This window comes from Phocoena phocoena, chromosome 3 (assembly GCF_963924675.1).
Source record: "Phocoena phocoena chromosome 3, mPhoPho1.1, whole genome shotgun sequence".
Taxonomy (NCBI): domain Eukaryota; kingdom Metazoa; phylum Chordata; class Mammalia; order Artiodactyla; family Phocoenidae; genus Phocoena; species Phocoena phocoena.
Genome location: NC_089221.1, coordinates 161,664,003 through 161,723,736, shown reverse-complemented (window position 1 = coordinate 161,723,736; position 59,734 = coordinate 161,664,003). Strand labels below are relative to the sequence as shown.

The 59,734-nt window shown below is 56.3% G+C and overlaps 5 protein-coding genes across 5 annotated transcripts; 4 read left to right on the top strand and 1 right to left on the bottom strand.

Annotated features, from left to right (window-relative positions):
- The first annotated feature begins 3,206 nt into the window (after positions 1-3,206).
- Positions 3,207-12,978, top strand: IQCN (IQ motif containing N). The gene is made up of 4 exons (XM_065873790.1): positions 3,207-3,303; positions 3,394-5,375; positions 5,508-6,569; positions 12,085-12,978. Exons 1-4 carry the CDS (start codon positions 3,207-3,209, stop codon positions 12,976-12,978), a joined length of 4,035 nt encoding a protein of 1,344 aa, XP_065729862.1.
- A 782-nt stretch (positions 12,979-13,760) lies between these two features.
- On the top strand, positions 13,761-17,865 carry CIST1 (colon, intestine and stomach enriched 1). The gene is given in 6 exon segments (XM_065873789.1): positions 13,761-14,023; positions 16,158-16,221; positions 16,223-16,324; positions 16,327-16,504; positions 17,555-17,700; positions 17,818-17,865. Coding segments are annotated over 6 exon segments (801 nt in total).
- Positions 17,866-34,211: 16,346 nt separating this feature from the next.
- PDE4C (phosphodiesterase 4C) lies at positions 34,212-45,188 on the top strand. Its single transcript, XM_065873561.1, has 15 exons — positions 34,212-34,357; positions 37,346-37,537; positions 38,224-38,260; positions 38,346-38,419; positions 38,652-38,704; positions 39,000-39,112; positions 39,193-39,286; positions 39,824-39,987; positions 40,187-40,285; positions 40,717-40,881; positions 40,968-41,067; positions 41,701-41,855; positions 43,711-43,833; positions 44,090-44,272; positions 44,799-45,188. The coding sequence occupies exons 1-15, from the start codon at positions 34,212-34,214 to the stop codon at positions 45,186-45,188; spliced, it is 2,088 nt and encodes a 695-aa protein (XP_065729633.1).
- Positions 45,189-50,446: 5,258 nt separating this feature from the next.
- On the top strand, positions 50,447-56,065 carry RAB3A (RAB3A, member RAS oncogene family). Its single transcript, XM_065873373.1, has 5 exons — positions 50,447-50,602; positions 51,749-51,976; positions 53,124-53,242; positions 53,873-53,997; positions 55,222-56,065. Exons 2-5 carry the CDS (start codon positions 51,749-51,751, stop codon positions 55,410-55,412), a joined length of 663 nt encoding a protein of 220 aa, XP_065729445.1. The 5' UTR covers positions 50,447-50,602; the 3' UTR covers positions 55,413-56,065.
- Positions 56,066-56,549: 484 nt separating this feature from the next.
- Positions 56,550-58,983, bottom strand: MPV17L2 (MPV17 mitochondrial inner membrane protein like 2). Its single transcript, XM_065873788.1, has 5 exons — positions 58,797-58,983; positions 57,994-58,164; positions 57,261-57,337; positions 56,972-57,100; positions 56,550-56,648 (listed from the first exon to the last, which is right to left on the bottom strand). The coding sequence occupies exons 1-5, from the start codon at positions 58,981-58,983 to the stop codon at positions 56,550-56,552; spliced, it is 663 nt and encodes a 220-aa protein (XP_065729860.1).
- Positions 58,984-59,734: the final 751 nt, after the last annotated feature.

The window sequence follows — 59,734 nt, the reverse complement described above, 5'->3', positions numbered from 1 at the left end:
ACCTCATTCTCATTGATGTGTTGAACGGGTATAAATAAGTCAGTATTTCTATTCCTATTCGTTCATATTAACATATTGATGATACACTTGGTATTCATTATTCTGTTGATGGGCATTTGGGTGCTTTCTGGTTTGGGGTGAGTATAAACACTTGGACCTCTTGAGTATATTTGTCAGGGTGGAATTGTTGAGTTCCCTTCAAGATATGGATCGTTTCTGCAAGTGGTTGTGACATAGTCACCTTTTAAATTTTAGCCATTCTTGTGGGTCTGGACACCATTTCTAATGGCTGGATAGTATACCACTGTATGAATAGTCAATTGATTAATTTAAACCACCATCTGGGTTGTTTCCAGTTTTGACTCTTCTAAAAAGTATAGAGATGAACATCCTTGAGTACTTTTCTTTATGCACTTGTAACTGCCCCCTAGCAATCACCTTTTTGGTTATTTCCAGTTTTGTTTTTAGGTACAAAATAACACTGGATATATGTAAAATAGATAACCAACAAGGGCCTACAGTACAGCACAGGGAACTATACTGAATACCTTGTAATAACCTATAACAGAAGAGAATGTAAAAAAGGAACATATATGTATATATATTTATGTATGTATAACTGAATCACTTCTCTATACACCTGAAACTAAGACAGCATTGTAAATCAACTATATTTCAATAAAAATTAAAAAAAAAAAACCCCACTGGAATAGACTTCCTTGCACATTCATCTTTTTTTTTTTTTTTAAATCCTAAAACATGTGTATGGAGGAGATTCACTGACAATTGTAGCAGAAGTGCCAGTTCTTAAAAAAATTAATTAAGTTATTTATTTTTGGGTGCATTGGGTCTTAGTTACTGCACACGGGCTTTCTCTAGTTGTGGCAAGCGGGGTCTACTCTTTGTTGCGGTGTGCAGGCTTCTCACTGCGATGGCTTCTCTTGTTGTGGAGCATGGGTTCTAGGCACACGGGCTTCAGTAGCTGTGGCATGCGGGCTCAGTAGTTGTGGCTCGCGGGCTCTAGAGCGCAGACTCAGTAGTTGTGGCGTACGGGCTTAGCTGCTCCGCGGCATATGGGATCTTCCCGGACCAGGGCTCGAACCCATGTCTCCTGCATTGGCAGGCAGATTCTTAACCACTGTGCCACCAGGGAAGCCCAGAAGTGCCTTGTTTTTGTTTTTTTAAAAAAAGATGTTGTGGGTAGGAGTTTATTAATTAATTTATTTATTTTTGCTGTGTTGCGTCTTCGTTTCTGTGCGAGGGCTCTCTCTAGTTGTGGCAAGCGGGGGCCACTCTTCATCGCAGTGTGCGGGCCTCTCACTATGGCGGCCTCTCTTGTTGCAGAGCACAGGCTCCAGACGCGCAGGCTCAGTAGTTGTGGCTCACGGGCCCAGTTGCTCCGCACCATGTGGGATCCTCCCATACCAGGGCTCGAACGCGTGTCCCCTGCATCAGCAGGCAGATTCTCAACCACTGTGCCACCAGGGAAGCCCCAGAAGTGCCAATTTTTGATGGTGGCTTTATCCTACCCTTTGGCCTAACTGGTATTTCTCTAGTTTTACCTCTGAATGAGTGAGATTTGCAAAGAGAAAAAAAAAAAAAAAGTTGTATTTTTTTTTTTTTTAAAAGAATTTAGTTTTTTTGCTTTTAACATCTCTTTTCGTTTTGGTCTTGGGGACAGAGCCAACCCAGGGCAGTGTAGCTGCACAATGCATGGGATGAAGGGATGAAGGCTGCTTCCTCTTGCAAGCTGGCTTCTGAGATTGCACCTTCTCTTCCTGCTTTTCCTCCAGGTCTGTGACCCTCCAAGGTATGAAGTCTGACTGGTCCAGCCAGAAGGGGGTACTTCTGCAAAGTAAGTGTCTTATGCTCCAGGTTATACATCAGGGCTGCTTGACAGTGTCTGAACTCTCTCTGCATCAAAGTACTTCTTTTTCTTTTCCTTTTTTAACAGCAGATGGACTAAGATTTATTTATTTACTTAACATTAACATTTAAAAAGATTTCATTTACCTCAGCAACTTGAAAGACAATTGAGTGTACTATTAAAACACTTGAAATCCAGAGACCAGAAAGATCCCAGCGCCATTCTGGAGGTGGCGTGAAGATCTGTGCCAGGCCTCCAACCTAGGCTAGGCTCTGCCATGAAACTGAGACAACCTAAAGATAAGACAGCCTTGGCCTCGTTCCCACTGGGAGACAGCCCTAACTGCTCATGAGTAAGAGAGAGCTAGATTGTACTGAGGACTGGTTCCTCATGAGTCATCAGGAAGGTCAGTTGGTTCTGTCTTCAGCAGGTAGTCAAAGTACTTCTGAAAGCCAGTCATCCCCTCATTCTTCCCTCTACCACCCTTCCGTCTGTCATTGATCTATCCATCATCTACGTTATCCCCCATTCATTCACTGATCCATCCAGCCATTCATCAGTCCACCTCCTATTCATCGATCTCTTTACCAATTCCTTCAGCTTTCTTCATTCACACACATTTATCTACTCAGGTTTCATCCATCCGTCTGCCCACTCATCTATCCTCCCTCCCTCCATCTATCCATATATCCCGCCACCCACCCACCCATCCACGCATCTATCCATCCACCCACCTACTCATCTATCCATCCATCCATTCCTCCATCCACCCACACATCCATCCATTTATCTGTTTACTCACTCATCCATCCGTTCATCCATCCATCCAGGTGTCCATTTCCTTATTTACTTATCTGTTCATCAATTCACTCGTCAACTTCATTTACTCATCCATTTACAACCTTACCCTTCATCCATTCCTCCAGCCCATCCAGCATTCATTCGTCCACTGATTTATCCCTTCAGTGTCTAGCCATGAGACCATCTATCCATCCAACTTTCAGTCCACTCATCCACTCACTTAATGGTCAAGCTAGCCACCCAGCCAATACCTGTTCAAAACTTGGAGCCAAGCCCTGTGACTGAGATAGGGCCACAGAAGTGACTCAGACTTGGTTCCCACCCTCTAGGAATTCACAGTTGATGGAGAAAAGCAAATAATAACACCAGGCGCACGCACACACGAACAGGATATTTCCAAAATACTGTGATCAGTGCTGTACTCACAGTATGTTCCAGGTACAGAGGAAGGTCGAAAAGCAGATAGGTGGTCAGACATTCAGGTGAGAACATGCCCTGTGTGCTGGTGTTGAAGTAACCACAGGGTGATGAGGGAGACATGGGTACCAAAGGCCACCTGGGCGTGTGGCTGGGAGAGAGAGGGCCCGCAGAGGAGAGGAGGAAGATTGCAAGGTGCCAGGAGCAAGAAGATGTAGGTTCTGGGGTGAGTGCCTGCCCCAGCCAGGAGGCCTCGTGTGTACATGACACTGCTCCCTGACCACTTACTTCCCTATAACCCCCCACAGGCAGAGCTGAGCCGCCTAGGAACCAAGACAATGCAGCAAGCAACACAGCTACAGGTGTCACCCAGTGGGCAGAGCTCCTATCAGCCGTCCCCAACCTTCAAGACAAAGTGGGGACACTGCGTCTGCAGCTACAGGTGCCACCCAGTGGGAAGAGCTCCTATCAGCCCGTCCCCAATCTCCAAGGCAAAGCAGGGACACTGCATCCACAGCCCCGGCATGAGCCACGTGCATCCAAGGAGACCCTTCTGCAACAGCCAGACAAGGACAAGACGGTGGCTCATCATATCCCATGCCTCCGGGCTGTGGTGGAGAGCCAGGCCTTCAGGAATGTCCTGGTGGACGAAATGGACATGATGCTGTCCCATGCAGCCACCCTCATCCAAGCCAACTGGAGGGGCTACCGGCTCCGGCAGAAGCTCATCTCTCAGGTGATGGTGACCAAGGCCATCCAGGAGGCCTGGCGACGCTTCAACACCAGGTGCCTCCTCCAGTCTGGCAAGACGGTGGAGAAAAAAGCGAAGGTGGAGGAGGGGGACATCCCTTACCACTCGCCCCAGCAGGTGCGGTTCCAGCATCTGGAAGAGGGCAAGTCCCTTCTGGCCCAGCCCACCTTGGTGAGCAAGGAGACCCAGTTTCCTTCCTCCAATGGCCTGGCCGCTTGTACCCACCAGCTGGCCTTGCTGCAGTCCCAGGGCGTGTCACAGCCGGGTACGTGCTCTGTCGGAGGCCCCAGCGTCGCCTTCCTTCCACACCAGACCGCTGCCATCAGACTTCCGTGTCCTGTGAGTCCAGAGGCGAAGTGCCGCCCATGCCTGCTGACAAGAACCGTCAGAAATGCCTGCCTTGTCCACGGAGAGGGGGACACGAAGAAGACCGAGCAAGTAACCGCCAAAGCTAACAAGGCAGGAGCCCCGGGGCCACCACCATCCGGAAGATGTGCCCAGGCAGTTCAAGGACAGCTCAAGAGCCAGACCCAGGCCCACATGGAAGCAGAGGTCCTCAAAGGGCCACCACAGACAGGCCCAGCACCTGTGATAACCAAGACCCCAGCCCAGACGTGCCCACAAGCCACAGTGAGCAAGACCCCACCCCAGTCATGCCTAGCGGCCACGATGAACAAGATCCAATCCCAGCCGTGCCCAGTGCCCGCGATAATAACCAAAACCCCACCCCAGCCCTGCCCAGCGACCCCGGTGACCAAGACCTCAGTTCAAATGAGACCATCAGCCTCGATGACCAACACTTCACCCCGGACACGACCAGCAGCCATGATGGCCAAGACTCCACCCCAGTTATGCCTGTTGCCCTCAATGTTCAAGTCTCCAATGCAGACACGCCCTGCAGCCACGATGACCAAGGCCCCGCCCCAGACGTGTGCAGCGCTCGCGATGGCCAAGACCGCACCCCAGGTGCGCCTGGCAGCCACGATGACCAAGACCCCATCTCATCAGACACTCCAACGCGTCTCGGTGACCAAAGGTCCTCCTGCCCAGACACGCCTGGCGGCCATGGTAACCAAGACCCCAGCTCAGTTACGCTCGGTAGCCGCCATCCTCAGGACCCTGTGCCTGCCCCCTCCAGCAGCTGGAAATCTCAAACCTCCATCTTCAGCATTGGCGGCAGCTGGAATTCCCGACACCTCATCCCACACATGTCTAAGTGGACCAAAGGCCAAGGCTGTGGTGAACGCGAGGCAGGCAGCAGGGGTGACCACGGTCTCACCCCACTCGTACTTGACTAAGGGAAAAATGAAATGCTTCCCCCCATCACACCTGGGGGCTGGGGATCCCAAGGCTACAGCCAGGCCTCCTTCGGGAGGTGAGAAAATCAAGGACTTCTCCCAGAAACGGGTGAAAACAGAAACAGCATCTAACATCAGTGAGGCCGTGGAAGTGCCCGTGGTTTCGTCCTGGTCAAAAGTGGCGGAGGATGGGAGCAAGCAGGCACACCTGAGGATGGATGTCGTGAAGGCCCTATCCCAGGTATGTGAGCCTATAGAAACAGCTGTGGCACATCTGGGTACATGTCTGCCTCAGGCACAACCGGCCCCGTGTTCAACCACAGGCTCGCCCCAGGCACGTCTGCTGGCCGAGCCGACCAAGCCCCCGTCCTAGGCACATGTTTCTACCAAGCTGACCAAGGGCCCGTCCCAAGGACATCCACCCCCTGAGCTGACCACAGCCCTAGCCCAATCACATCTGTCCAAGGTGCAGTCCCAGGCACATCTGCCCACCGAGCTGACCCAGGCACAGTCCCAGACACATCTGGCCACAGAAACAGCCAAGGGCTTCCACGCAGCCCGCCAGGCCACTGAGCTCAGCAGCAAGACCCAGTCCCAACCACTCCTAGTCAAGTTCAAGGCCTCCACCCAGCCCTGCCAGCACGTTGGCGCTCTGCCCCGAGCCAAGCCAGAGGACAGATTGACCCAGCTCCTGTCCCACAGCTACGTGCAGGGCAAGGCCACCCAGGGCCCACGCCAGGGAGCCTCTGAGAGCCAGAACACGCTGGTGCCTTTGCTGGCCTCTGCTGGACACGCCACGTGCAATGTCGAATCCTGGGGGGACGGGGTGCAGCTGTCAACAAGCAGCCCAGCCCCGCCCTGCCAGGAGGAGCTGGCAGCCTCCCAGCTCGCTTCCCTATGTGCTGAGCTGGCTGCCCTGCTGGGCTCCCAGGAGAACCTCCGCGCCCTGCTGGCAAAAGCCCTCTCCCAGGGGGAAGTGAGGGCGGCTCTGGACCAGGCCCTGTCCAAAGAGGTCTCGGGAGCCACGATGGCCAAGGCCCTGCCCCAGGGCATCCTGGGCACGGCGCTGGTGAAGGCGCTGTCCTGGGGCAAGCTGGCCACCAGCCTGTCCTGCGCCCTGGCCCGGGGTGAGCTGCGGGCAGAGCTCACTAAGGCCATTCAGGGCAGACTGGCGGACGTGCTCAGCAAGGCCCTGATGGAGGGGGAGCGGGCCACCTTGAACCAGGCCCTGTGTCAGGGTGAGCTAGGCGCAGTCCTCAGCCAGTCTTCTTCTCAGGTGGCCCTGAGGTCTGGAGTCGTCCTTCTCAAGGCTGCCACGAAAACGGCGGGAAGCAGGGTGACTGTGATGCCGACCCCAGTGGAGGTGGACTGCAGGGGGAGCCCGTCGGCTGCATGGGGTCCCACCCTGGGCCCCATGAGACTACAGCCCAGCAAGGTCAGGGTTCACTGGGGTGGGGCCTCGGAGGGTTTCATCACAGGCTGGCCCTCCAGGCTCTTGGAAGAGGTGGGGGATGGAGCCATGCTCGGGGGGTCACCCTGCTCATCGGTGGTCTCTGTGGGCGCCTCCTTGACTGCTGGACTCCTTGACCCCTTGACCATTCATCAGTATCCCCTGATTGCTGCCCTGGACCCCACTCTGTCACAGGAGATGGGACCCAGCAGAGACACCCTAAATCTGTACCTGACCCCCAAGGTCCGTGAGGCAAATGTGTGCCTGCACCCAAGGGCTAGTGAACTGGCCTCAGATCTCAGTCCCATGGTGAGTGATGTGGACCCCAATTTGCCCAACTCGCCCCACCAGCAGCCGCCCCCCAGTCTATGGCAGCCACTCATTGCCAGTGGCGTGAGCTCAAGCATGAGCCGGCCATCATTGGCCAGTGGCAGCATGACCCCAAGCGCCCACAATCCACACGAGGTCAGCAGGGCGGCCCCACGTCCATGGGCGTCGTCGGGGGAGGGCAGGGTAGTGGCACCGGGCAAGCTTCCCGGCACTACAGGTCGTGGGAGGGGCACCCACTCCCACCAGTGTGCCGCCGCCTATGCGGGGTCGGCTTGCGGGTGTCATCCCTCCGGGGTCAGCAGGGTACCTCCCGGTGTGTGTCGACCCTCAGTGGCCAGAGGTCCACAACAGCCATCTGTGGTCCCTGAGGAGACCATGCAGAGAACTCGGTCCCCAGATCATAAACGAGCCTCCATGGGCACTAGGGAGATGACCAACAAGGTGACCCCAAGTCCACCACATGCCTCCACGGTGAGGAAAGCACAACCACAGGCTCCCAAGGCCTGTGTCATAACCCTAGATCTCCGGCCCGGCTCCATGGCTCCTAGTCATCGCTGGGCCCTCAACACTCAGGCTGATCCCAGTCTGTTCCAAGCCTCCCCAGGCAATAGGCTGGCACCCACCCTTCCCCGTACAGCCATCCCTGGGAAGGAGAAAAATCAAACACGGGGTACCATTTCCAGTGTTCACTGCCCACAGGAGCTGGTGACTAGCCATATACTTAATGAACTGGTGTCCACTTTGCCACAGGGTCCAGACAGTGACCTGGCCAGAAGCTTCTCCCAGGGCTCCACAGACTATGGCCCCAATGTGAGCAATTCCCAGAGCTCACCGCGCAGCTGCAGTTCACTCAGCCTTTCCACCAAGTCTGTGGCCAGCATGACCGCTGTTGACCTGGTGGGGGAGTAGTCCTGGGAAGCCAGCTTGGACAGGGAGCTTCATCTAGATCCTCTCCTCTCTGGGGTGCCTGTGGAGAGGTCCCAGGGGCCTGGGAACATGGAAGAGACTGAGAGAGCAGGCCATAGGCACATGACCCCAAACCTCCACGACCAGTCTCCTGCAGCCTCAGAACTGATCCCCATTCTGCATCACAGTTCAGTGGCCAGTCGCATGACCTTGAGTGTCCACTGGGGCTCAGATGATGAGGGAGATATGTCCTCAGGCCAAAGCTCCATGAATCTGAAGGAGAGCTTGTCCCAGAAACCCTATAGGACTGGGTTGACCAGAAGTCTGTCTTTGAGTAATGTGGTCCCTATGATCTATTGGCGGCCATCTGTGGCCGGTAGGTTGACCCCATGCCTATCCCAGCCTACAGTAGCCAGTAAGGTCTCCCCAGACCCAGACCAGCTCTCTATGGCCAGTAGAGTGATCGCCAGCCTATCTGTGCCATCTGTGGCCAGTAAGATGACTCCCACCCTAAGCCAGACATCCAGGACCAATAGGGTGGCCCCTAGCCTAGCTCAGCCATTGGTGACTGATGGGGTGGTCCCCAGCTTTGCACAGCCATTAATGGCCTGTAGGGTGGCTCTCGGCCTAGCCCAGCCATCCATGGCCGGTGTGGTGGCCCCCAGCTTAGCCCAACCACCTGTGACTGGTGGGGTGGCCCTGGGCCTAGCCCAGCCATCTATGACCACTGGGGTGGCCCCCAGCCTTGCCCAGCCACCTGTGAACAGTGGGGTGGCCCCTAGCTTAGCCCAGCTGCCTGTGACTTGTGGGGGGACCCCCAGCCTAGCTCAGCCACGTGTGACCAGTGGGGTGGCCCCCAGCCTTGCCCAGACACCTGTGACCAGTGGGGTGGCCCTGAGCCTAGCCCAGCCATCTATGACCACCAGGGTGGCACCCAGCATTGTGCAGCCACCTGTGACCAGTGGGGTGGCCCCCAGCTTAGCCCAGCTGCCTGTGACTTGTGGCAGGGCCCCTAGCCCAAGCCAGCCACCTATGACTGATGGGATGACCCCCAGCCTAGGCCAGCCATCTGTGGCTGGTGTGGTGTTCTCCAGCCTGGCCCAGCCATCTGTGGCAAGTAGGGGGATGCCCAGCCATCTGTGATTGGTGGTATGGGTTGTACACTCTGTCAGCCAAGTTGGGCCCGTAGCGTGGGTTCAAGTCTACTGTCATCAAGGGTGAATGCAGTGGCTCCCAGTCAGCGTCATTCATCTTTTGCCATTGAAGTCACCTCGTGTGCACCATATCCATCAGTGGCTAACAGCATGGGCCGGGGTCTGAGCCAGCCAACTGTGTCTACTAGGGTGGACCCATGTCAAGATCCTCTGATGGTTAGTGGGGTGACCCCAAATCCCCAGGCCCCTGAGTTCAGCAAGGTGGCCCTTGGGTTTCATCAGCCATCCAGTATTAGTGGGAGGCACCCAAGCATAACTGAACAGTCTGCTGTCACTGTTTCAGCTCCAAGTCTCTACCAGGCATCTGTGGCCAGTGGAGAGGACTCTTGTCTGGGCCAGGGAACTAGTATATCTCAGGGGATTCTGTTCAGGGGCATGGCTACAAGCATGTCCCAGGGCACCATGGCTGCTGGCATGCTTCCAAATGTGCCTCTGGGGACCTTGGCTGCTGGTATGTTCCTAAGTATGTCTCGGGTACCTATATCCCCTGGCACGTCAGGGAGTATGGGGTGGAGAAGTGTGGTGACTGGTATGGGCCCAAGCCAATCTCAAGTGACCGGGGGCATGGCCCCCATTACATCCTGGGCCTCTGTGGCTGGTGCCCCCTTGATTCATGAACCAGCCTCAGAGGCGGGACCTGGCTTCTCTCCAGCTTCAGCGCCCGGTGGATTGGATGTGAGTTCATCCAAGTTTTCCCTCACCATTGTGGGCCCCGGCATATCTCAGGTCAATGTCGATCTCCCAATATCTTTGGGCCAACAGTGTCCTTCTGTGCTTACAATCTCCAAATCCAGTTACCAACAAGCAGATGCTGTCAGCCAGGAGCCTGGGATGGGCATGGCCAGTGGTGTGGTGCCAGGTTCCGTAGCCAGTAGGATGACCACAGCTGTGGCCCCAGGTACTAGGGCCGGTGGTATGACCCCTAGTCTTTCCCCAGGGTCCATGATCAGGGGTGTGGGCCAGAGCCTTCCTCAAGGGTCCATGATGAGTTGTGTGGCCCCAGCCTTCCACCAGGTTATATGGTCAGTGGTGTGGTTCAGACCCTTCCCCCAGGGTTCGTGATCAGTGGCATGGGCCAGGGCCTTTCCCCAGGGTCCATAATCAATGGCATGGGCCAGGGCCTTTCCCCAGGGTCCGTGATCAGTGGCATGGATCAGGGCCTTTCCCCAGGATCCGTGATCAGTGGCATGGGCCAGGGCCTTTCCCCAGGGTCCGTGATCAGTGGCATGGGCCAGGGCCTTTCCCCAGGGTCCGTGATCAGTGGCATGGGCCAGGGCCTTTCCCCAGGGTCTGTGATCAGTGGCATGGGTCAGGGCCTTCCTCCAGGTTCTGGGGCCAGTGGCATGGCCAGAACCCTGCCTCTGAGTTCTGTCACAACTGCAGTGTCCCCCAGCCTGAATGCAGCATCCGGTGCTGGTGGGAAGAGGCAAGGTCTCTCTGTAAGACCCTCAGCTAGTCTAACTGCTCCAAGCCTGCTCCTAGGTTCAGCGGCAAGTGGGGTGGGCTCAAGTATCCCCTCCTTGTCCTGTGGCCTCTAGTGTGGACCCAGCATCTATGCCTGGGGGACTGGATCAGAACCTAGTTCTGGAGTCCATGGCTAGTACAGCTGGTCCACTCTCCACAGTTGGAGGCGTGGCCCAGAGCCTGCCCCAGGGGTCCATGCTGATTGGGATCTCTCCTCGTCAATATCACGGAGCCCTGGCGGGAGAAGCGTCCACAGCCTCCTTCCAGGCATCCCGTACCCCTGGCCTGGCTCAAGCCCATCTCCGGGAAGCTAATGGCACAGCCAGGGGAGTGTGCCAAGTGCCTACGGTTCTGCAAAGAGCCTCACAGTTGAGCCAAGCCCTTGGGACGATGTCGTTTGAGACCACAGGCCACCAGACTGTGATAAAACCAGAGGACCTGGACAAGACTTTGCCCCAGGGGTCCATATCCAACTGGGAGTCTGAGGTCCTTGAGGCAACCCCGTGGATGTCCCATAGTCCCCTGGCAACTGACATCGACCACAGTCAAGAATTCCCTGCAGAGGATGAGACTCTTCCCAAAGACCAAATGTCGCTCTTGGAGGAGGTGGCTCCCAGCTAAGCTATGTCTATGACCAGTGGCATGGCCTCTGTCCCTCCACAGTCCCCGAGTTTTGCCAAGCACTCCATGGCCCGTGGTGGCACCCCAACTCTGCATCAGAGGTCAGCCAGCATTGGGGGGCCCCCAGTTCCCACCTTGTGACTGCTAGTGGGGTCCCCGGTGCGCAGACAGGGTCTGTCAAGGGCACTTTGGCTCATCAACAGACGTCAGTGTCTCACACTGTACCCCGGAGCCCCTCCATGGTTTATGTTGTGCCCCAGAGCCCCTTGGCTTATCAAAAGGCTTTGGAGGCTCACATTATACCCCAGAGCCCCTCGGTGGCTCACATGTCCCGGAGCCATTCCCATGGGACGATGGCTTCTACTGTCATCTCAGGGTCACCCAAGCTGGCCCATGGCAGTACCATGGCAACCGGTTTACACCCAGGGTCTGTGGCTGGGATGGGGACCCCAAGCACTTCCCGGAAGTCAGGGGCCACCAGCGTGGCCTCCCATGTGCCACTTCATCCACCCCTGGTTAGAGGGGTGGCATCTAGCGCGCTCCAGAAGCCAGTGTCCGGGGGTCTGATTCAGGATGGCCATGAGTCCCTTGGCCCTAGAAAATCCTTCAGGGCCACGCATGATGTCCCTTTCCCACAAATGCCGGACAATTCTGCGGCTGGGACTGGGCCTGCCCATCAGGAGCAGAAGGATGCCCCCAGGTCCTCACAGGAAGTTCCTAAACATTCCACAGGTGCACCGCTGGCCATAGCGCCAACAATCCACACTGGTGAGGTGGCACAACGGATGGTCTTCCCTAGGCTGAATCCGGGGGTTCGGAGGGTGTCTCTGGGCTATAAGTCTTCACCGAGTGGTTCCCGGCAGCCCCTTTTTAACCAGGAGTCGCCGCTGGTGTCTCGGAATTCCCTTAGCTCCGTGGTTCCTGCAGACAGTCACGGGGCATCCCTGACTCCTGCTCTACTCCAGGGTCCTGAGGACAATGGCGTGTCTGGCAGCCAAGCGTGGAACTCTGCCGTCCCCAGTGTAGCGGTCGGGCCCAGAAACGGCACTGCGGCCCCTGGTGGCGCGTGGGATGCCATGGCGGCGGTGGATCCCAGACAGCCGGGGGAGCTGGTGACGTCGTCGGCGCAGGCTGTGGAGGAGATAATCATCCACGCGGTGGTCATCATCCAGGCGTGTACACGTGGCTTCCTGGTGCGCCGTACCATCAAGGTGTGGCATCAGTGGGCCATCACCATCCAGGATGCCTGGCGTGGCTACCGTGCACGGCGGGACCTGGCCCGGCTCTGCAGAGCCGCCACAGTCATCCAGGCTGCGTGGCGAGGCTTCTGCATCCGCCGGAGCTGCACCCAGCAAATGCTGCTCCCAGGCCTGTGGGCTGAGACGGGCAGCGGGGCCAGGACCACGTCTGATCACCGCTGCTTCCAGTCCTGCCACCCACGTGTCTGTAGTCTCTGCCAGTCACTGAGCTCCGGGCTGGGGAGCCCACCCATCGTGGTGATGCTTGTGGGTTCCAGCTCCCGCACATGCCACATATGCGGCCATACCCTGCCCACCCGGGTGCTGCATGGCACGGGCCAGGGTGCTGCAGGCCAGGCCGGCATGCCACGGGGCTGCATCACCCGTTCAAACCCCCAGAGCCCCTGGCAACCCCATCCCCAGAGCAAGGCAGCCACGGCCATCCAGTCAGCCTGGAGGGGCTTCGCTGTACGCTGCCAGCTGAAGCGGCAGCAGTTAGCAGCCAAGATGCTTCAAGCCACCTGGCGCGGCCATTACACCCGGGCCTCTCTCACCACGGATGCGCTCTTGGGACCAGCGGCGTGGGACAACTCACAGCACGTGCAATGGCCAGGTGTCTAGGACCTTGGCTTACCAGTGGGGGAACACCAGGGGAGGAGCCATGTGGCTCTCTGGGTCTAATGAATAAAGCCCTCCACAGTCTGGGTCCTGGTCTACCTATGCTTACGGGGGTGTCTCAGGCATGGTGCGAGGGAAAATGAGAGGGATCTGGAACATCCTGGACAGGAGGGGCCCAAAACTTCCAACCATGCAGTTGGCACCTAGGGTCTGTGGCTGGGATGGGGACCCCAAGCCTTTCCCGGAGGTCAGGGCTGCCAGCGTGGCCTCATACGTACCATCATATTCATCCACGGCTAGCAGGGCAGCATCGTCGGTTCCAGATGGAGGTACTCCAGAAGCCAGTGTCTGGGGACCTGGCCTAGAATGGCCACCATGCGTCCCTTGGCCCTGGAAAATCCTACAGGTGCATGCATGGGTGCCTCATTCAGGAACTACTAGAGGGTTCCAGCCACATCCAGATTTGGGGGGATGCTGGGCCCAGCCCCAAGGGGCCCCAATCTGGGTGAGAGAGAGCCGTACAAAGACATCCCCAGCTGGTGGGATCAGGGACAGGGCAGAGAGGGAGAGAGGGGGCAGCCTGGCCAAGAGGAGGGGTAGAGGGGGATGACAGCGTGGGTTTGGGGCAGCCATAGAGGGGGCATAGAGAGATGGGGGCTCCAGGGGGAACTAGAAGGGGCAGAGGGTGTCCTGAGGGGATAGGCAGAGTGTAAAGGCTTCAGGGTCATGAATCAGGAGGGTTTGTTAGGAGAGGTGGAGGGGTCCAAGTGGAGAGGCGGTCAGGAATGTCGCCCCTGGTGAACCGTAGCGCCCCCCAGAGGCCCTGCGTCCGGAAGCCCCGCCTCCGCCTCGCCCCTGAGCAGCTCCGCGCGCCGCCAGCAGCGGGCCGCACAGGTGTAAGGAGCAGGCACCTGGCCACACGCCTGCGCGGAGCCCGCAGTCCCCCCTCCCCACGCAGGAATGGCGGGCTCCCAGCTGCCGCAGCCGCTTCTGTTGCTGCTGCTGAAACCTGGTGGGGGTTCCGGAACTGCCAGTGTCACCTCTACAGGTAAGAACAGGTAAGAAGGAGATCCAGCTTCCAGGAAGCTGGAGGGGGCATATGGCCTAGCCACACACCTGGCATCTGGACTCCTCCCTTAGGCCACCCTGCTCTGGCACTCCATCCCTCCCCCCAAAAGGGCTCCTTCTCCCAGAAGCAAGGTGGGGAGGTCGTGAGAACAGTGGGAGCACCACCACCCTTCCCCCCCAACCCCCAGCCCTGAGGCTGCCAGTTCTGCCACTCCAGCGTAACCTGAGCCAGCGAGAGGCTGGTGAATGCCTCATACCCAGTTTGAGGTTCCGTTTCAAATCTCAGTTTTTCTTAGCCAGACCCCAAAGGGAGAAGTGTGAGGTCCCAGGACCATAGGGGTGCGGGCGGGAGAAGGGCTCACTTCCTGGTCACTGAGCATCTATGGCTCCCAGAAGAAGTTCTTGGCGCCTGACAATTTCTTTCTGCTCCCCTATAAGACAGTTCCCAGGGTGGAGAAGTCATCGCTCTCTCTGACCCATGTCCCAGCCCCAAACCTGGAATATCAGAGTGGAGGCCACCACACGTGAGACTCTTATAGCAGACAAGGGCTTCACTCAGAAGGCACCACATTTATCCCCATTTCATAGCTCTGGAAACCGAGGCTCAGGCAAGCCGAGTCTCCCAGCCTGTGCCAGACCCAGATTCGAACCAGCTGACTTGGCTCATGCCAGTCTCCTGGTTTAGGAGTCTCTGGGCAAAGCAAACTCCTGGCACAGTGCATAGAAACAGCCCCATTTTACCTTCTGGTCAACTCTCCAGCCGCTCATGAGTGTCTGCTCTGTGCCAGGCACTCAGTAGAGTTTATGTCCTCAACAACCTCCTCCTTGCAGGCCCACTAGTTTCCCTCAGTTTGCTTTAGAAGTTCAACTCCTCAGAGGTCTAGCTTGGCTTGGGGTCCACTGTGGCCCCTGAGTCATCTTCATTTCAGCAGATAACTCTTCTCATCTGTATTCTTCCTCAAATAATGGTGGGAGGCATTTTGGGGAGGCTGAACTCTTAGTCCTTGACTCCTTGGAGGTCTTTGAGGGGCCTTCTTCCCACTTTCCAGTCACCTGGGGCCAGACTCTCTACCATTCTGAGCCTCAGTTCCCCACCAGTAAAATGGGGATGAAGTCAGGCCAGCGCACCATGCCTCTTCTAGACTCATCTGTCATCCCCGTGGGGCCTGGGAAACTGGACAGAGAAACAGGGTCTGCATGTGGACCCTGCCCCCTCCTGGGGCCAGTGCCAGATATTACTTCTGCATTTCTCCTGCTTGGGGTGAGGCAGGGGAGGAAGCACAAAGATTGGTCCAGGGCAGAGTGGATGGGGTGGGGCAGGGAGTGGCTGATGAATGAACTTGCAAGCAGTTCAGGTGCCCAGCAGCCTGGAACTGGGAAGGAAGTAATTGTGGGGGGGGGGGGCAGCCCATGAAATCTTTACCTACCCTCAGCCTGGCCTCTGGGCTCCGTGTCTAGGATGGGGTAGAAGCTAGGGAGCACCTGGAGCAAGGTAGTGGGGGTTCCAGAGTCTTAGAGCCCAGGCCTCTGTGCCCCCAATAAAACTCTGAGTTTAGCCATGGGGACTTTCCAGGTACCTGGGGAAGCAGATTAGGGCTGATCCTCGGGAGCTCACAGGTGGATCTCTGCCGTCAAACATCACCTTGTACCAGACCTGCGTGAGCTCTCAGAGACCCTGACTTCCTGTGATGTCCATTTTACAGACAAGGAATCTGAGTCCCAGAAGTTTTAAAAGAGCTGCTCAGCATGGGTTGCAGCCATTCCCCGTATCCAGAGGTTTCTAGACCCCTGAAGCAAGAGTAAGGGGCAGGGAGGGTCCACCCTGAACTGGAACCCTGGCTGTGGGAGTTCAGATGAGGAAATTCAGACAAGGGCACCTCAGTTTCCCACTAAGCACTCACGTGGTGCACTAAATCCTCCAAGTCTCCCTAAGTGGTGGGTGTCGTCTATCTGACATAATAGGGAAAGAGGCATCCAGAGGGGAGTCTGGGCCAGGGTCACAAGCCCTTGTTCCTAATCATCTTCTCCCTGCGCCCCAATGGTGTTTTCTTTTCAGGTGTTACAATCTCAGAGATGGAGAACTTGACTTCCTAATCTCTGACTTCTCCCTCCAGCCACCCGTCCCCTACTTCAGTGGAAAACCACAACAGCCAAGAGAGCCCAGAGACAGGCTCCACCCCCTCACCCTAGCACCCCTAGTTCAGAGGCAGGTTCCATAACCCCCTCAAATTCAGGGGCAACCTCCACCATGCAGCCCATCTCCTCACAAGCAGAGAGACAGTCACCCACTGCAGCTCCGGCTCTCCCAGTTCAGAGCACACCGTCACCTCCCACTCTAGCCCCCTGAGTTCCATCTCCTTGACCACCCTGCATCGGAGCCCCACTCACCCCAATCCCAGCACGGTGCCTTCCTCCGTGTCCTCGGCCACCACTGACGGGACATCCGTGGCCTCTGACCTTGGTGAGTATTGGGACATTTGGGCAGATGGGGGAATGGTTGCGGATACCAGGGTGCAGTTCTGAGATTGGCCACCAGGGGGAGACACAGTCCTAAGAATATGCTGGGAAGGACCTCTTCTCCCACCCCAGCACCACCTAAACCTCTTCAGACCTTCTTCATTCCAAGCACGTTTTATTAAGCCCCTATCCTGTGTCGGGTCCTGTGAGACACAGTTATGTTGGGAGACAGGTTATAAGTAAATTACATATTTGTTTATAAAAGAACAAAGTAGAGCAGGATAAGGGGTTGGAACGTGAGTGCAAAGGTTTTGAAATTTTTAAAGACTATTCAGCCAAGATCTTGGTTTGAAGGAGGCAAAGGAGGGAACCACGCAGGTAGCTAGGGAGAGAACAGCCCAGGCAGTGAGCACAGCAAGTGCAAAGGCCCTGAGGTAGGATTGCGCCTGGTGCATCTGAAGAAGAGTGAGATGGCTGGAATGGGGCAAGTGGGGGTACTAGTGGGGAGCAGTGAGGGTGAGGAAGTTGCAGGGTGTGATCATACAGGGCCCCAGGGATCCAATAGAGGCCAAGCATTTTCAGAGGGTCTAGAAAAATCTGTCATTCAAAATAATACATTGTCTCCAAAACATGCAAAGAAGAATGCAAACACGAAGCGTAATAACATTTTGCTTAAAGTCACAGGATATAAACCATCTTCACGAAGTGTCGAATTTGGCACGTAGCCTCAGAAAGTCGCTGCATTTGGGAACAGAGTTCTAGGTTGGATTATTTTTTTCACTTTGCAAGAACTCCCAGAAGTGGCCAACAATGGCTGTGGAAACACAGTGAACAAAATTGATTGCTTGTAAAAAGAAAAAGAAAAAAGAAAAGAAAGGAAAAGAAAAACAAAAGTAAAAGAATAAAAATGTGCTTGAAAAAATGGTTACAGCAGAGACCGGAGAGGGAATTAAGCACAGCTTCCTGAGAGGGGACTTAAAAGGCACTGGGCCCTGGTGGGTGTCTCAGCCTTAGAAGGGATGGGGTCTAGGGCTGATTCAGAGCTCCCCTCCAGGTGACACTGGAGCCCCCGAGTTGCACAGGAATCAAGGTGTGGTGGTGGCCGTGTGTCTGCTGGTGTGTGTTTTGCTCATCTGATGTGTGATAATGGCCGTGAGGTGCTGCCACAAAGGTGTGTCTGAGTTCCAGAAGCTGGATGAGGTATCCATGGGGTTGGGGGGAGGCTAGGCTGGGGGGATTGCCCTCCCAAGCAGGGCAGGCCCCTGCTGCAAAGCCCACTGGTGCCTGAACAACCTCTTGTGTGTGTTCTTCCTTCAGGGGCTTGTGAGCTGAAGGTCATCCTCTGCCTATCACACACTGGAGTGATCCTCAAGAGGCTGGGATGGGGGGCTTGGATGGGGCTGGGGTGTCTGGAGAGGGGCAAGGCTTGTCGGAATAAAGCCCCTGCTGTTCCTCTGAGGCATCCTGAATCATGGATTCATTTGACAAACATTCTTGAGTGCGTACTATGTGCTGGGGTCACAGTGGGGACCATTTCTCCACCCTTACGTAGCCAACAGTCTCAAGGGGAAAGACTGACGACAGCCAGGGGATCAAGTGACATAATTTCAGATAGCTGAGGGCCAGAAAGTCACAGATTGGGGTTGTGGCTGGATCCCAGGGTCCCATGTGTCCAGGTTTGCAGAGAGGGTAGGGAGGTCTCTCTGGAAGGTGCACCACGTGGCTTGTGGGATCTTAGTTCCCTGACCAGGGATTGAACCTGGGCCTTCGGCAGTGAGAACACAGAGTCCTAACCCCTGGACTGCCCAGGGAAGTCCCTGGAAGGTGATATTTGTGCCAAGACCTGAAAGGGTGAAGGAGCCACCCTGGGGGAAACCAGGGAAGGTGTCCCAGGAAGCAGGCATGGCAAGTACAAAGGCCCTGTGATAGGAAAAACTAAGGGTGTTTGGGAAACAACAAAGAGGTGAGCAGGGTCAGAGCTGGGTGAGGGAGGGATCTGTGGGGCACCAGGTGGGCTATGGGAAGAAGTGTGAGTTTTAGCCAGAACACCATGGGGGAGTCTCCAGCCAGCAAGTTCCAGAATCCGACCGGTCTTCTTTCAAGTCTTTAGGAGGGCAGATCAGCAGGGGTAACCAGGAGGCAGGGACAGCCTGTGCAAACACTTAGACACTGGAAAGGGCCAGAAGCATGCAGAGAACAGGGAGTCAAAAATGCCCTCCCCTCCTCGACTCCCATTGTTTCAGTTCTGTTTCCCAGGGTCTGAGCATGGACGTCCACTCTCTTCCCTCCCATTGTACAGGATGGAAAACTGAGTTTGGGGAGGGGCAGGCCTGGGACTGGGGACCCTGGTGGGTCTGTGGGTTCTTCCTTCTACCCACTCCACCCCCAGGGACTTGCCAGGCTTCTCTAGCAGATTGGGACACCGAGGCTGCAGGCTGGGTCTCGACCATGTGCCTTGGCCATAACTCAGGCCTGGAGCTGCCCCCTCAAGGCTGAGTTTAACCCACAGTGAGATGGGTGGTCAGAGAGGCTGGGGGTCAAAGTTACCCAGCACATCGAGGTGAAGCCCGTCCAGGGGAGGGTCATGCGCTGATGATTCTTGGGGGCAGAGGGGACAGCAGGGCCTCCCAGGCAGGCAGCAGGTCTGGTGAAACATTAACTCATGGCAGCTTGGGAAGTGGCAATGTCACATGAACCCTTTTCCTCTGGCCACAGTCCTCCTCACACCACAACCCCTCCTGGGGGCCCCAGGTTCCTGCTGCAGCTCCAGCCCCCACTGTCTGTAGAGAGTGTTGACCAGAGGACCAGAGAGGGTCATCAATCTGCCTGGGCAGCAGAGCACGGTGGGCAACTTTCCCGGAGCCTCCAGGGACCTCCTGAAGGCCATCTTCAAACTCCCGAAGACATACCTCATGGGCTCTGGCTGTGAAGCCCATGTCCCAGACCCCAAGCTGGTAAAATCCTCCTCTTCTGACCTCAAAACTGCATCTCTCTCTGCCTCTCTGTCTCTCTGCTTCTCTGTCTCTGTCTCTGTCTCCATCTTTCTGTCTCTCTCCATCTCTCTCCCCGTCTCTCCTCTTCTCTCTCTGGCTCCCTCCCTCTCTCATAAGCAAACACTAGAACAATTCAACTTAACCCCTGCCCACTCTGGGCCCGCCCCCCCCCACTCCACCCCCCCCGCCCCACCCCCCGCAAACACACGTGGTCACTCGCTCCTGGCCACTCTCTCTCACACCTTCTTGGTGACACCCTCACACCCTGCCAGTCGCTCTGCCCCCCACCTCCTGGCTGGGTCCTGAGGGTAGTATGTGGGTGTATCCTGCTCAGGCCTGGCGCTCAGACAGTTAAGGGGCTCCACTTGGGCGGGGACCCTGGACCGCCGCTTGGGCAGGCTAAGTCCTCCCCTCCCCCGCTGCCTGCGAGGTCACAGGACTCAGGCAGGACTCAGTGGTGGCAGTGAGCGTCAGGCCTACCCAGGCCTCGCAGAGCTGGTGTGAGTTTGGGGGGGTTCTCAAGTAGTGGGCTGGGGTCCCTGCACCCTCCAGAGCTTGGCTGGGAGCTAAATGGATCTCCCATGGGGCCAGGGGACTTCCTCCTGAGGTTCCTGAGGCTCCAAAGCTGCTGACTTGGGCAGGGAGTTGGGAGGGGGCTTGGGGAGTATGTCTGGGCACCGAGCCCACTGCCCTTAGACGGAAGCCCCTGCAGAGGGCCGGGTGGTTGCCCCACACTGGTGCCTGTGGTCTGGCCCAGGTTACCTTGATTGAGTATCTGTGGGCTCCAAGAGCGGATGCAGGGTATGGGGGTGGGCTCCCTGTCTGGGGGGGCCTCTCACAGGAGTATAGCGGGGCTCTCAGAGCCCAGAGGTCTCACGTCCATCTCCCCAGGTCCATGAGACGCAGCAGAACAGCACTCTCCTTCCCGCTAAACGAGGTGAGCAGTGGGGAGAGGGCTGTCACTGAAGTGGGGTACCCTTGTCCAGGCCACGGGGGAGGGGGCGTCCCAGGACTTGGAAACATCCAGAGCTGCCTGGAAACCCACTTACAGATGGGGGAACTGAGGCCCATAAAGGCCACTAAGACTCGATCCAAGTATCCAGCCCCGGGCTGCAGCCATTGCTTTTGGGAGCAGGGGACCTGGGTGGGGGGGGCATGGGGGAGGGAGGGCACTAGGGACCCTTTGCGAATGGATGCAAGGTTTTTGATTGCCCAAGGAAAGGAGGCCTGGCTGCCCTCAGTCCAGGGTGGGGAGGGTGTGAGGCCAGACATTCGGGGCAGGGAAACTGAGGCAGGAGAAAATGACAGTAGTAGTGAGTGGGGAACTGGGCAGGAGCTGGATCTGAATCCCAGGCTGATGCCTGAGTGGCTGGTAACTTCTCTGGGACTCTATACGCTTGTGTAAAAAAAGGTGGGGGCTAACGTTCTGTGGCTGGAGAGAAGTCAGGATGAGGTGGGCCTCGGCAACAGGCAAGGTCCCACACGCTTTTTAACTCATTTAGCCACGCCCCAGCTGTCTGTGGGAGGAGGAGAAAGATAAGGGTAGTCCCAGTTTACAGATGAGGAAACTGAGGCCCAGAGAGGCTACCTCTCCCTTAAGGTGAATGGTTGAGCAAGATTTGAACCTGAGTCTTTGGGACCCTTGTCTGTGCTCTGAACCCCTGCCATTGAGGTGAGCCCCCAACTGTTCCAACCGCCCAGGACAATCCCTGGCCCCCCCTGTTTAATGTGGTGTGCGATCAGGCAGCTGGCTCCCTCTCCAAGTCGCACCTTCCTCCTCTGCAAAGTGGGGACCATATTATGCTCCTCCAAACACTCAGTTTACAGCATCCGTCATTCCACTTGCACGTGGAGTGCCTACTGTGCTGGGCCTGGGAACATGGAGGCTCACAGGCTGGGCAGAAAGAAATTAAACCAAGAAAAAGGATAACCTCTGGAGGTGGGTGAATGTGAGTGAGGCTGCCTAGGCTGGGTAGGGAGGGCTTCTCTGAGGAGGTAACTTTTGAGCTGAAGAATGGATGAAAACAAGCAGCCAGCCATGGGGAGAGCTGGGGGAAAGGAATTTCCTACAGAAGGCACAGCCTGTGCAAAGGCCCTGAGGCAGGTTTAAGGAGCAGCTACGACAAGGTTGGTGAGGCTGAGGCAGGTTGAGTGAGGGGAGAAGAGGAAGGGGAGAGGAGATGGAGGGCAGGGACTAGGGCACGTGGGGACTTGGGGGCTGCGGTGAGGGGTGTGGATTGTGATCTAGGGGTGCTGGAGGCCACGGGAGGGTTAGGATCAGTCAAGGGACAGATTTAGGGTTTGTCTTAGAGGCAGGAGTTGGGGTCGCAGCCAGAGCTAGCTCATATCAGGATCTCAGAGACAGGAGAGATGGACAAATCAAAAGACAGCTTCTCAGCCTCCCCGCAATGCCTTGCCCACCCATCCCGCCAGACTCTCAGGGAGGGAAGCAATTAGTCTGGAGTGGCAGGTTGATGAACGCTGCAGCTGAGAGGTCCGGAGAACCCTCTGCTCCCCACCTGCAGCTCTGAGAGCCCCCATCCTTACCTTACACTACCCCGGAGGGGAGCAGCTGGGCTAGATCCTGGGAGTCGGGGCTTGCTGAAGAATCCACCACCCAAGCCCCTGCAGCTGCTGTCGACTGCTCCCCTCAGGACCTGTCTTGTCTGTTTCACCCCAAAACCAGCCAGGCCCCCCACAAGCCCAGACCCAAACAACAAGCTGCCTCCTCTGGCTCCCCCTGGGGGCCACGTGGAACCTGAATTCACCAGATCGTGGTGCTTCCTCCCAAATCTTCCCCATCTAGGCCATGGGGGCCCCACCCATCCAGAGAACTGTGTGACAAGTCACCCATCATAATCACGGGTTACCCTTGAATCCTTTTGAACACCCTATGGCCATGGCCCATCTCTCAGCCACCAAAACATGTCCCGCATCCACTCATGGGCCCCACCTTGGCCCATGTCCCTCCCAGATGCTGCCCCAGCCTCTATCCTCCCCCAATGGTCCCTGATGCAGACACAGGAGGCTTCTTAAAATCATAAAGCAAGTGGAATCTCTTTTTTTTTTAATTTAATTTTATTATTATTATTATTATTTGCGGTACACGGGCCTCTCACCGTTCTGGCCTCTCCCGTTGTGGAGCACAGGCTCCGGAGGGGCAGGCTCAGCGGCCATGGCTCACACGCCCAGCCGCTCCGCGGCACGTGGGATCCTCCCAGACCGGGGCACGAATCCATGTCCCCTGCATCGGCAAGCGGACTCCCAACCACTGCGCCACCAGGGAAGCCCTTTTTTTTTTTTTTAAACCACTGGTGGCTCAGTGGTTAAGAATCCGCCTGCCGGGCTTCCCTGGTGGTGCAGTGGTTGAGAATCTGCCTGCCAATGCAGGGGACGCGGGTTCGAGCCCTGGTCTGGGAAGATCCCACATGCCGCGGAGCAACTAAGCCCGTGCACCACGGCTACTGAGCCTGCGCGTCTGGAGCCTGTGCTCCGCAACAAGAGAAGTTCGCGACAGTGAGAGGCCCGCGCACCGCGATGAAGAGTGGCCCCCGCTCACCGCAACCAGAGAAAGCCCACGCACAGAAACGAAGACCCAACACAGCAAAAATAAATAAATAAATTTAAAAAAAGAATCCGCCTGCCAATGCAGGGCACACGGGTTCGAGCCCTGGTCTGGGAAGATCCCACATGCCGCGGAGCAACTAAGCCCGTGCGCAACAACTACTGAGCCTGCGCTCTAGAGCCTGCAAGCCACAACTACCGAGCCCATGTGCCACAACTACTGAAGCCCACGCGCCTAGAGCCCCTGCTCTGCAGTAAGAGAAGCCACCGCAATGGGAAGCCCACTCACCGCAATGAAGAGTACCCCCAGGGCTTCCCTGGTGGCACAGTGGTTGAGAGTCTGCCTGCCGATGCAGGGGACACAGGTTCGTGCCCCGGTCCGGGAAGATCCCACATGCCGCGGAGCGGCTGGGTACGTGAGCCATAGCCGCTGAGCCTGCGCGTCCGGAGCCTGTGCTCCGCAACGGGAGAGGCCACAACAGTGAGAGGCCCGCGTATCGCAAAAAAAAGAACAGTAGCCCCAGCTCGCTGCAACTAGAGAAAGCCCACGTGCAGCAATGAAGACCCAACACAGCCAAAAAATAAATTTATATAAAAAAAAACCAAAACAAAACTCATCGGTGTTTATTTACTTACTTGTTTTTGGTTGCATTGGGTCTTCGTTGCTGCGTGCGGGCTGTCTCTAGTTGCGGTGACTGGGGGCTACTCTTCGTTATGATGCGCGGGCTTCTCACTGCGGTGGCTTCTCTTGTTCTCTTGTTGAGCACGGGCTCTAGGCGCGTGGGCTTCAGTAGTTGTGGCACATGGGCTCAGTAGTAGTGGCTCTCAGGCTCTAGAGTGCAGGCTAATGTGGCGCGTGGGCTTAGTCGCTCCGCGGCATGTGGGATCTTCCGGGACCAGTGCTCGAACCCGTGTCCCCTGCATTGACAGGCGGATTCTTAACCACTGCGCCACCAGGGAAGTCCCACAAGTGGCATCTCTTGAAAGCTCTCAATCCACTCCCAGAACCACCCCTGAGGCCCCACATCAATTCCCCACCAACCCACCTCCCCGCACTCCACTCCGGCATCCGCTCGCTGCTCATCAAACCACACCAGCTTGTTCCCACTTCGGGGCCTTTGCACATTCTGTTCCCTCTGCCAGGTATGCTTTTTCCTAGTTCTCTCCTGGCCAGCTCCTTCTCCTCTTTCCAGTCTCAGCTCAAAGTCGTCTCCTCAGAAGGGCCCCTAACTACACCTGAGCAATATTACGGGCCCCTCCCCCAATCACTCTCCAGGCCCTAACATAGTTTAATTTTCTTTCTAGCACCATACGAATTATCTTTTTGTACTGAATGAATAAATGAATGAATATACATGTGGGCAAGTGGTTTTCCCATCTGGAACTCAGTTTCCTCAAGAAGAAAACAGACAGCTGACATCTCAGTGAGCCTCCTGTTCTGGGAGGGGCCCACTGTCTCCATATACCCCACCCTCAGCTTTCCCTGCGCATCCTCCCGGCTGCCAGGAATCCTCCCTGGGGAGGCCTAGGATGGAACACTTCGATTTTCGCGTTAGAATTCAGGCGCCCTTGGGAGAGGGTGGTGACGGTAGTGCTCGAATGGTGTGTGTGTGTCAGGGAACAGTCAGGTATCCTAGGTCCCAGGAGGAGCAGATTCGTGCAAAGATTTGAAGGGAGAGGGGGAACATGAGCCGCCCCCAGCTGTGTGACCCTCAGTAAGTCATCTCCTCTCTGAGCTTTAACATCCACCTCTGTGATATGGGAATAAGAAGAGCCACCTCATAAGGAAGGCAATAAACATAGTAGAGGTTCAACTGCTGTCCCCTTCTCTCATCCTCTTCCCCACCCCCCTACCCTGGCTCTTCCCTGATTAGCCTTGTGGTCTTGGGCCTCAGTTTCCCCATCTGAATATTGAGTCTGATGGTGGAGACAGACTCACTTGTGCGGTGCAGGGGCAGAGCAGGAGAGGCTGGCTCTGAGCTCTGCCTCTCCCATGTTTGTTCCTTTGACTCCCATTCCTACCCCCATGGCTGTGGGTTCCAGTTTTGGTGCCACTTCCTGGGGTCAGCACTGCGGACAGCTCCCAGCCTACGACTGGCGCATGCCGGCCGAATCCTTTTCTTATCCACAATCCCAAGGAATCTGTTTGGATTTCATCACTGGTTCACAGATGGGGAAACTGAGGCATTCTTGGTCTAGACCACATGGCATGGATTGAATCCAGATCTGTTGGGCTGGAGAGCGCACACTCCCGACTCATCAACTCATCCCGATTCTGTTTGATTTTTAAATGTCCCAAGCGTTTACCCAGCACATGCTTGCAAACACTATCTCATTTAATTTTTCCTGTTAAGTCCTTCCTTCAAGAAATGAGTCACCAAAGCTCAGAATTCAGAATCCCATCTCCACCATTTACTTACCAACTGCAACCCTGAGCAAGTTACTTAACTTCTGAGCCTCGGTTTTTCTTGTTTGTACAATGAGGATAATTGTATAAAATGGCCTCACTGTGTTCTTGTGAGCTAACCCATGAGGGATCCTTAGAACACCACCTATGTGGAGTGAGTGTACAAGAAAGATTACCTATTGCTACTGCCATTATTCACTTGTTTACTTATTGCATATCTTATTTTTATATTTTAATAAATAATATACTATGCTAGAATGCAATTATAGTGCATATTATAATAAACAGCAATATATTATATAATGTTATAAACAATGAATATTAATTGATTGATAAATAAGTACTTTTGCAAAGCCTACTGTGGGCCAGGCGCTATTCACATCCTGCAAAGTTGAGATCCACATCCCCATTTCATAGATGAGGAAACTGCGGCTCAGAGAAGGAAATTCACTCCGGGAATAAGTAGGACTGAGATACACACAACTCTCCGGGTCAGTCCAGGAATCTGGGTGAGGGCGTCTCAGAGTCTCATGGTCCCCAGGGTCCCAGAGAGGCCCCATGCCTGGGAACTGGCTCATATCTTGTCACTCTCTCCCCAGTCAGTCTGGGAGTCGGCGGATTCTGACTTGGCCCCCATGAACCCCCTTGGCAGTGGTGTCATCCAGAGGTGCTTCTCAGGGACCCCATTGCTGCCACCACTGTCGAGCCGTCTCGGGACCACTGGAGATGTGGAGCCCAGTGCCTGTGTGGTGTTCAACATCGAGGCTGGACGGAATGAGCAAAGCCACAGCCTGGCCGCAGGCAGGTGAGGAGGCATGTGGGGGGTCAAGAGGCCCTGTCCCAGGAGAGGGAGAGTACTCTGTCTAGCTGAACCTTTCTTTAATTTGTTCAGCAAGCATTTATTAAGCACCTACTGTGAGCCAGGCTCTGTACTGGGAACACAGCCGTGGGCAAGTAGGTGTTCACAGGGAGATGGTGGAGATAGACTCATACTAGCTGGAGAGATCAGGGCAATATGGAAACCCAGAGGAGGCTTCTGACCCAGCGCGGGGGGTGGGTGGAGGGGTGGGGGAAGGACTGGTTGGAAGAAGTGACATCTAGGCTCAGCCTAAAGGACGAAGAGAAGTCAGCCAGGAGGAGCACAGGGAAGTGTGTGCCAATTAGAAGAAACAGAATGTGCAAAGTCTTGGACTCAAGAAGATCGGGTGCACTGTGGCTGGAGGGTAGGAGGGGAGCCTGGGGAGGTGGGCAGGGGCTTGACCACACAAGACTTCGTGGGGTGTAATGGGGAGACGTGGGTGGGTTTTCAGGGGAGTGAGATTGGCATTTAAAAAACTTCCCTGTGACTGCTGTAGGAAGAAGTGTCAGGAACAGGAGTGGAAATAGCTGGAGCCCAACGAAGAGGCCTGGGCAGTTCTGGGCAGGAGAAAGTGGTGCTTGGACCAGGACAGGAGCCATGGGCTAGAGAGAAGTAGGTTATTTTTGAAGTAGACACATCAGGCATTGGTGGACACCAGCACGGGGTGAGAGAGAGCGGGGACTGGTATGGGCAGCTCCTGGTCATTGACCCTTCACATGTGACATTTCTTTTCATCCTTGCAACAACGCCAAGAGGTGGGAACACCATCATTATCCCCATTTTCTGGAATAGAAAACAGGGTTGTGGAGGGAAAGTGACAGCCAGCCAGTGACAGAGCCCACATCTCCCACCACCGGACCAAGCTGTCTCCCACTGTCAGCTTTGGAGGGTAGGGGGCTGAGCCATATGTAATGGACAGAGAGAAGCAGTTTGTTTCGCATCACCCAGCAAAATGTGGTAGTACTGGGGCTGGAGCTCAGTCTGCTTGAATCCCTGGCCCAAGCATTTTCCATTACTCCAACTTGGGGACATAACTGGGGTAGAGGGTAGACAGTCTTCATGGGAAATATCCTTGAGATGTCCTTGTGAGCTCTCTGCTCCCAAATGGCTGCAAATGCTTCCCTTCCCCAGCCACACCCACCTTCTCAGCCCTGCTCTTGTCCATGTCTATTTCCGTTAACCATGATCGAAAATATTCTCGCCTTCCCTTTGCCACTTCCCAGGAAATTACCCCTGAGATTAGAATGCCTTGTGGGCAGGGCCTTGAGTTTCTAGAACTGTGGAAGGGAGGGGCAGGCCTGGGATTTGAGGGCAGGAATTGTGACTGGGAGGTGGGGCCCAGGGTGTCACAGGACGAATGAGATCCTGCCATTTCTGCTGAGGATCTGGGTGTCAGTGTGGCTATAAAAGACTGCCCCTCTCTACCCACCCCCACTGTTGGCAATCCCAACCAGAGGCAGCTTCTGTGTGCCCATCCCAGGTATTGGAGAGCCCTGCCACAGCCCTCCCCCATCTCTCTTTACGTCCCGGATTCCTGCCCTGCATGTATGGGCGTTTTAAGGTCCCAGAGAGACCCCATCTGGGGCTGAACCACTAAGCCTACCTTCCTCAGCAGAGGCTGCCATCTGTGCCTACCACTGAAGACCCGAGCCCTTGACTCTGCTTCCAGACTTGTCTTTGCTACAGTCATGGGGGGGGGGGTTGAGGACCCACCACTGCTTTCAGCACCTCCTGGGCAGTCGGCACCCTGGTCTGAAGGTTCTCCTGAACCGCTGTCTGTCTTCCTGCCCTGCTTTTCAGAACCGACAGGTTGCGGACAGCTCCTCTCTGTCTCAGCCACCCGGAGCTCCTGAATCTACTGCCTTCTTTCCTTTCGGCATCAGGAGTCGGGGCAGTGCCTTGGTGTTGGGGGTCTCCAGAGCCCCTGTTTTCCCGCTCTCCATTCAGCAGCAACAGGGAGGACAATTTCTGTCTTCACTCCAAGTCCATGTCTTGATCCTATTTCTTTCAGCACCAGAGGGGACTTCAGGCCATTCTTGGCGCCGGGGATCTACCCAGATCCTGTCTTCAACCCTCACCCCCAAGTTCTTCCCCTGCTATCTATCCTTCAGCACCCTCTCAACAAGGACAGCTCCTCGGTGTCAGCCCCACCTTGAGGCCCTGTGTCTACCTTCTCCCGCCTCAGCACCTCCGGCGCGGACAGCTCCTCTCTGTCTTCTCCACCCCCGGCTCTGGCCGGACCCGGGCTCAGACACTTCGCTCCCGGGGACCGCTCCCGCTCCCTGCTCTCAGCCTGCTCCCCCGCTCGGTCGCATGGAGACCCCAGGGGTCCAAGAAGGGGTAGAGGCATCCCGCGAGCTGAACCGCACTCGCAGCCGCCAAGGCATAGCCAGGGCTCCGAAGCACCTGTGGCGGCAGCCCCGGCACCCCATCCTCATCCAGCGGCGCTTCCACTCAGACCCGGACAAGTCTGTGGGCCGCAGGGAGCGGGACCTGAGCCCGCGGCCGACGCTCGAGAAGTCGCTGCGCGCCTGGCCCTCCTCCTTCCACAGGCGGTAGGTGGGCGGGGGCAGCCCCCTCCCGCGGAGTGGGGGAGGGGCGCGCAGGGCCTGGCGGGAGTAGGGGAGGGTCTTTGCTTTTCCAGGGGCGGGGGTCTCTGCCTCTTGGCTGAGGCTGGCGCTTTACAGGAGGGTGGAGCTGGGGGGTGGCAGTGCCATGATTGCTTACGGGTCTGTGTGACCTGGTGTGCCCAAGTGCCGTTGCATCCGAATGCGTGTGAGTCTGAGCAGTTGTGACCCTGTGTGTGCTCCTATCTGTTGTGTGAGTGTCCACAGCTGGCTGTGTCTCTGTGGGTGATGGGGATGTGTTCAGGTGTGTGTATACCAGTTACCTACGTGCTTGGGTGTTTCCCCTTGTGGTGCCCGTGTGTGTGGCTGGGCGAGACTGTCCTCGCTCTGATCCAGTTCGGTGTCCAAGGGCCCTCCAGACCCTGGAGTGTCCTCGGGTGTTTGTGGGTTTGTGGCCGCTGCAAGCATTTCAGGGGAGCTTGGGTTGGGTATATGAGAGGGCCAGGGCAGGCTGTCTGCTGTGCTGGGGGAGGAGCCTCCTCTGTGGCGTGTCCACACACACACACGCACACACTCACGTGTCCCCTGCTGTCAGAGGGAAGCCTCTTGGGAAGACTGAGCACAGGATGTTTCTTCCACACAAGAATGAGGTGGAGAAGAGGGGAGTAGAGGTGGGGGAGGGGCTGCTCCCTTTTCATACAAACTGAGGGGGGGGGCAGAATAAGACAAAGACAGACATAGAAACACAGAAAAACAGGGGCCTTAGTGGGGTCAGAGGGGCCTCAGTGCCACCAAAGAGCAGGATCCAGGAGTCCCAGGCCCTCCTTGGATGGGAGGGGGAGCTAAATCAGGCCAGATCTAGAGCCCTGGGTTTGAGGCCAGGCTGAGTGACCTTGGGTGAGTCGCTTTCCTCTCTGGACTTTTCTCTTGTCTTGGTCCCTGGACCTCCCCGGGCCACAGACTTCTTGATCAACAAGCCTGGCCTAACACCCCAGCCTGGCCCTCCGGCAGCCCTGGCTGGTGTCTGGGGCAGAAGGTCCCCACAGCCCAGAAGGGTTGGAGCTTTCCTAGCTGACCCAGCAGGCCCCTTGCCTCCACCCTCCACCCCTCAGCTTCTCCTCCCCTCTCTCCCGGTGACTCATGACTTTCCATCTTCAAGAAAGAACAAACAGAGACTAGGTTTGGGCCCATCTCGGGGGAGAACCACGTGGCTCTGGAAGGCAGGAGTGGTGGGTTGTGTTCCTGTGAGTGTGTGTGTGTGTGTGTGTCCTGCCCATGCATATACGTGCTGATGTGGTGGGAGAGGCTCAGCCTTCCGGGAAGCTAGGTTCAAGGCCAATGTTCTGTGCTCTGCCAAGCAAGCGGTGGTGCTTCCCTGAGCCTGTGTCATCAGTGAGATGCAAACACAAACCCATAATTTCTGCATTTTATCATGAACGGTCTGTGCCAGAGCACGGTCCTCAGCTGTGGCCCTCCTCCCCAGTACCCCAGGTGGATCGCATGGGTCTGGGAGGGTCTGAGCATCTTGTTCAGCAAGCATTTATTTAGCAGCTACCATGTGCCAGGCCCTGTACTGGGGCCACAGCCCAAGGGCAAGCAGGTGCTCATAGGCTAAAGGTAGAGACAGACTCATACCAGCTGGAGACAACACAGAGTGATCTGTGCTGTGATGGAGAGAGATCAGGGTGCCGTGGGGCCCAGAGGAGGCTTCTGACCCAGCTTTTGGAGGTTGGGGGTGAGGAAGGACTGCTCGGAAGAAGAAGACATTTAAGCTTAGCCTGAAGGGTAAAGAGAAGTCAGCCGGGAGGAGTGCAGGGAAGGGTATGCCAAGCAGAAGGAACAGAATGTGCAAAGCGTCAGACTCAAGAGGATCAGATATATGAGGACATGAACACAGATCAGTGTGGCTGGAGGGTGGGAGGGGAGGCTCTTATTCATCTCACAAACACTTACTGAGCACCTACTGAGTGCTGGGCACTGAGGGCACAACTGGGAGCAAGGCAGACCTGGTCCTGCCCTCAAGGGGCTGGCAGGTGAGGCAGACACAGATCAAATAAACAGGACAGTAAATGTGAAATTGTACCCATGAGAGGAGGGTGCTCTGAGAATATTTATTTTACTTGGCTGGTCACGGAGGGCTTCCTGCAGGGGGTGATGCTTCAACTGTGACCTGAAAGACAAAAAAGTTAGCAGGGGGGACTTCCCTGGTGGCGCAGTGGTTAAGACTCCGCACTCCCAGTGCAGGGAGCCTGGGTTCGATCCCTGGTCAGGGAACTAGATCCCACATGCATGCCACAACTCAGAGTTCGCATGCCACAACTAAGGAGCCCGTGAACCGCAACTAAGGACCCAGTGCAGCCAAATAAATTTTTTAAAAAAAGTTAGCAGGGGAAGAGCCTTCAGGCAAGGGCATGGGATAGGAATGAGCCTGGATGCTTTGAAAAACAGCAAGTGGGGAGGGAATGATGAAACAGAAGCGAAGCGGAGTGAGCCAAGAGGAGTGTGCTGGGGAGGCCGGCAGGAGTGAGGCCACACAGGCCTCCAGGGAGGTATGGATTCAGAAGTGAGGGCAATGGGGAGCCACAGGAGGATCTGGAGCAGAGGAGGGTGAGATCTGACCCATGTGACCATCTGCACTTGTGACTCAGCCTCCACCCTCCTCTATCTAGATTCTTCAAAGGGAGACTTTCCTGGTTGTCCAGTGGTTAAGACTCTGCGCTTCCGATGCAGGGGGTGTGGGTTTGATACGTGGTCAGGAAACTAAGATCTCACATGTCCTGGAGTGTGGCCAAAACTTTTTTTTTTTTTTTTAGAAAAGCAAAAAAAGATAACTAGATTCTTCAGGCGGACTTGGGCAAGTCATCTCTCCTCTCCAGACAGACTCATACCAGCTAGAGACAACACAGAGTGATCTGTGCTGTGATGGAGAGAGATCCGGGTGCCGTGGGGCCCAGAGGAGGCTTCTGACCCAGCTTTTGGAGGTAGGGGGTGAGGAAGGACTGCTCGGAAGAAGTGACATCTAAGCTTAGCCTGAAGGGTAAAGAGAAGTCAGCCGGGAGGAGTGCAGGGAAGGGTATGCCAAGCAGAAGGAACAGAATGTGCAAAGCTTCAGACTTATGGTATACTTGTCCATAAAACGGGTGTAACAGCACCCACCTCCTGTCTCACGGGGGCCACCTGGTGGCAGAGGAGACAAGTGCTTGCCCAGGGAAGAGGCTCAAATAGGGGAAATTGAGACACCGAAGTGTTAAGGACATTAGAGGCTGCTGGGCACCTCCTCAGGTCACATAGCATGCAGGGACAAAGTTAGGGTGAGACAAAGTCACGTCAACCCCTCCTTTGGCCTCTGCCCCTTCCTGGGTGAAGCTTGGGGTCATCTCCCAGGGTCAGGCAGCCCAGGTTGTGAATGCTGAATCTTGGCTGTGTGGCTCAGTTTCTCCATCCAAAAAGCTATTGATAATGCATTACCGTTAAAACTGGTTATAAAGTATTTAAAGTTGAATCTATTAATGAAACATTAATATTAAAACCATTGATAAAGCATTAATGTCAGAGTAGCACCTGGGACTGCAGAGGAGATGGAGCCATGGGGAGAGGCTGGGGAGGCTGCCAACCTAGGCTTGAATGACCTCAGGCAATGAGCACACCTCTCTGTGCCTTGGTTTCCCCAGCCACAAAATGGGAAGAATAGTCCCCACTTTATAGAGTTGCTCTGAAAATAAAATGACTTTTACATGCACAGCCCTTGGGTCAGCACCGGGAGAGCAAGGAGTGCTCAGTTCGTACCCATGTGTTTAGCCTTAACCTTCCATTTTATGTTTGTGAATTCAGAAGGACTGCATCTCCTCAGTCTCTCCTTGGGGATATGCGAACACTGAGAGTCTCCCCCATGGGGCTGAGGTGGTGTCAAGGCTCCTTGGACCCAGCCCCAGTCTCTCCACTAGACTGATCCTGGCGGCCTCTGTCCCCTGGGGACAAGCTATAATTAGGTATAGCCACAGCAGCTACAGATGGTATTTTTGTCTTGGGGACAGAGAGTCTGATTCCCACCAGGTGTCCGGTTGCAGGGCCACAGGGACAGAAGGGGGTTCCCAGCCAGACCCTTGAGACTCTCTGTCCTCCTGAGCCCCAGTGTGACTCCTCTGTGAGCCTCCATTTTCTCATCTATACAACGGGGACCATAGTATGATTGAGATGTCAGGGGAGGGTCAGGGTCTCACCACTGAAGCCCTGATCTCCCGAAATAGTATCTCACATCCCCCCAGGATTGCCAGAAACCTGGGTGGCATTTGTCTGGGACACCCAAAACTAGTGCAGTCCCCTGGGGCAAGGCCCAGGCAGGGGGCTTGTTATCCCACAGCAGGACACAGTCAGGCCCATAACTTCTGTGTGGCCTCAGGTGGGCCTAGGTTGCTTCTGCCTGAGAGGTGGGTGTTCTGGGTCTTGCCTCCAAGTGTGACATTCTCTGAGACTTGGTTTCCTTTTCTGAAGAATGGGGCAAGACCACCCAACCCCAGCATTCTGAGGGTAGGCCAGCTGGTACAGACCCCTGAACAGCCCCCCAGGGGCAAGGCTTCCCTTTCCAAGGGTCCTTCCTGGGGTGGGCGGTGGCAACTGAAGCTTCACAGGACCGGAAGGCCTGGCAGGAGTGGAGTACGGATGTTTGTCCAGTAGAGACAGCAGGAGAGGGGAAACGATCCAGAGACAGGGCCTGGGGAATGTCAGAGCAGGTGGAGGTCATGTGGGGACTTGTGGAGGGGGACAGGAAGAGGGGGAGCTGCCTTGCCGTGAAGACTTGCATCTGTTACCGCTTTTCTCCAAGCCTCAGTTCCCCACCTGGCAAAGGATTAAAGGTTTGTAGTTTCTGAGCAGCCCCTTGGTGGCTCAGTCCTCAGTTTCTCCATCTGGAAAATGGGTAGAGGAGTATTGCAAGCACTGTGTGGGATCTGGGCAGCCCCTCGGCAAACTCTGTGTCTCGGTGACTCCCTGATAATGGAGAGCGCTTCCTTTTTTGACTTCTGTGTCTCTTTTCAGCCGAGTTATCAGCTGAGCAAGCTGCACTACCGGGGGACATGGTGGCAGAGGGAAGTGGTATAAGATGCGGTTTCTGGGCTCCCCCAAAGGGGAAGCAGAGAGTGTCCCGTCTAGCTCAGTGCCTCGGTTTCCCCATTTGTCCCGGTGAGGGCGTCCCTGAGCGGTCCTGCGGCGAAGGCGGGGCGGGTGCGCCTCCTGCCCTCTCCCCGCCGGGCCCCGCCCCCGTGGTTGTCCAGAAAAGGTCCCGCGCAGCCTGTACTCCGTCCAGCCTCCACGCGGTCTTGGCGATGCAGGGTCCCCCTGCGCCCGCCCCGGCCCCTGTGCCCAGCTCCCCCCGGGGATCCCCACGCGGCTCCCCCGGGCTCTTCAGGAAGCTCCTGGTGAACCAGAGCATCCGCCTGCAGCGGCGCTTCACCGTGGCCCATCCGCTGTGGTGAGGCGAGACAGTGGGCCTCGCAGGGCTCATGGGAACAGCCGGGCTGGAGGTGGGAAGGGCAGAGTCAAGGACAGCTGGGGCCAGGTTGGGGGTCAGGGCATAAAGGCTCTGCCTCTTTGCCCTTTCTCGGTATCTCTCTCCCTCTGTCCTATCTCTGTCTCTTTTAGTTGATGACTGTCTCTCTCCATCTCTGTTCCCCTCCACCCACCGCCTGGACACACGCCCAGGGGACCAGCCGTCTGTCCCTCTCCAGCTGTGCGGCCTGGAGCAGGACGGGCTGAGGCTCACGTCTCCTTCTGACCCTCGCCAACCCGGGGCAGGCGGGCTGAGAGTCCTGGAGGTGGAGGGAAGAGGGTCACTCCTCCCCTTGGTCTGCCCCCGCCATCCGTTCTGGCGCCAGCAACGGGATGGCCTGGTGGCCTCACACTAAGCCCTCGATCTCCGCGGAGGAAGAAGTGATTTGATGGAGGCCTTTGAGGCAGGGTGTTCGCGGTGTAAGAGAGCTTGTTGCGCACCCGCGCAGAGTGCCGCCTCTGCGCAGCCCCACTCGGTTGCGTTCTCCAAGGACTCGTTCCACCGCTTTAGGTTCGAATTCCGGCCCTTCAGGAAGCGACTGTCACATCGTGGGTCGCAGGGCAGAGGCTGGGGTTGGAGGTGGGGCTGGTGGGCGCCGACTGGGTCTCATACCTTGCGCTTGGCTCGTGCGGTTTTCTTACTTGGTAATTTGGCATCTTGTGGCTCAGAGACTAAAGGTCCCTTCTCCAAGGTCACACGGCCAGTGGCAGCTGGTGGAGAGGGAGGTAGTTGTGACGGTGGTCCCTGATGGGCCATTTCAGGCCGAGACTGGGGTCCCGGGTCCGGGAGAGCGCCCCCAGGGCACCAGAAGCTTGCGAAGAGGGGTCCCCGCCGAGGGCTCCGGAGTGAGCACAGGGGCGTCGAGGACGTCAAGGGCGTGAGGCTGGGCGAGGGCAGGTCTCTCCGAGGCCCCTGTGCTTCAGTTTACCTGTCTAACGGATGGACAGACGCGCCGTTCCCACAGTCGGTGCGAGCTCCTCCCCGCTGCCCGCGTCATGGAACCACGGCCTGACCCAGCAGCTCTCGGCTAAGTTTAGAGCAGAAAGAAAAACAGCTTCCGCCGTAGCGACAAAACCCCGGCTCAGCCCGTAACTCTCCGTGCTCGCTACTTGGATTCGAACCCAGCACGCTGTGGCCTCTCCCGGCCTCCGTTTCCCTATTCATCCATAGGTGTGCTTTTCCCAGAACTTTTGGGGAGATGAGAGGGAGGGGTAGGTGGTAGCCACGCCCAGGCCTCCCCCTCTGAGCACAGGTTTAGGGTATCCACCGCCACTAGCCCGCCCCCAAGAGTGTCTCTCCTCCAGTCACCCGGCACACTCGGAGGCCGGGTAAGAGCTAAGAAGTCCCGCCCCTCCGGGTGACGTCACGAAGCGGGAACTCAGAAACGCTGGACTTGAGGGGCTTCTCCAGGAGCCCCAGAACCCGAACAGACCGACAGCGGTCGGACATAGCCGAACACCCGAGTGAGGCCGGACTAAGCCGAATATGCCCGACCTGGCCCGAGTGCCACCCGGACTTGCTCGAAAACCTGGCGCGACTGGACGTAGCCGAACACGCCCGAACGCATCCGAACCTACCCGAATGCGGTCGGTTGTAGCCGAATTCTACCGAACTCACCCGACTGAACTCAGGGGAAGAGGTCCAATCCTGTATGATCAGACCCAGCTTAGTCAAACCTGGCCGTACTTGACCGAGCCGGACCGAATCCAGCTGAACCGGACAGAATCCTGCCGAATTCCCCACCCCCAACCCGGTCTGAGCCGAATTCCCTGCTCGGAGTCTTCCGGCAGGCGCCGATCCCATCCGTGGACTGGGATGGGGTGACCTGGAGGGGGACCAGGTGGACACTGGCCCTCGGCCAGGAGGGGCGTGTCTAGGGGGCGGCCCCTGGAGTCTTCCTGTCTCCGTCTTTCCTGCCCGCTCCCTTCTCAGAAACCTGTGACTCACTTGCAGCCCCTCTCCCTGGTTGCTAACTCCCCCTCCCACACTTCTGTTCTAGCCCCATGCCCCCTGCCACTCTTTCTCTGACCTCTGACTCGAAGGGTGAGAGTAGTAGATCCCCCTTATTCCGTCAGAGTGTGGCTGGAGGGAGGGATGGGAGGGGCGATTGGGGATTGCCTGGAACAGGAGGAGGTCGGTGCTCTGGGGAGAGGACACATCCTGTGCAAAGGCCCAGAGGTGGAAGAGAACAGGCAGAGCGTTCAGGTCAAAAATAAAGCAGAAGAACTGGGGAGCTAAGGATAGGGCCAGAGCGAGCTGGAGGCGTGGTTGGTGAGATTGGGGTGGGGCCATACGGGCTGGAGCTGGGGAAAGGGGACAGGTGGTCCAGGGCGTAGCCAAAGCTGGCTGGGGATGGGGCCTCTCCTGGCTGTGAGGAGCCTTCGAGTGTGCCCCGTCTAGGCGGGACCCAGATCCCATCCAGAGAGGAAAGCCCAGGAAGTCGTTTCCAATCCCCATGAACTTACCCTGCGACATGGACCTCAGTTTACTCCTTAGTAATACGGGAGCCCTGTCACCCTCCTCAGGTGCTCGGTTGTAACTCCCTAAAAGCACCCTGGGGATGAAGTCTACCACACCCATATTAGAAACAAAGTTGTTGATGTCCATAGAAAAGCTGAGACCTACCCATGGTCACAACAGCCACTTGGAGACAGATCTGAAACTCATGTCCTGGAGTCCAGATTAGTCCCAGTGGAAAAGACTCTGGGGTACAGAGGTGGAGATGGAGGCGTGAGGGACGCGGTGTCCCTGAGTGGGAGTGTGACCGTGGGACAGATGGACAAGCTGCAGGCCACTCCTAACCAGCCCACCACGTGGCCCCAGGGAGGATGTGACAAAACTGATATAGGCCATGACCCAGCATCCATATGCCAGGACCCTCGGCTCTGACTATGACTCCTTTTCCTTCAGCTTGGACCTGGAAAATGGGCTATCATGCGGAAGAAGCGCCCTGGACCATCAGGCTGGGTCTGGCCTTGGCCGGGTCATCCAAGCTCCTGCCCAGCACAGCCAGAGGCGGGAGTCCTTCCTGTACCGCTCAGACAGTGACTACGAACTCTCGTCCAAGACCATGTCTCGGAACTCCTCTGTGGCTAGCGACCTGTGAGTCTGAGGCTGGGGGATAATACCGCTTTCTACTTCCTTCCTTCCTTTATTCCTCCATTCGGTACACCTCCTTCAAATGACCGTTTGAGGTGGGCCTTAAAGTTTATGTAGGAGTTTGCCTATTTGCTTGTTCAGTAGGACATGCTAAGAATGATATCCAGTGATCCTCTGTGCTTCACTTTAGGCTGGGGTTGCGTGGCAATCCAGTGACATTAAGGCCAATTAACAGCAACCGAACGTACACTTTGATTTGAGCTTTCTGGTAGCAATAATTTCCTGCCTCTACTAAGACCCCTGTTGCCCCTGGGACTCAGATTCTCCATTTGTGAGATGGGGATAAAGTGAGTGATTGGTCAGAGGGGCTGTGGCTGCTTTCAGAGAAGAGTCAGGTGAGGGGAGTCCAGGAACTACTAGGAAGACACCCAAAAGAGGGAGTCGGGACAGGAGGATGCCCTCAGCTGAGGGCACAGTGTGGGTAAAAGCTGAAAGATTGGGGACTTCCCTGGCGGTCCAGTGCTTAAGACTCTGCGCTTCCACTGCAGGGGGCACGGGTTCAATAACTAAGATCCCGCATGCCGCGTGGCGCAAAAAAGGAAAAAAAAAAAAACCCAGAAAAAACTGGAAGATGGGAACGTGTGGGAGGGCTCCTTCTGACCGCCCTTCCATGTCTGGTCTCCCCGCAGACACGGAGAAGACGTGATTGTGACACCCTTTGCCCAGGTGGGTACCCACCTCTCCTTTCTTCCGTGCGCCGGGCAGGTAGAGCCGACCCCTCCTTCCCAACGCTGGCCACCTCCCCTCGCAGGTCCTGGCCAGTCTGAGGACGGTTCGGAGCAACGTTGCGGCCCTTGCCCACCTGCAAGGCAGCGGGGCAGCCAAGTACGCAGGGGGCGGGGCGGGGGCGGGGCCTTGCGGAGAGAAGGGCAGGGCCTGGCGGAGAGGGGCGGGATCAGAAGACAAGGTGGGCGAAGCAGAGGCGGGGCACGGGCTGAAAGGGCGCGGCTGGCAATTCGGGGATCGAGGGAAGAGGAGGAGGGGCAGGGGCCAGGAGGTCTTGCGGGGCGGGGCCCTATGGGTGGGGCAGGCCGCTCCTGAGCCGATTGTACTGCAGGCAGGCATGCGTCGGGAACACCCCATCTGGCAGTCAGCCCCCTCCACCAACAGGTAATGCGCCTGCTCCTATCCCCTCCTTCCACTGTGGGACAGCTGTGAACTTCCTCTCTATGGGGACCTCCCCAGCCCATGAATCCTTGGGCTGTGCTAATTGTAAACCTCCCCCACCACCCCACCCCGCCATCCCCCCGCCCAAACACCCTTGGGGATGCGGAGATCCTGGGGTCCTGAGTGGCCTCATTCTCATTGGGAAGGGATCCAGGGTCCAGATGCAGAGATGGGAGCAGGAGGGGCACATGGTTCCCAAGTGGGGGTGGGGCAGGCCCCTGACCAGCTTGGCCCCCAGAGGACACTGGGCAGAAGCTGGCTTTGGAGACACTGGACGAGCTGGATTGGTGTTTGGATCAGCTGGAGACACTGCAGGCACGGCACTCGGTGGGGGAGATGGCCTCCAACAAGGTTAGTAGGGCCAGATAACTGAGATCACTTGCCTATGTCCGCAGTGCCCCTATCATCACTGACATCACCTTCCCCTGCAGTTCAAGTGGATGCTGAACCGGGAGCTGACTCACCTGTCTGAAGCCAGCAGCTCTGGGAACCAAGTGTCTGAGTACATATCCCAAACCTTCCTGGGTGAGCTATGGTGGGTCACTGACTAGGCCACATTACAGAGGTAGGAAGATGGAAGGGAAAGAAAGACTTCTGCTACAGACCTTAACTGAGGAAGATAGAACCAGACACGGACACCCCCAGCCCCATGAGGCAGGGCTGGACCAGAGGGAGCGACAGGAGGATCTTCCAGGAGGAGGGGGACATTAAAGTTAGGGTTTTGAAGCATGAGTAGAAGTTTGCCAAGGAGGAGATAGAGGGAACGACAGAGCTGGGTCTCCAGCTTGGGAGACAAAAAGGACATTTGACTGTTTTGGGAGAAATACTAAGCTCCAGGTGCCCAGGGGCCATGTCCAGCAGAAGAGGTCACTGAGATCAGCCTTGAACAGAGGAGAAGGGTATCTACAGGCCAGAAAGGACTTTACTCTGAGATTACTTTGGTCCAGGTAAAAAGGAAATACGTTGATCTTGAGGCTTGGCAAGGTCCAGTACTTGAGGCCAAGCAGGCCAACCCTAGCAGGTGAATTGACTTCTCTGAGCCCTACCCTGCCCCATCTACAGACCAGCAGACTGAGGTGGAGTTGCCCAGGGTGACCCCCACAGAGCCCCCAAAGCCCATGTCCCAGATCAGCGGCCTGCGTGGACTCCCCCACAGTACCAGCCTTTCTGCAGCCACTGTCCCACGCTTTGGGGTCCAGACTGATCAGGAGGGACAACTGGCCAAGGTGGGTTTACAATAGGAATGCTGAGACCCAGGTTTGAATCCTGGCTCTGTGTGGCTACCCTATTTTGGGCCTCAGTTTGCCCACCTATATACTGACCAGGTGGGGCTCAGTGTAGGACCTGAGTCCTGGGGATGGGGGTTGAGGCTCCAGAGTCTGGGGAAGTTGGTTTGCAGTTAAGCTCCAGTCCTTCACATTTTAGGAGCTGGAAGACACCAAGAAGTGGGGGCTTGATGTGTTCAAGGTGGCAGAGCTAAGTGGGAACCGGCCCCTCACAGCTATCATGTTCAGCATCTTTCAGGTACCTCCCCTGCCCTTGGCTTCTAATACCCTTGTGTTTCCTTCACTCCTTCCTACCTCAGGACCTCAGGGGGCACATATTCTTCAAATCCTCCCTAACATCCCTGAATGGGGTCATTTGAGCAGGGGCATTGAAGGATGGATAGGCATTTGTTAGGTTTAAAAGTTCACTGCTGATTGGCAACAAGACTCAAGCCTCAGCCTTGGGCCAGGCCTGAAGAGATCCAGTCTGTAGGGAACAACTGTGGGGTCAGAGATGAGCCAGAGGGGAAGGACAGAGACCAGGGGAGTTCAGAGAGAGAGCAGGGAGGGCATCCTGGAAGAGGGGGCACTTGAGAGATGGATAGGGATTCAGAAGGAGAGAAGGCATAGGAATAGTGTGTGCTGCCACCCAGAGGCCGAGGCCCTGACTGGGGCCCTGTGATGCACCAGGAACGGGACCTGCTCAAGACATTTCGGATCCCAGCAGACACACTTGCCACCTACCTACTGACACTGGAGGGTCACTACCACAACGATGTGGCCTACCACAATAGCCTACACGCCGCTGACGTGGCCCAGTCTACACATGTGCTGCTGGCCACACCTGCGCTTGAGGTAGGGCCCTACAGCTGCAGGCAGCCCTGGTGCGTGCAGGGCACAGAGAGCCTGCCCCTCACCTCTTATGCTCCATGCCCACTCAGGCCGTGTTCACTGACCTGGAAGTCCTGGCTGCCATCTTTGCAAGCGCCATCCATGATGTGGATCATCCTGGGGTCTCCAATCAGTTTCTCATTAACACCAGTGAGTTAGGGGGCTGGGCCCTGCCACCACCTGTCAATCAAGTGATGTTAGGTGGTCCCGTTCCTGCTCTGAGTCTCCCTGTTTGTGAAATGACTGCCACAATCTTCCCTCCCTTAGGTGCTGAGAGCAGACCCAGATATACAGTAGATACTCAGTAAATGAGAGAATAACAAATGTGACAGAGCTGATTTGGGCCCACTGAGATTTTAAAGTTTAGGATCCTTTGTGGTGTCAGAAAAACTCAGTCGACAAGTAATTATTGGGTACCTCTTATATACATCCCTGGAGAGCTGGAGATAAGAGTGGAGCCCTCTCACTTGAGGATCCCAGGGTCTAATAAGACAAAGACTTGGTAGTTCACTCAACCAGCACACAGCACTGTCTCCTGCCATGCCAAGTCCCCAAGGAGTCACCAGTCTCGAGGAGGTAGAGCTGAACACAGATGCCCCCAGCCTCGCAGAGTCAGGGCAGGGCCATGGGGGGAGACAGGGTCCTAGAAGGCTTCCTGGAGGATGGGGCATTGGAGTTGGGGCTTCAATGCATGAGTAGGAGTTTACCGAGAATTTACAGAACCGGCCTTTGGGTGGAGTGGGTTGGGTGGGCAGGTCTTGAGGTGCTCCACCTCCCCTACAGACTCAGAGCTTGCACTTATGTACAATGATACCTCCATGCTGGAGAACCACCACCTGGCTGTGGGCTTCAAGCTGCTGCAGGCAGAGAACTGTGACATCTTCCAGAACCTCACCACCAAGCAGCGGCTGAGTCTGCGCAGGATGGTCATCGACATGGTGAGACAACAACGATGGATGGGGTGGTGCGATCTTGGTATGGCTGGGGGTTCAGTTGGACCAGGGCATGGCCCCATTCTGAGTCCGAGCTTCCTGGTCTGTAAAATGGGGCAATGACTGTCCAAGCCTTGGGTAGGGGTGACTAGGCCCCTGGTCAGGCTAATCAGGTCTTGGATGTGATTCACGCGCAAATGATGTGGAAACTTTCTGGGGTTTCAGGTACAACTTTTCTGACCCTTAAGTCTGTGCATCTGATATTTTTCGAGTTGGGAGACACCAGTACGTTTTGGGGTCTTGTGCATCAACTCATTTATTTAACAAGCATTTATTGAGCATCCATTGTGCTTGTCCTGTGACAGTGACCATTAGAATTCTGGCCTTTATGAAACTCACAGTCTGTGGGGGAGATGGACACATAGGTGGGAGCCATGTTGGGGGGCCCACAAGCAGAGCCATGATGGGGGACCTGTAGACAGAGCTGTGATGGAGAGATGCTCAAGGTTGAGGAGGGCTTCCCCAGGAGAGAACACTGAAGTCAGGGCCTGAAGAGTGTAGAGGACCATGGGGTGGGGAGGAGTGTTCCCAGCAGAGGGAACAGCATGTGGGGAGGGCTCAGAGGAAACCAGGCTCCAAGTGAAGAGGAACTAAAAGTTTGCTGAGGGAGAGTGGGGGCTCTGGGCAATGGGCACTCCCAGTGGAAGCATCATTTGGTCCAGATGGGAGGTTTGGGGAGAAGTGTTTTTTTAATATTTATTTATTTATTTGGCTGTGCTGGGTCTTAGTTGCCGCATGAGGGATCTTTATTGCAGTGTGCAGGATCTTCGTTGCAGCATGCAGGATCTTTAGTTGTGGCACACAGGATCTTTAGTTGCGGCATGCGGGATCTAGTTCCCTGACCAGGGATCGAACCCGGACCCCCTGCATTGGGAACATGGAGTCTTAACTGCTGGACCACCAGGGAAGTCCCCTGGGGAGAAGTTTTGAGACTTCGGTGTGATTCTCAGAGAAGCCCGTGGGTCATTCCTGGGCTGGGTCCGCATGGGTCCAGCTAAATGATTTTTAAGCAGCTGTGCTCAGAGCTGAACTTCCCTTCCGGTGGCTAAAAACAGCCCTCCTGGACACGCAGCAGCCACAGGAAGGTTTGGGGAGCACTCAGTCCACCTGTGGCTCCCGCAGCCCTCTGGATAAATCCCCCGCTCCTCCCTGAGGCCCTCCCCACTCTTATCACCCTCACTTGCTCCCATGTTGCTCCTGCACTCGTTTGTTCTAGCCACAACTCTCTCCTCTATGTTCCTCAGCTTATTCAGCCTCAGGACCTTTGCACTGGCCAAGTCATCTGCTGGGCTTCAGCATGTTTCATGTCAGCCCCCAGGTCTAATCTCCCTCCCTCATGCCCCCCACAAGCCCAGCAACCTTGGAGAAGGGACTTTTGTGTGTGTGTGTGTGTGTGTGTGTGTGTGTGTGTGTGTGGTACGCGGGCCTTTCACTGTTGTGGCCTCTCCTGTTGCGGAGCACAGGCTCCAGACGCGCAGGCTCAACGGCCATGGCTCACGGGCCCAGCCGCTCCGCGGCATGTGGGATCTTCCCGGACCAGGGCACGAACCCATGTCCCCTGCATCAGCAGGCAGACTCTCAACCACTGCGCCACCAGGGAAGCCCGAGAAGGGACTATTGACTCAGCTTCTCTTGTGAGCTGGGTTTACAGCAAATCTTGATACATGCCCCCATTTGACAGATGAGGACACTGAGGCTCAGAGGGCTGTGGATCCAAGTGGGTGTGGCATCTGGGAAGTGGGGAGTGGAGGTGGGGCAGGCGCTATCCTCATACCTGCCATCCTCCTTCACCTTCCCCCAGGTGCTGGCCACAGACATGTCCAAACACATGAACATCCTGGCTGACCTCAAGACCATGGTGGAGACCAAGAAGGTGACAAGCCTTGGAGTCTTGCTGCTAGACAACTACTCCGACCACATCCAGGTGTGTGGCTGGGCCAGCCCTAAGGTCTTGGTTTCCACACTCTCATTCAACTGCATTTATGAAGTGCCAACTGCGTGCCCAACTTGAAGAAATGGAGGCACATACGGTCACGTGGCTGTGCCTTAGCCACCCTTTCCCCTGCCCAGCCTCAGTTTCCCCACCTGTAAGATGAGTATGTCCATGGCGCCAGCCTCTGGGGCGGGTGCCAGGCCTGGGGTGGCCTGGCCTGAGCCTTCCCGAGCCTCGGTCTCACCAGGTCTTGCAGAGCCTGGTGCACTGTGCCGACCTCAGCAACCCCACCAAGCCGCTGCCACTCTACCGCCAGTGGACAGACCGCATCATGGCTGAGTTCTTCCAGCAGGGCGACCGTGAGCGCGAATCAGGCCTGGACATCAGCCCTATGTGCGATAAGCACACGGCCTCAGTGGAGAAGTCCCAGGTCTGAGGGTGACTGAGCCGAGCTGGTGGGCACTGGGGAGGTGGGAGGGAAAGGAGTGGCTGAGCTGACCCCACGAGTCCTGGCTTGACCCCTGGCTGGCAAATGAGAGGATGTGGCCTAAGGGTCTGCACTGGGCTGTGTAGAGTCAGGCCTGGTATGTATTTCCTCTGGGCTGTCGAAAGAGAGATCTTCACTCACTTGTGGAGTTTGGAAGTATCTGTTCTGAGTGACATAGGAGATTCTTGAGGTGCTCCCAGTCTGGGGGACACATTCATCCAGCTCTGAGGAGTCAGAGCTGAGGTAGAGGGAAAGACTTAGGGGTTGGGGGAGCTCAAAAGGGGCAGAGGAGTCTTCCAAGAGGAGGGGTTATTTGAAGAGGGTTTCGAAGGATGTGTAGGAGTTGGGAAATGGCATTCCAGGCAGAGGGAACAACCCGGGCAAAGGCCTGGGGGCTGGACTGGGTCTAGGTTCCATGGTAACACACCACCCAGCAACCTCTATCCCCCAACTCCGTATCACCCCACAGGTGGGTTTCATTGACTACATCGCCCACCCACTGTGGGAGACGTGGGCTGACCTGGTACACCCAGATGCACAGGACCTGCTGGACACTCTGGAGGACAACCGCGAGTGGTACCAGAGCAAGATCCCCCGCAGCCCTGTGGACCCCACCAGCCCCAAGCAAGGTGGTCCCGACAGATTCCAGTTTCAGCTGACTCTGCAGGAGGCAGAAGAGGAGGAGGGAGAGGAGGAGGGAGCACTGGGTGGGGAGGCCTCAGAGTCACCTGACACTGAGCTCCTGTCCCCTGAGGCCAGCCCAGACCCTGGGGCCCTATACCTGGACAACCAGAGGACCGTGGGCAAGCCCTGTGTGGACCATGAGGGCAATGTGATGGCTGAGCCTTTGGGCACCTAGTGGTCCCTGAAGGGTGTGTAGACTTTCCAGGAAGAGGTCCCAGGTGGCCCCTGCTTTGCCTTCCCCACCCACTGAGGGAGACAATCAGGCTTTTAGCTACAGACAGGTCTCAGGGTTGAATTGGAGGCACCTGGCGGGATCCATTCTGACCCTGAGCTCAGCTGAGAGAGCTCTCCAAGGAGCTGGGCTGGGGGCAGCCTCTTCCAGGGCCCTTGAGTTCTCCCTCCTGGACTTCAACCCCTGGTGTAGAAAGGGAGTATCTGCCAGGCCCCTTGTGCATCTTCTCCAGTGGTCACTCTTCAGCCACGTCAATCACTTTATTTTTTCATTCTTTATCCGATATTTACCGGGCACCTACTGTGTGCCAGGCCTGTGCCTCTTATGTGCCTCTGGGTTAGCCCTGCACAAGGAGGTGGGGAGTCAGCCTCAAGGAGATGCCCCCTCCCCTAGACACCTCCCCTTCATCTGCAAGGCAGCTCATTACAAGAGAACAAGAACTTGAATGGGAGAATTCTCAGCACGAAAGTTTCATCCAGACCCAGTTCTGTCTCTGGAGCTCTGGTGGGGGGTGATAGGGGCCATGAAAGAGAGGGCTGTGTGTCAGGAACTGTCTCTGAAGACTGATTTAGCCTTCGTTGCTTGTGCACTGGCTGTTGCTTTAAGTTGCTGTGGTTTCTGTCTTCAGGTCTAAGGATCCTAGTTCTCCCTGGTCCCAGGAACCCCTGCTGGCTCCCTTATACTTTCTCCCTCTCTAGAACAGCAACAAAAGCACAGACTTCTCCCCCACGGAAGGTCTCTCGATCTTCTGATTCTGAGGCTGTCTCAGATTCCCCGTAGGGAAAAGTAGGCCTCTGATGCTTTCTCGCGAGTCACAGCCCCTTCTGGGCCTCAGTTTCCCCTCCATGGCCTGATCCTTAGTACTTGGGTAAACTTTGGTTGGAGGGTGGTGTTTGTGAACTCCCTGAAATATCTTAGAAATATGAGGCATTCTCTGGGTTTAAATAAACTCTATCACCCATAATTAGTACCGTGCCCATTTCACGGATGGGGAAGCAGGAGCGGAGAGGTCCTGTGGCCTGAGGGCTCGGGGCCCTGTAGCTGGGGGGCAGACGTTAGCCAGCGGCGCCCCCTGGTGGCTGGAGGCACAGCGGGGAGGCGGGGTGAATTCGGGGCCCTTCCTCGCTTTGCCAGAGGTCTCTCCCGCACCCAGCTTGGTTGAGTTCACCCTGAGGGTGCCGGCCTGGCGCAGAGCAGGTGAGGCGGCTCTGTGCTCAAGTCTCAGATTCAATGCCCGCTTCCGGAGGCCTCAGTATCCCCCCATCCCACCCCCCACCCCCTAGCCTCCCTCCCCGCGTGTCTAATGATTTATACATGGCACGAGTCATCACAGCAGCCCCTGGCTTCAAGAACAGCCTCATTCCTAAATAATTTCATTAATAATTTCATTCCGTGGATGATTCATCGTCATCGCAATTAATGATCAAATGCCACAGAGGGAGAATTAAAGGGCATCTGGATCATGAACTTGGTGCATTTCCTTCCACACTTTTGAAAGGCAGAGAGATTTATGGGATTTTTATTTATATATATTTTTTATCCTTTCCACCTTGCAAGTAATACATGTCACTGTAGAGAATCCGAAAATAATGGAAACATGTAAAGACGAAAATAAAATTCTGCTGTAACCTCACCCACAGATCATCTGCCTTCAGCATTTCACCTTATTTCCCTCTGTTTTTTTCTCTACCCATTCATAAGAACACTCATATGTCCCCCTTCATTTTGGGCCACAGGTATTCCTCCCTCTTCCCCTTACTGACTGCACACTACCCACACTGGTTTTTTAAGACCCCAAGCACAGTCCCACCTCAGGCCCCTGGCACATGCTGTGCCCCCTACCTGGAATACTTCTCTCCTTCATCCTCCGGCTTTGGGTCTCAGCTCAGCATCCCCTTCTCCAGGAAGTCCTTCCTGACCCTCCCCCTCCCACCCCAGGCTGGCACTGGTGGATGCTCTCTGGGAGTCTTTGACAATGTCAACAAATCTCTTAACCTCCCCGAGCCTTTGTCATTTCGCGGGTAAAATGTGCTCTTTGTGAGGATCACAGGATTGTAACAACAGGTATTGTTTGAGGAAAGCATGTCCTGAGCTCTTTCTTCACAGGTATAGAAACTGAGGCTCACAGAGGGGATGAGGAAGAAGTCACTCATATGCTCCAGGTCTCCCATTTCCTCCCATTTAGGGTCCTTCCTGAGGGACATAGTCCTTGCCTTTGTGGCCCACTCTAGACCCAAAGAGGAGGGTGGGAGAAGATCTTTAGGGCCGCTGGGAACTTTCAGCCCTTGTGAACTCCTAGGGTGACTCGTAGGGCCTCAGTTTGCCCTCTGGTGAGGGAGAAAATGTTGCCTGGCCCCCCTTCCTCACAAAGCTGGAGAGGGGTTGTCCCTCCAGCTTGTTTAGTGAGTTCCAGCCTCAGGGCCTTTGAACTCGCTGTTCTTGCTGTCTGGAGCACTGTTCCCCCACTTCTCCCAGTGGCCAGCTCATTCTCCTCCTTCAGATTCCTGCTCAAATGTCACTTCCTCAGAGAGGTCTTCCCTAACCTCAGTGGCCAAAGTCACGCTCCTTCCAATCATTCATTTGTTCATTCATTCATGTCATACCATCACAGGGTACCTACTGTGTCCAAAGGTGTAGGTGCTGGGGACACCGATCCCCGCCTTTCAAAGCTCACAGCTGGCTATTGGATAAATAAGTCAACATGATCATTTCTAATGGGGATGTATCAGGAAGGAAAACTATGGTGACATGATAGGAGGTGACATGGTGAAATCAGAACTTCTGGAGGGAGGTGGGTGTTGATTGGAGATCTGAAGGGGATGAGAGAGCCAGGCACAGAAAGAGCTGGGGAAATACCTGAGGAAGAGGACACAGCAGGTGCAAAGGCCCTGAGGCAAGGTTGCACCTGGAACCTCGAAGAGGGAATGACTCACCGGAGGAGAAAGATGAGGTAGTGGGATGGGATCTGAGAGGGTTTGGGGCCCTTCTCCTGTGCAGCTCTGTTGCTCGGACCACACAGAACACCTCCCCTCAAGTCTGTAGTCCTCACCTCCAATTCGACCGTCCCTAATTCCACAGCCTTATGCTCATTCTTAACAATAAATCCTTCCATTATTTTTATTTTAAAATACAAAATCCTGGGACTTCCCTGGTGGCGCAGTGGTTAAGAAACCGTCTGCTAATGCAAGGGACACGGGTTCGAGCCCTGGTCCGGGAAGATCCCACATGCCGTGGAGCAACTAAACTCGTGCGCCACAACTACTGAGTCTGTGTGCCACAACCACTGAAGCCCGCGCGCCTAAAGCCCGTGCTCCGCAACAAGAGAACCCACCGCAATGAAAAGCCCGCGCACCGCAACGAAGAGTAGCCCCTGCTCGCTGGAACTAGAGAAAGCCCGTGTGTAGCAACGAAGACCCAACGCAGCCAAATAAATAAATGATTAAATACATAAATAAAATAAAATACAAAATCCTTTGTGCAGAAGCTGGTATACATTGGTGTGGGCCTTTACCCTTTGGGAAAAAAATAAGTGGGTATTTCCGATCGACACCCACGTACAAACCCGGAAGCATGCATTTGGGAGGTCAGGGAGCCTAGCTGCCTCGCACGCCCTCGCCTCCACCTGGGCAGCGCCTGGAACACCCCCCCCCAATCCCCCACCCCAAAGCGGGAACTCGACTGCTGGTCTTCCCGTGGGGAGAGATTGGAGGTGGATTTATATTTATTCATTATCTTTTTCTGAATCTTCCCAGCTCTCCGCAGTGGGTTTGTGATACTTTTATAGTCTGAGTGAAGAGGAGGGACAAAAATGTTATCCTTAGAAAAAAATAGATTTCCCAACTGCAAGGAGAGCTGGAGGGACGTCTCCGCACTTCCGGGGCGCTGGGGGCGGGGGTGGGGGGAGTGGGCGGCCTCCAGGAGCTAAGTTATTCTGGTTTCTAGGCGCCTCTGCAGCTGGCGAGCTTTTTATAAAAAAGACAAGCCCCGCCCCTCGTCTCCTGAAGAGGAATCAGGGAGATCAGAATTTTCCTGGGGCCACACGCCCCCTGCCGGGTGTGGGGAACGGAGTTGGGGTGGAGGGCAGAGACCTGGAATGGAGGCCAAGGTCTCGTTCTTCCTCCCCTCCCCCAATTCTGACTTTTTCACATGAAGACGGATGTGACGGGTCACCTTGGACCCCAAAGTCTCCATCTCTGAGTCTCATTTTGCCAGGATGGAGGAGGGAGGACTCTCTGTCCCTGTCTTTTTAAACTCAGGAACCAGGGAGGAGTAAAGCATCTCCCACCCCTTGTCTGTATTGTTGGGTCTTTGAACCTCGCTCGTATCCTCCCTGTTTCCCAGGTTTTTTACCGCAGACTTTGCGAGTTTAAGGGACAGGCCGTTTTTCTGCCCTACTTCCTGCATTTCGTTGAATTTTTCTCTGGAAAATGGGGAGCAGGAAGGAAAGGGGTTCCTGGAGCGTTCGTTAGCCCCTTCCTTTTTTCTGGAAATTGGTGGGGAAGGGTGACTCTCTTGATCCCAATTTCTTCTTTCTTCATCTCAGAAACAGGGTGGAGCATCTACTAGCCCGGTCCCTTTTGGGGGTCTTACAGCTGAAATCAGACAGAGTCTATCTTGACCCCTATTTCCGCTTTTTCTTCTTTTCTACTTATGTTGAATCCAATAAATAGGAGACGTGGAGCATCTTCTCGAACCTCTGTTCCTCTTTTCTGAAATTGGGAATAGGGAGCGTTTAAGGAGAGGTCACAGCACCCTGGACTGAAAGGGGACCTCCTGAGTCTCCGACCTGGGTGCATGGGGGCGGGGAAGGGGAACACCCCCAGAAGACCCAGGCTCAGCCCAGGCCTCAACCTCTCGTCCCTTCAACCGCTCGGGAGCTGCCATTGGACAGGAGGAGGGCGTGACAATCTTTGATTGGCTACTTAGACCGTCGCTCGAGGACTTAAGCCAATGAGGAGGCGCCGCGCAGCCCCGCCTCCCTAACGCTAAAGAGAGGTGGAGCCGGCAGGCGATTCCACCCCTCCCGCACCGCTTCTGCTAGCTACTGGATGAGCTCGTTGGGCTCCGCCCCATTCTCATGTCAATCTGCGTGAGAGCCCCGCCCCTCCCGGCTCTGCGTGCTACCGTGGACCACATCCCCATCTGTGGCTCCTCCCTAAAATGGCGTCACGACCTCATCTGCATATTAAGCCCCGCCCCTCTCTGTGCAGGACGTCACCGCGGACTGCAGGGGCCTGAGCCGCTGCCGTCGCCTCCGCTGACACGCAGCCCCACATCAGCGCACTGGGGGCTCTGTCACCGCCGCTGCCAAAAAAGTCGCTGCCGCTAGGGTCGCCGCCGCATCAGTGTAGGGCAAGGTGAGCTCCCGGACGGTCCGGTGCGCTCCCTCTCGGAGCACATACATAACCTTCATTTGACTGATGGGCTGGGGTAGGGGGACGAAGTTGGCCGGCGTTAAATGAGGGGAAGGATGCGGCAGTCGCGAGCCTGGGGAGGGGTAGGGCCCCGGCTTCCTCTACCTGCCCTATCCTCACCCCCCACCCCCATCCCTCCACCCCCGGCTCTGCGGCGGAGGGGGAGGGGAGACGAGACGAGTGCCTTGCGGGAAGCTGTGCGCGCGGGAGGCTCCGTGCGTGCGCGTGCGCGTGGTGTGCACACGCGTGTGCGCGCCCGCCTGTGCGGGCGGATCTGTGTGTACCCTTGCTTGTGTACCAGGGTATTCTCGTGTGACCCCTTGGAGGTCCCGATCCAAGTTTGTGCGTGTTTCAGGCATGTGGAGGGAGACGCGTGGACTGTGCGTGTGCGTGCACAGCAATGTGCATATGTGCACGGAGATGCGTGCCCGTGTGGGTGACGTGTACTCGGCTGCACGGGTGGAGGACGCAGTGCGCACGGGTGGGTTTGCACATTTGTATATGCATGTCGGTGTGCAGACAGGCTCTGTCCCATGCACCGACTGTGTTCGACGCTCAGATATGCACGAGCGTGTCCGAGTGTGTGCCCTGCTGTGTGCACGTGAGCGTGTGCACGCCCCGCTCCTATCACGTGATGTAGCTGTCTCAGCCCGAGCTCTCCCAGCCTGAGAGTCTGGGAGGAGGACTGCGGACACGCGTCCCTGTGGTACCGTACACGCGTGTGCACGTGCGCCCGCGTGGCTCAGTTCTGAGGAACACGAATGATTGATAGGGGGCGGGGCCGGCCGTAGTCACCCCTCCAGGCGCAGCTGTAGTGCTTAGGTTACAGCCGGACCTGGGGAGCAGGCCTGCTGGAGGGGGCTGCAGGGGTGTCTCCATCCCCTTCGTTCTGAGGTCCTCCCCTGAAACCTCGGGCCTTTCAAGGTCATGGCCCGCCCTCTGCCGTGGGCCGCACCGTTAGTACTGGGGATCCTGATGGGATAAGGGTAATCTCCGTCCCTCTCTGGGAGCTCTCCATCCTGAGCCTGGGCTTGGGTGTTTGGGGGTGGAGGGAGACCCCTCACGCTCGCCTACGCTCCGCATCCCCAGATGGCATCCGCCACAGACTCTCGCTATGGGCAGAAGGAGTCCTCGGACCAGAACTTCGACTATATGTTCAAGATCCTCATCATCGGAAATAGCAGCGTGGGCAAGACGTCTTTCCTCTTCCGCTACGCAGACGACTCCTTCACGCCTGCCTTTGTCAGCACTGTAGGCATCGACTTCAAGGTCAAGACCATCTACCGAAACGATAAGAGGATCAAGCTGCAAATCTGGGTGGGTCCAGCTGGGGGGCTTCTGGCTTCATCACTCTCCCTCCCGAGAATAGCAGCCCCAGCTTTGCCTATTTCTTTCCTGTCTAGATTCATTCATTACACACTGGGCATTTATCAAGCACTTACTGTGTACAAGGGGCTAGAGGCACTGAAGAGAGGGCCCCTGTTCTTCCATCAGTACCTAATCAGTGCTCTTCAGGGGTGGGGAAGGAGCAAATGATGGGTCCTCTCCTGACCCTGACATCATCAGATGCATCATTTGCTTGGTGCCTCAGTGTCCCCACGTTCAAGTTCCTCCATGTGTGTCTGTATCAGGTTTCAGAGGGATCTTGACCCCCAACCTCATTCCCTGGGACAGGAGCAGGCTCCTCCGTCAGGGTCTTCTGGCCACTTTCCTCAACGCCCCCCGAGGCCTGAGGAAGCCTGCCAAATGCCAAGTCAGAACTGCTCGTTCCCTGCCCACAGTCCTTCCGCGGCTCCCACCTCACTCCGGGTAAAACCTGCACCCCCTCCTCGCAGCCAGACCCTGCCTAGTCTGCCGCTGTTGTTACCCCATCTCATCTGTCTCCTTCCATCTCTGTCTCAGCCTCTTCATTGTTCCTCAGATGTACCAAATGCAGTCCCACTTCGGGACATTTGCCCGGGCTGTGCCTTCTGCCTGGACCGTCCTTCCTCTGATCCCCACATGGCTCCCTCCCTCATCCTTCAAGTTTAAAATTGAAGGCAGCCCACGCTGCCCGTCCTTGTCGGGCATTTTTCTCCTCAGTCCTCGCCACCCTCTGACGATACATTTTCTACCTTTTCACAGGTTTATTGTCTGTTTCCTGCACTGGATTGTCAGTTTCACAAGGGCAGTGATTTTGGTCCATTTTGTTTACAGCTATGTCCCCAGTGCCCAGCACAGGGTGTGGCACAGGTACACGTGTGTTGAATGAATGAGGGAACGATTCTGTAGGTACCTTACGATGACTGGGTACCACATTCCCAGTGCAGGCAGCCAGCTCACTCTCCCTGACCCACTGTGCCTCTGGGCAAGCCCCTGCTCCTCTGGGCCTCGAGGGCGCTGGACCTGACCATCTCAGAGTTCATACCCACTCTGAGGAGTTTCCGTGTGTGTCCTCTCTGACACCCTGTCTCTTCTTCCCCAGGACACGGCGGGGCAAGAGCGGTATCGGACCATCACGACAGCCTACTACCGGGGCGCCATGGGCTTCATCCTCATGTACGACATCACCAACGAGGAGTCCTTCAATGCGGTGCAGGACTGGTGAGCGTGCCCCCACCTGCTCGCAGATGGTCTTCTGAGCTAGGCTTGGTGTAAAGCCTGGGGTACAGGCAGAGATCAGGGAGCCCCAGCCGCTTGGCAGAAATGTAAATAACAATATTGGGGTCCCAGCCCTGCTATCAGTCTATAATCATTAAAACAGTGTGGCATCAGCTCAAAATAATGGGAAGCAGGGTTTCAGGTGGAAAAATGAAACTGTAAACATACAGGAAAAAAAAATCTGGGAGCGACAGAAAATATGAAGACAGTTTGCATAGGTTAGAGGATATAAACATTGACATTTCCTGACTAGAGTAATGATACATTTTGAGAAAATGTTTGAATTTGTTAAAGAGCGAGAATTCTTCACTGGGGGTGGGGGGGATCTGGGAAGGATGGGAAAGGCTGCTTGAAAGAGGGACTCCCAAGAGCAGTGAACTGTGGGAGCAGACACCTGCAGAGTGTTCCTGGCAGGACAAAGACAGGGAGGAGGATCGAGCCTGCCTCCCTCAAGAATTAAAGAATTAATGGGAGGTGGGGGCTGGAGTGGGGGGAGGACGGGGAGAAGGGGGAGAGGGGGGCGGAGCTCAGATTCTCCAAGCCCTAACCCTCCTCTGTCACCACCTCCTCCAGGTCAACCCAGATCAAGACCTACTCATGGGACAATGCCCAGGTGCTGCTGGTGGGGAACAAGTGTGACATGGAGGATGAGCGGGTGGTGTCATCGGAACGCGGTCGGCAGCTGGCTGACCACCTGGGTGAGTACCGAGCGAGGCTGGACACCCACAGGCTAGGAAAGGGACACTGAGGCCCTGAAAGGGGAGGAGACACACCCAAAGTCTCACAGCAAAGCCAGGATTCGAGTCCAGATGATTCATACTTTCTGCAAGCTGGCCTTGATCCAGGGGCCATCTTTTTTTTTTAATTAATTAATTTATTTATTTTGGGCTGCATTGGGTCTTCACTGCTGTGCGTGGGCTTTCTCTAGTTGCGGCAAGTGGGGGCTACTCTTCGTTACGGTGCGTGGGCTTCTCATTGCAGTGGCTTCTCTTGCTGCGGAGCACGGGCTCCAGGCACGCAGGCTTCAGTAGCTGTAGCACGCAGGCTCAGTAGTGGTGGCTCGCGGGCTCTAGAGCACAGGCTCAGTAGTGGCGGCGCACGGGCTTAGTTGCTCCGCAGCATGTGGGATCTTCCCTGACCAGGGCTAGAACCCATGTCCCAACCTGCATTAGCAGGCGGATTCTTAACCACTGCGCCACCAGGGAAGCCCCTTGAGGTGAGTCTTGATGGATGCTTAGGAGTTTGCTCTGCAGGAGTTTCTGATTCATTCTGATACTCTCACTGCCCAGCCTTGTGCTGGGTGTTGCTGGGCCCCTGAGAGGCCTCCAGCTTTGTGAGAGAGGAAAGGACCTCAGCTGGGGGAGCCAGGCTCTGCCTGGCATAGGTAAGTCTTCCTGGAAGTGGGCCTTGGATCTGGTACTTAAAGAAAAAGGAGGTCTTTCAGACAGAAGAAACAGTGTGGGCAAAGGCCAGACATGGGAAAGATCCTTTTGGCAAAGTTTTATGTGACTGCAACATGAGGGTCACTTGGAGGAAATATGGCTGATCTCGCAGGGCCTGAAGCACGCGCTGAGGAGCCAGACTTTTCAGAGGGCAATAGGGAGCCATGGAGAGTGTGTGAACAGGGGAAGGCCTGGGTCTGAATGTCAGATGCCGCCAGGGCCAGGGCTCGGCTGGATGGTGGAAGCAGGGAAGTGGGTCTTACCAGGGCTCTGGGGACAATGAGAGGGGACAGTTTTAGGGTGAAGAAAGGAGTGCAGGAAATAAAGGCTGACTCAGTCCAGTGTTGCTTCCCCAAGGGACCTGTCAGTGCCTTTAACATGCAGTTGGCACTGGGAATCTCCAGGTGTTACCTGCCCTCAGAAAAGTGTCTCTGGGCGTGGGGGAACCAGGGTCCTCACCCCTCCCTTCCCTGACCACAGGGTTCGAGTTCTTTGAGGCGAGCGCCAAGGACAACATTAATGTCAAGCAGACCTTTGAGCGGCTGGTGGATGTCATCTGCGAGAAGATGTCCGAATCACTGGACACAGCCGATCCTGCAGTCACGGGCACCAAGCAGGGCCCACAGCTCACGGACCAGCAGGCGCCCCCCCACCAGGACTGCGCCTGCTGAGAGCCGCCCCGCCCCATCCTGGCCCCGCCCTCTGGGCCTGAGCCAGGGCCCCTACTGGCCGTGGGCGTGAGTCCCCTGCCCTGATTTAGCCCATCACCCTATTTATTATCGTAGCTATTTATTTATTTATTTATTGGAGATGTCCCCCAGGGGCTCGGGCACCCCACCTGCTCCGTGCCCCACCCTGTACATACAGCCCTGTTCCTGCTCTGCAGTGGCGTGTCGTGGCCCCGTGAACTCACCACTCACCCTTCTCTCCAGACCCCACCTTTTTATAAATTCACCCCCATCAACAGTTATCAGTTTTTACGTGGGGGCCGGATGACACCCCAGGGCAGTCTGGTTGCATGATGCAAGGTAGCCAGACCTGTCAGCCTCCTGGCTGTGACACGGTAGGTCCGGGTGGCTGCAGGCATCTCGACGTGGACCACGGGGTGGGTCAGAGCCAGGAAATGGCCCGCCTGGCTCCTCGCCCCCAAGGTTGTACCTTTTTTTGGAGGGGGGTGGGGGCTGCTGTGGATATTCACCACCCTGGGACACCACCTCTCACCAGACCTGTTCTGATGTCATGAGTGTCAAACATGCCCCCCAGTCCCCCCAGGAGATGTCATGACAACACTACACACACCCAATAAAGTGAATGGACGACACAGTGTCCCTATGAGCGCCGGCCTGCCAGTGCTGGCTTTGCCCATCCACAAGATTTTCAATTCCAAAGAGAATTTAATTCTCTGTACTTCCATAGTCCACGAACAGAGGATGAGACTGGAGGCTACACACCCCACCCAAGGCTCCACATTCTGGGGGCCCTGCTCCAAGTGTATGGGCGATGTCCCCACCTTGGTCCCAGAGTCCAGCCCGCAGGAGTGTTGAGGGCTTGGTACTAGCTGGCTGGCTGAGGCCCAGTGCTGAGGGTGGAACATCTGTCACCAGTCACTTGAGGCTCTCCCAGAAGGGTTGGGGTGATGACCAACCCTTCTGGTCCATCTTCATGGTTGTGTTCCAGACGGAGAAACAGAGGCCCGGCAGTGGGCTTGGAAGGGGCAGCCCAACCGGATGCCTAGGAATCAGGGTGGGCCTAGGACTGGGCCCAGAAGTCCGTTCCCCTTCCTGCCCAGGCGGCTGGTCAGCTGAGGGTCAGTCTTGCCCTGGCTGGCATGTGGTGGCAGTGTGGGGCAGCTCAGTCTGCACAGTGCCCAGGGCCACAGAGCCTGGGGGCGCTGGGGGGCCTGGGATCTGTCCACACAAGAGGATCTGGTTACAGGCGTTTGTTCATCCCTCTGGGCTCCTCACTGAACCCTCTTCCACCCGTCAGGGCTGGGGTCAGCCTTGCCGGACAGATGCGGCAGGGACCTGGCCGAGGTCACATCAGACAGAAGACGTGGGCTTGGTCTTCACCCCGCTAGTGATCAGCAACCCACCCACCCACCATGGGGTGCAGGTTGTCGCGGGCACAAGAGGCCCGCACCCTGGAGCATAGCTGTACTGCCATTTGGGGCTCACACGTGTGGCCCCCCCCAAGGAGTCCCCTGGGTCCTTGGTCTGCCCACTACGCTTACCCGGTATTTCAGATAGGAGAGGTATGTGTCCCAGCCCAGCGTCAGGCCGTTGATGTAGGTGACTCGGAACTGGGGAGGCACGAAGAGGAAATTCACCAGCTGCGCAACAGGCCACACGCACCAGTCAGCCTACGGGGAGGGGTGGAATGCAGTGAGAGGCGGGGCTGGGCGGGGCCGGGTGGCTGTGAGAGGTGGGGCTTTGAAAGGGGGTGCCTGTGAAAGGGAGAGGAGGGACAGATGCAAGGGGGCAGAGATGAAGGATAGGCGGGGCCTGGGCAGGCACACCCACCTTGTAGAATTCCCAGAACTTGTCCCGCAGCTCCCGGCAGCTCTCGCCCAGGGTCTGGCCCTCCAGGCAGCCAAGGCCTAGGAAGGAAACCAAGAAATGAGAGTGTCAGAGGCTGGGGAGTACGGAGTACGACAGCAGAGCGGGTGGGGTAGGACCCCTGAGGAACAGTGTCTCAGGCAGAGGAAACAGGACACTTAAAAGCCTTGTAGTGGGAAGGGCAGCACAGCAGGGTGGCTAAACAACAGAACAAGTCAAGTCGGGGAGAAGTGAGAGGAGAGAGGTCTGTCATGAATAATCGCGTACCCTGAGGGATGCGTACGCCACACACCCTTGTTGAGGCTGAGGCTATTTTATTACCGGTCCTAGGATGCTTGTGCCCTGTCAACGTCAGTCTCAGCTCCCCTTCCTCCAGCCTCAGAGCCTTTGCATGGGCTGTTCCCCCTGCCTTCTGGCTCCTTCTTCAAGTCTCAACTGAGTGTCTTCTCCTTTGGGACGTTCTCCCAACCACTGTCCAGGGCAGCCCCATCAGACACTGTCTTCATCCTTCCTACATTTAGCATCATTCTCTGTGATTCTGCCATTCACACTTGCCTCCACTGGGTCTGTCCTATCACCACTGTACCACAGCCTTCAGGAGGTGCATCAGTAATGGGTCTCCACATCCTTAACACAAAGTTGGCTCTGTCCCTCCCGACCTATGAGGGGCAAAGCCCAAGCTCATGGGGCTCCTTACCCAAGAAGTACCAGACGCCCAGCATGGGAGAGGCCACCAGTTGGTCGACGAGGACCTTCCCGAGGACGTTTGGGAGGCCACGGAAGCCAGATGCAGGGAGCAGGCGGTCCAGCCAGAGGTACCAGTAGTGCAGGAAAGGGCCCATGCTGCAGCCCACAGCAAACATGCTCGCTGTGGGCGGTCCAAGAGTCAGGGGGTGCATGTTAGGCCAGCAAAGCCCCCAATTCACTCCCTCCCTGTCTAAGACCTGGGTAAGCCTGACACTCTCCCAGAGCCCAACCCATTACTAGCCCCACTGCCACGTACCATTCCAAGAGCTGCGTTTGCATTTTCTTCCCTCATTCCCTCACCACCGTGGCAGAGGGTTCTACCATCGCCCCGCTTTCCAGAGGAGGAAACAGAGGCACAGCGGGTAGGGAAGTGTGGGACCAGGGCGCGATCCTAGGCTGGCTGGGGCCAGACGCTGCGCCCTTGACTACCCCGGGTGCAGCATCCTGTGCTCAACGCTAGATCTCTCAGTGCAAGACAGAGGGAACCGGACCAGGGGTTGGGCGGGGACCTGACCCTCAGGATGGGAGCGAACAGAAACCCCACGTATGATAGGGAATGAAGACCCCCGAGGGGGGAGGGGACAGAGATCAGGGAGGGGCTGTCTAGGGTGCACGCTGAGGTCAAGGGTCTTGCCAGGGACTGAGGTCACGGGTCATGGGTCACGGCACGCGGGTCCGGGTCACAGGTCTCCGAATTGAGGTTGGGGCCAAAGATCCTCTGGGGTCAAAGGCCAGCAGCACTTGCCCCCTCACCTGAGCGCCGCGTGTCAAACTTCTGGCCGGGCCGGGCGCGGATCTCCCAGGACTGGCGCGCTCCATCCCCGGCCGCCATGAGAGTGCCGCAGCCCAGCGTGTTGGTGACGAGCAACGCACGGCCTTGGAACAGGGGCTGCCCCGCGGCCCAAAGGCCGCGCAGCCAGCACCAGCCGCCGGACGCCATCGCCTGCCGGGACCTAGGAACTGGCACACCCGGCCGCCCTGCCCATGCCGGCCAATCCCCAGTCACCCCGCGTCCCGGATCCCCGCCTCGCGCCGTGCTACCCAATCGCACGCTGCCTTCGTGATTTGCATGCTGCCGCAAGTCACTGCAGCCAATCGCCGACCGCTTGCCTCTTCACTTTGCCCGCCCCGAGAGGTATCAGCCAATCAAAAGTCGGTATCCCGTCTAGAGGCTAATTGCCGAACGAAGCCGCACACCGCCTTCCGCGCCTTACGGGCCAATCGCAAATAGGCTTCGCGTCACACCACGCATGCCAATTGCTGTCGTTCTAACCTCGTTTTCCCGCCCCTATCAGCTCTGGCCTATGGGTAACCGCCTCCACACCCTTATTTGCCTGCCCAGTACTGAACTGGCCAATCGGAGACTCTCGCTGACTATCGTTAGGCTGGCAAATCACTGACTGTCATCCTGCGTCCCGCATTGAGATGGCCAATCTTGAACAACTCTACCGAGTTCTCTCTTGTAGTTGCCCTCCAGATTTCCAGATTCTCCCGAAATTCCTGAAAAGGGGATCGGACTGTGGCCGTGACTACCGGGGCGGAAGTCCAATCCCGCAGAGACTCGAGAAAGTGGGGGCGGGGCTACAGTTTTGCGGCGCGCGCAGGCCGCTGGGATTCTTGTGTAGACGTTGACGTTGGTCCTGACTACTGCTGGGTATCTGACCTCAGTTCAAGAATAATATAATTAAAAC

What these genes read in the sequence shown, in the direction of transcription:
- IQCN (XM_065873790.1), top strand. Translation starts at nt 3,207, where the DNA reads ATGGGTACCAAAGGCCACCTGGGCGTGTGGCTGGGAGAGAGAGGGCCC. An exon ending in TCGTGAAGGCCCTATCCCAG is followed by an intron (nt 5,376 to 5,507) that starts GTATGTGAGCCT and finishes CCCCCGTCCTAG; the next exon opens with GCACATGTTTCTACCAAGCT. An exon ending in TGAGACTACAGCCCAGCAAG is followed by an intron (nt 6,570 to 12,084) that starts GTCAGGGTTCAC and finishes GCTCTACTCCAG; the next exon opens with GGTCCTGAGGACAATGGCGT.
- PDE4C (XM_065873561.1), top strand. Translation starts at nt 34,212, where the DNA reads ATGCAGGGTCCCCCTGCGCCCGCCCCGGCCCCTGTGCCCAGCTCCCCC. An exon ending in ACCGTGGCCCATCCGCTGTG is followed by an intron (nt 34,358 to 37,345) that starts GTGAGGCGAGAC and finishes CTTTTCCTTCAG; the next exon opens with CTTGGACCTGGAAAATGGGC. An exon ending in TCCTCTGTGGCTAGCGACCT is followed by an intron (nt 37,538 to 38,223) that starts GTGAGTCTGAGG and finishes GTCTCCCCGCAG; the next exon opens with ACACGGAGAAGACGTGATTG.
- RAB3A (XM_065873373.1), top strand. Translation starts at nt 51,749, where the DNA reads ATGGCATCCGCCACAGACTCTCGCTATGGGCAGAAGGAGTCCTCGGAC. An exon ending in GGATCAAGCTGCAAATCTGG is followed by an intron (nt 51,977 to 53,123) that starts GTGGGTCCAGCT and finishes CTTCTTCCCCAG; the next exon opens with GACACGGCGGGGCAAGAGCG. An exon ending in GCAGCTGGCTGACCACCTGG is followed by an intron (nt 53,998 to 55,221) that starts GTGAGTACCGAG and finishes CCCTGACCACAG; the next exon opens with GGTTCGAGTTCTTTGAGGCG.
- MPV17L2 (XM_065873788.1), bottom strand. Translation starts at nt 58,983, where the DNA reads ATGGCGTCCGGCGGCTGGTGCTGGCTGCGCGGCCTTTGGGCCGCGGGG. An exon ending in GGGCGTCTGGTACTTCTTGG is followed by an intron (nt 57,338 to 57,993) that starts GTAAGGAGCCCC and finishes TTTCCTTCCTAG; the next exon opens with GCCTTGGCTGCCTGGAGGGC. An exon ending in TCTCCTATCTGAAATACCGG is followed by an intron (nt 56,649 to 56,971) that starts GTAAGCGTAGTG and finishes TTGTGTGGACAG; the next exon opens with ATCCCAGGCCCCCCAGCGCC.